Raw genomic sequence first — 72,089 nt, forward strand, 5'->3', positions numbered from 1 at the left:
ACAAATTTTCTTCTAACACTAACACCGTCATTATCTTTGATCTCCAAATGGTAATTATGTTGACTTTTCATGTGTCGTTTGTAACCATTTTGGCGTTTAAGTCTAATAAACCGTTCCCTAGGGTTAGTTGATGGTATTGTCTATTGTTCTTAAATTCTTGTCACTCTACAAATTTATTGATATAATGTGGATTTATGGTAGATCTGACAATGCAGGCTTCTTATGGAATTATGTACTTAACATGATTATACGTTGACGGCTATACTTTATCGTTTATTATGAAATAAAATAAATTCATGAAAAACCTAAATTCGTGTAGTAATCTGATCCAAATTGTATGAAGCAGCCACAAAGCACTAGGGACAAGAGTGCTCCACCCAACCCATGAGGCTCATTGTGTTGGCATCAGAGGACTCCCCCAGTTTCTCCCAGAATAGTTGGTTGATAGAGACCTAGTCAGGTATATTTAGGTCATTAAGAATGGCATCAAGACTTTTCCAGTCCAGGCTAAGAACTAAGAACTCAGAAGCACGAATCTGTCTTAAGGATCCCACTGCCACCTACTAGCTCAAGGATGCCTAACTTTTAGCGTCATGCCTTTTTACAAATTCAAACTTCCTCAGAACTCAGACTCAGGTGTCTATCTTAAGGATCCCACTGGCCACCTATCTTAAGGATCCCACTGGCCACCTACCAGCTCAAGGATGCCTAGTTGGCAGCGCCCTGCCCTTCCACAACTTCAAACTTCCTCTTGGACCTCCTTCCACCAGATACCAAGTCTTCAAGGTCACCTCAGGTTTCCTTCCCTCTCACCCTCTTGGCTTCCTTGTCCCCAATGAGATTATTTATCTTTGAGGAGAGGAATAATTGTCTTTTAACTGAAACTCTCATTTAACACTATTTCCTATGATTTTTTGACTGACCATAGTTAATATTATCTATAAAAAGAATAAAACAACAAGACTTTCACATAGTCCACAATTTTACCAAATCCTTTGCAATGAAACAAAATATTTACATGTTTTACAGATTTCCTTTTAACAAATTTATTATTATAATCAAATAGAATATTATCTAGATACAGATATTGCATTTAAATCAATAAATAACTTAATATATAATTTTCTAAAATGATACTAATTATATAAATATTAGTTATTATTTTAATTTAAATTATATCCAAAAATAACTAAAATACAAACTATATTATCATTTATAGTAATAACGTATTTAAAATTTTATAATAACCATATTCAAAGTATTTAAAATAAATTTAATATAAATTAGTTTAATTATATAAATTATTTATAAAATAAATAGAATTATTTTTATATGATGTCATTTTTATTGAAAGGTGTTTTATTTTTATAATATAGATCAGAGAAGCTTAAGTTCAGGGATATTTATTTTAGAAAAAAACTTTCACAATTTTAATTAGGTAATTTTTGAATAGAATTTCCAGAATTATAATTAATTATTGATAATTAGTATGTGCATGGTAGATATTTAAATTCAATTGAATATTCTAGAATATTCATAGTAATATACACAAATCAAAAATTGAGTTTTATCTCCAAATTAATTATTCCCTTCTTTCTTTTTTAATTAAATTGATTAATTAAATAGATTAGTTTTGGTTTTTTGAGTACATATATTGATAAGCCATGGTATTGTAAGAATCTCCATGGTTAACTCTTGTTCCATGTTAATTTAGTTAATTTGATGATTTTTTTTAATTTTAACGAAGTGAGATGTCTTATGTAATAGTTGTTTTTATGCTTGTGATGTATTGAAACATATCATCATTTACCAATAATTTAATTGATATGGTTGAGTCAGTTTAACTAGAACAACCATATAAATTAAATCAATGGAAAATGCTCGTAGGAATCAACCCATAATAAACATCAAAACTACTTACTTCATCGTAACAATTAACTAAATTATAGCTTTATTTAAAACACTAAGAATAATACATAAGTTAAACATATATACATTGAAAAAAAACATGTAATGAGATTTTTAATCATGAATATTCACGATCACTTTATCATGGAGATTGGAATCAACCCATAATAAACATCAAAACTACTTACTTCATCGTAACAATTAACTAAATTATAGCTTTATTTAAAACACTAAGAATAATATATAAGTTAAACATATATACATTGAAAAAAAACATGTAATGACATTTTTAATCATGAATATTCACGATCACTTTATCATGGAGATTGTCAATCTGTAAATAGACTTTGTTATGTAAATACTATGGGCCAATACCATGTGTCGAAAAAACCATAATTCATTTCATTTGACACTTGTTCATATAATATTTGTTTTGATTAATGAATTTTATTAAAATGGAAAAAATGCATAACTACTTTAGTCCAAATAAAAATCTCAACCTTTGATTTGTGTATACTACTAAAGATATTCTAGACTATTTTACGAAAGTTAAATCCACACCATCCGCTTAAAATTATTGATAATTATATTAAAATTATGGAAGCCCTATTAAAAATAGACATGTTTATAGGAAAAATTATCAATAATTATTAAGTGGACGATATAGATTTAACCTCAATAGAATATTTTAGAATGTTCATGGTAGTATACACAAATCAAAAATTGATATTTATTAAATTGATTAATTTAAAAACAATGTCATCTAAACAAATGTCATATGAAGTTAGTTATGGTTTTTTGGGCATGTGGTATTGAAAAGCTACGGTATTAGAATAAAGTCTAGTTACATATTAGGAATATCCATGGTAAACTAAGGTAAATATCCATAATTAAGAATCTTGTTCCATGTCTTCTTCTTTTTTTTTTTTAATGCATATATATTTAACTTATATATTAATTATTTTCATAATTAATGATAATAATAGTAGTTTAAAATAAAGTTATAATTTAGTTAGTATTTATGATTTTTTTAATTTTAGTTTTGATGCTTCTTAGGCTCTCCCAATGCAGAACACTAGCCATGGATTTGCTTGTTCACCACTAAAGTTTAGCATTGACCAATAGACTTTATAATGTTTAACTTCGATAAATAAATATTTATTTTTCAATGTTATTAAAAATATAATTTTCAAACATTTTGATTGAACCATAACTTGACATCTTATTACATCATTTGCACAAGATAATTCCATGTGGATAATTGCCTCACATATTTTATGCCATAATTTATGGGTATTGTTGCATATTCATGCATTATTTTTACATATTTGTGTAGTGATTTTTTATTCTTAATCTTTGAAAGAAGTAATTAACATATTTACCATCAATTACTTTCCACCATAGTTTAAACAATTCATTGTATAAAAAATAGATAGGAATAAGATGCAAATATATTTATTTGCTAGGAGATACTTCTCACTATATGTAGGAGTAAGACTATACATGTGTATACTTACTAGTGGTTTATGCATTTCCATGTGCTTGAGCAGGTAATTAATTTATTCACTTCACATCTCAATTTATTACTTCCTCCCAAAGAAAGACTATAGGATTCTATTTGTCTATTAACCACTATCAATTTAGCTAACATTGACCAATGTAGGTTATAATTTTTTATGCAATTTTCTCATAGCATAATTTTTAACTTGAGTGGCAGGGACTAATTGGACTAATTGTTATAGATTGATGCCTACCTATTGACATTTACCAATCATTTAATTTATATTGTTACGATAGTATATAACAATATCATTGAAATTTATACACATTTAAGCTAAAATTTTATAAATGAAATTAAAATTTAACTCAAAATTTTGTAAATCAAATTACTAAGAAAGAACAATGTTGATATTCTTGAATACTCCAAGTTGAGTAGTTAAAAGCTTTGAAAATTGAACACACATGAATAATTTTGCTTTATAAATTTAATATAAACATTATCACACATTTGGAAAAGGGATAGAGTAACACAAGTTTTGAATTACCAAACTCCATTGAACCATCTTCCGCTCAATAAAGATTAACCCCCTCTCAACACTATAACAATGCAAAATTCAAAACAATCAAAACCAAGCCTAGCCTTTTCATTGGCAAAATCAACCTTAAAAAATAATTTATCATAAAGCTAGAGGAAGAGAGGGAGAAATAAAACCCACAAAAGGTCATGCTAAGCCCCATACAACCATGAGTTTGATCTTGGTCATAGGACACAAATCCCTTCCATGTTTTCCAAAACTTAAGAGGTTATATTATTAACTCTCAACTCCATCCTAAACCCCAAAACCTAGAAAAACAACGAGTAAAGACTCAAGAAAGACTTAGAGTTTAATATGGATAAAATCAAAGACTACCCATATTGCACATTATAAGCAAATAAATAGTGATGTAAACAAACCACAGGATGTAAGAAAATCAAAAAAAGAAGATAAAGAAAAACAAACAAAAATAAAACAACCTCACATGATCATTTAAAAAAGTAACATTCCCTTGTGAAATTGCCATAAAAAAACATTATATTATGGCTGCGATTGAAAAATTACAACCAAATAACTCAATCTCACTTCACCACAGTGACCCAACAATGACCCAACTCCTCTAATGTGAACTATAATCACTAAGAAATTGAGCACAAACCAATAACTATTGTGCAAACTTTAACATCTAATTATCAATAACATGCAACATTATATCAAAATAAACAAATGCCACCTTACCGAAAAAATCTCAACCTAAAAATAAATGAAGTGTTCCATATACCACTCACAAGTGACCCACTCAAAATTACAAATAAGTGTTCCATATACCACTAACAAGTGACCCACTCAAAATTACAAATAAAAGTGAGCAAAAAAATATACCACCAACAAAGGCAAATCTCCGGTATATTAACAATGTCAGATGAACCCTAACATCAGAAAAAGATGACAAGATTATCACAAACTACTCCACTGGAAAGTTTTGTAAGTTATTAGATACCACAGTGGCACAGCCTGCTTCTCAATCTGTTCGTGCCCGCCCCTATATACGGCAGGCCACCAGACCACCACCCGAAAGAAGAACAGGTGGATAACCAACGGAAAGTATGGAACCTCAGCCTCCGGAAGTGTGTCACAGACGCACCTCGAATATGAGGAAATTGGTCAGCGTCTTAAAGTGGAGCACGCACGTCATCTTTATCACGAATTGTGACTTGGACGTACATGGTACTGCGTTAGGTGACGATCTAGCACTATTTTCTGTGGTTTATTTTGGCAAGAGCTAATGAGTCTGTCATAGGGTATTAAATTCTCACTTAATCGCAAGCTCAAGCTCGATAGACGGATAATACGCGTGCGTGATGACTAGATAAATAAAAAATAAGCGCTCGTGATAACTAGATAAATAAAAAATAAGTGCGCGTGGTGATTAGATAAATAAAAAATAAGGACGCACATGTTATCGGGCTATCAAGGTTACAGCTAAACGGGTATTTAATGCCCTATGACAGGCTCGTTAGCTCTGGCCGTTTTCTGTGGGGTTCAACATCTGATTTTTTTTGCCGCCGTTTACTTTCTGTCAAAATTAGCATTATTGGAATGGTACATCCGAAAGGCTGTATTTTAACTCTTTACATTTTGATTTTTTTTGGGAATATATTTCCCATGGATAATTTTGTCCGAAATTTGATAAAAATCCGTTTGAATCACACATTTATTACGCCACAATTTTCGGGTAGAATCTCCCGCATCTTTCCTGATCATTAGGCCTTGAGTTTATTTTGGGTCCTTTTTTTGGAAACTTATTTGCGTTTTTCTAAAGAAATGGAATCAAGAGCAAAACCATATTCTGTTGTATGTAAAGTCTTATCAAGCACTCAAACACAGGAATCAAAGAAATTTAAGCTGCAGAGCACAAAACAATTAACATGCCATGAACAATACAAGAGACATACTGAAAATCCCAAGTCTATTTGAACTGAAGTTTAAGTGTTTATTTAGGAGTACAGGTACAGTAGCCTCTATGGCCCTCCAAAACCATCCATTGGGTCTGATGAAACAAACATACGTTATGATATACTGGACTTAGACACCATTTGGAGAGACTACGACTATTAGAGAGACAATATATTGACTTAGATGTGGCAGCTGCAAGTGCCACACTGGCAGTTTGGCCCGCACTTGCAGTCGTTCTCCAGAGATACATCTCCACCATGCCTGTTAACATCAAATCCAAAATATATTCAGTTATCCTATCATCTTGAAACCATAAAACGAAAATTTATAGCAACTTATGCAGATAACGCGGTACCCCATCTCATGGCTGGTTTGCACAATACCGTCCATCTGGAATCCCTTCTCCTTGCAAAGCAACAAAACAATCCAAACATGGAACGAGCTTAGTCCTACCTAGATTCGAACTCATGACGAGCGGCATGAAATTTGAAAAGGAAGAAAGAGAAATTGACAGGAATTGGGATGAAAACAGTAGAGAAAAACAAAGTGGACAAAATACGGGCACTGGGTTTTGTCAGCGCAGTTACAATTTGCGCTATCGCTCAACATAGGGCAGCCCAGGACCGGAAAGAAGTGCGAGTAACTGACAGGAAATCTGGAATCCTGGTTCCAGTAATAGTTCGAACTTCCGGTGTGACGAAGTCGGCCAAGGTCTTTTGAATGAAACACAGTGGAGCACGCATCAGGGTTAAATTTGACGCCGGTATATCCGTTTTTTTGTGTTTTTACATGTTATCCGTTTTTTTTTGTGTTTTTACATGTTAAATACTATTGGTTTCCAAATCTACACGGCTCACTGACCAATAATTTTGAAATGTCATATTGACGGGCGTATTGAAAATTGACGGGTTTAAATTTTTTTTTATTATATATATATACACCGTATACTGCAGTGACGACAGAGTTTAATAGCTGTTTCAGCTTTCAGTAAATGTTCACTAAATGGAGACCCAGAACACCTCCTCCTGCTTTTCCCGTGCCCGGTTTATTTATAATATTGGCATGCCTGATAAACACTGCATGATAAAATCTAGACTCTGATTCGATAGGTTGAACAAAATTCCCATATCCCATATGTAATGATAAAAAATTATTTGTTTTGATCACTTAACAACTCTAACTTTATATAAAGTAAAGTATGCGCAGCTTTGTATAATTATTTTTTTAAACCGCATGAATGTATATGCAGAGATTTCATAAAAATATAGACCAGGGGAGGTAATTGGTACGATAAAAGCGTAATTAGGCCGATAGGCCTTCCTATTGAAACAGACCTTTCGTCGTTACTTTCTTTCTCATGCTGACACGTGGCATCGGGAACAGAGTGGGCATAACTGCAGAGTTCTGCAATCTCACGCCGACACGTGGCATCGGGAAAAGAGCGGGGATAACCGTAGAGTTCTGCAAGCGAGCTGCGTCGTGTATTCATGGATATTGATGAAGACGGTTCTGCTGCTAAATTCGTGCCGTTTTCTTCGGAAGCTTATTCATGTAAGAGTTGTAATTCTAAAGCATGGTTTTTAACATTTCAGGTTGGTAAATGCGTGGAAATTGGTTTGCCAATGCTCATTATATTTGTTGGATTTGCACAGGTATTAATGATGTTTTTCAGTAAATTACTTAATTAAGCAGCTTTGGATGCATTACGATTTATGGTCATTGCTTGACTGGTTTTGATCCTCCCGTGTGATGCAGTATTTGAAGCATATCCAGGCACGAGATCTACCTGTTTTTGAGCGCTTTCCGGTGCTTATTTGCATTAATCTTGTGTGGGCTTATGCTCATCCGCTTACTGCAAGTGGAGCTTACAAGCATGTGCCCGAGAGGACAAAAATCAACTGCCGCACTGATAGAGCTCACCTTATATCATCTGCTCCTTGGTATGTGGTTTTATGACCAATGTAAATGAAAAAGGAGTGCCTGCAAGTTACTGATGGCTAAAAGAATAGTTGATTCATTGATAGCTATGATTTGATTAATTTTTTGAATATAATTGAATGCAATGATTTGAATCATCATTTAAAAATGGATGTGGTATATCCGGAAGATTCTATAAACATTGAACGCAATAATTTGGATCATTGTTTACATACAGATATATCGGATGAAGTTTTCCATGTAATAAGATCATGTTTCAAAATTTTCTATGCAGGATAAAGTTACCCTATCCTCTGCAATGGGGTGCCCCGACTTTTGATGCTGGCCATACGTTTGGAATGATGTCTGCAGTTCTTGTTTCTCTTATTGAGGTTATATACTGCTGCCACATTTTTACCTTGTGTTTTCAAATAAGTGATCGGTGTTATGGGATTTGGCATTTGAAGTTGTTAGATCTCTAAATATTATGAGGCAGACATGGTTCTTCCAGTAAATGCAGTTGTAATTTGACAATAACTTATCATGAAAATTTAACAATGAACTGCAGTCAACTGGAGCATATAAGGCAGCTTCACGACTTGCGAGTGCCACACCTCCTCCTGCATATGTTCTTAGCCGGGGTATTGGATGGCAGGTGAACTGGCTGGGCTGATTGGATTAGATTGAATTTCATTTTATTTGAATTGACATAATTCACGTAGATGCGTTTATTTGGAAAAATGGATGGAACTTACTAGCATTGTTATGCTCCAGGGTATTGGCATACTATTAGATGGCCTTTTTGGGACAGGAACTGGCTCCACTGTTTCAGTGTGAGTATTCTCTGCTCATTGCAGTTTTTATGAAAATATTACTATTAAGAGTACTGCATTTTTAGAAATTCTGTTTTAACTTTTAATTCAGGCGATGTTGTTATTTCAGAGAGAATGTTGGGCTTCTTGGTATTACTAGAGTAGGCAGCAGGCGTGTTGTGCAAATATCAGCTGGCTTTATGATCTTCTTTTCAATATTAGGTTGGAGACTTCTCTTTTCTTGTGATATATATACTTAGTTGTTTGAGAGAAATGTTTAGAATCTTTTCAGAGTCTTTGATATTAATGTATTCCTGTATTTACTTACATTTAGGGAAATTTGGAGCTCTTTTTGCATCAATACCATTTCCCATATTTGCTGCATTATACTGTGTGCTCTTCGCGCTGGTTGGTAAGTGATTTCAATCAATCTGAATGAAATAAAACATATTTGGAATTTTAGGCCTGTGGGTTTCCGAGTGTTTCTATTTACTGCCATTTTTCCCAGGGGCTGTTGTTGTTTCATTCATCCAATTCACTAACATGAACTCAATGAGAAACCTGTTCATCTTGGGAGTTTCCTTATTTCTGGGCCTGTCTATCCCACAATACTTCAATGAGTTTTATGCTACTTCCAGAGTGGGCCCTGTCCATACAAATGCAGGATGGGTAAGTTCAAAAGGAATTCTGAAGCATGCATTGTTTTGATTTTCAATGTAGGATGTAATAACTTGATACAAGGTTTTGTGCCTAATTTAATTTGTCATCTGTTTGCAGTTTAATGACTTCCTAAACACCATATTCTCGTCACCGCCGACGGTTGCACTAATTATTGCATTATTTCTAGATAACACTCTAGAAGTTGAGAATTCCAAGAAGGATAGAGGGATGCCATGGTGGGTAAAATTTAGAAAATTCAGAGGGGACAGTCGGAATGAGGAGTTCTACACTCTACCATTCAATCTCAATAAGTTTTCCCCCCAACATGATTTTGAGGATCTGTTGTAAGATTGGATAATGCCCACCAGCAAATTGTCAACTGAATGTATCATTATGATATTTCCAATTGGTTCATGAATTGGGATACTCAATCCTAAGGAGATGGTAACAGGCATGCATCTCCCAATGATTGAGTCATCAACCTTGCAGTTTTTTTTTTTTTTTTGAAGGAATACAAAGCCAGATGATGTGAGAGGTAGAGCGGCAATATGCATATGTTTCTCTTACAATATGATTGTAATATCTTTTGTTTCTCTTCTGTGGGAAATTTTGTACAGGAGTTCAAACAATGTATATAAATAGAAAGATGCAGAAAATGACAGTCAAATTTTGTACTCAGAATTATGACAAGAAAGCCCCTACTGGGTTTGTGAGGAAAGAGAGCTTCAACACCAGTTCTGTCTCCAACCGCCAAGATGATCAGTACGCTACTAATATGTTTAGTGAAGAATTTCTGCTATTCTCTTGTAATCTATAGGCCCCCAAAGCTCCTCATAGATGAGAATATTTGCAGGATGTTAATATTGTTGTAAGTTTGTAGTAGTTGTGGAATGACTTACTTTTGTGCTGCTTCTCATCTTCAACAACAAGAGTTTCTGTGGTGAATAAGCAGAATCCATGTCCTGCCTTGTGAAGCAGCTCTCCACTGTGATAGCGTTCTTTGTAATGTCTCTAATAAATCCTGTAGACTTCTATTTCATTCTGTAATATGATGGGATTCACTCTACAAGATTAGGGGATTCACTCTACAGAGTCCATGTCATACCTTCTGAATCAGCTCTCCACTTATGTTAATTTTCTCTGTAATGACCCTAATAAATCCTATATAATGAGATTTCATTTTGTAATATGGTGGGATTTCACTCTACAAGATTGGTTTCAGTTTTACTTGTATTGTGGTATATGAAATTTCTCAGTTTTACTTGTAATAGGATGGGATTTCATTCTGTACTATCATGGGATTTCCCTCTGCAATATTTGCTACTAAATTTTACAATTCCAAATTAATAATCCTATCGGCCTCTCTTTGTACCTTTTGGGACAATTGCTAGTTTAATATTAAAAAAAAAAATCCCAAGTCATGAACTTATGATGAAAAAGTGTTATATAGTTAAACTTGCAGAATGACGCAAGAAATTTTAGAGTTAAGTGTGAATGCCATCTCATGTAGCATGAATTAATTGGGTTGGTGACTCGTAACCTCGAGGCTTCCAGTTAGTAGTTACCATCTTATTAGTGATGTTCACAACTTCCAAACTCCAATTCAAGTTTAAAATTCTAGTCATTTTAGCTATCAGAGTGTGAGAACAAATTACAGAACACTCGCAGAGTTTGAGAACAAGAATATGTTGAGTGGTTCTTAAGCTTCTTGCCGGTAGAATTAGCGACAGGTAGGTGGTTTGCGCTTGATTTTAATATATGAACAAAATCTTCTTGATTCTTTTGTGTTTTTGTTTGAAATTTTTTTTTGCTTTTTTATCCGAGAATTTTGAAATAATGACTCTATTGAATATATTTACATTCTTGATCAAACTTGATTTTAATATATGAACAAAATCTTCTTGTGCTTGTCAGAATCTTCTTATGCTTGTGCTTGTTCTTGCTGGACTTTTCTCTGCTATTCACATGGATTATTAAAAAAGTTATTTACAATTGTAACAAATGAAGGACTATTGATTAGAAGTAAAAATCAATTTATAAAATTCAAGGTCATAGGAAAAATTAACTTGTCTGCTTGGCTTTCTATTCAAAGAGAGGTTTTCTGTACATTTTATTTAAGTAAATAATGGATTTTTCCAATTCATATATTAGGAATTAGACATTCATCACCCAAAATAAAATTAAAACAACCAAAAACTCAATTCAGAAATACAAGTTTCTTAAACCCAATTCAGAAATACAACTTTCTGAAACTAATTTTAATTAGAAACCTACAATAATCAGTACACCATATTAAAACGACAGGGCATTTGTAGAATGGTAACTAATTGCCATAATTTATGATCCATCAAAAGCGCTGATCATTACGTACGAGCAAAAGCAATACAACCAATTACATGATTGATCCATCAAAAACCAAAACAAGAGAGATTTCGCCCATCTTTACATACAAGCAAAACCAATACAACCAATTACAATCAAAGAGGGTTAAAATGGCCATCTATTTCATTATTTCCACAATTATAAATGTTCAACCATTTACATTTAGGACTACCATGTCTTTGCCACAAGGTCTCTACAGTACCATCTCAAAATCTGAACCCTTTAAAAATCCAAAACAAAACAACCCGCTAAATAAAAAGTAAACCTATATACACAACTGCCATTTACAAACATTTTCCATTCAGTTAACCAAAGATTTCAATGCCCTAACTACAGGTTTAGGCTCACGTTGCTTGGGTACAATGACAGTTAACACAGTGTTTTCCATTGAAGCCTTCACCTAGTCCATCTTGGTATTTTCTGGTAGCCAGAAACGCTGCAGAAATTAGTGTAAAATCAATGCCAAACAGTTCTTTTTTAGTAAACATTTATATCGCATAATTTGTATTGATGACTTTAGTTATTAGGTTTCTGAGATGTTCAATAAATTTTGAGTCCATAAGACTTTGAAGTGTCTTGTCTATTTTTTTTCTACCGCCATTGACAATAGCCACATTCTAAATTTTTACACGCTGGCTTTCATAATTAGTTGGATTCGTGTAAAAAGGTCATAAGCAAAGACGAAATTATATGCTTTGCTAGTCAAATATAATTAAAAGTTTTACAAAATTGTAAATATTTTTCTTTGAAATTGTGAATATGGGTGTGTGAAAATTGTGATATTTAATAAACGGATCTCTTTTGAAATTCCCAAGTTGATAAAATAAAATTATTCAAATTTCAAGATGGTTTATGTTTTTCTGAATTTTTTTCAATGAAAATGGATTCATTATTTAGATGAAAAATATTAATTAGCACGTGAATATTATTTTACCTTTATATAATAAAGATGTAAAAACAGTGAGTCATTTATCCTACAGTGTGTAATATTTACACGGATTTGTGCAAGATCGTTGCATTAGAGTGGGAGATAATGTGTGTTTAGTACCATCATAGCCTAATGGTCTATTCTCATAGCCAAAGCCAATAGATGTGATTGGGAACCTCTAGAATTAGATTTAATAATCAATGAATATAAATCTGTCATCTTTGCAGATTTAACTAGATTTACTAATTTTCATAAATATAAGAGAAGTCAATTTATTGATATTTCAAAATTCAACTGTTCGATCTGTTTATATTGATTGAATTATGGAAATATATAATTCAATTACTCTAAAATATATAATTATGCGCTACCATGAAATAGTTATACGCTGATATAAACAAAACATATCTGTGGATGATAGAAAGTTTAGAGTGACGAAGAAAATGTGTGAATTTTTTTGTCTAATTTTAATTGCAATAATATTTAGAGTGACTATTTCGTATGATAGTAATTTTATATATATATATATATATATATATATATATCCACTTTATAATATATCTTTTTGTTATTTTTTAGAAACAAAAAATTTACGAATATGTATCTATTTATTTTCTCACCATTTTTATTTTAAAATGAAAAAAGAAAAAAAGATGAACATTTTAACAATCTGAAAAAATCATAGAAAAGTTTTATTGACTATTCTAAAATGAAAATGTAAATATGACACTTAATTGATTAGTACAACACATCATGAAAACTTTGCAAATTATAAAAATTAAATAAAACTTGTACAAATAAATATTAAAAATCATATGATAAGCAATTTAAAAATAAAACTGTCATGAAAAAATTCTGTGATGGATAGAAACACCCGTCAAATTTAATCCCTGCACGCATCTCATCTTTAGCACAAACGTACAAAGTACAGCTAAAAGCTAAAAAGACGAATCTAAAAGCTATTATTTCGCTGAAAATAACGAACCTGCCAATGCGCAGTATATGCCCTATTATTTAGGTGGGGTTAATGTTTCAAAATCTGAGTTTAAGGCGCGCTTCTACGAATCAAACATTATTGCGATGCGACATCAGGGAGGAGTTTCCGTTGGACTCCAGTCTCCAGATAAGAGTTCAGTGATTTCAGTTAAAAGAATAATGATGGACTCTGGACGAATCAAACTCAAACAGGATGACGATGCATGATGATGCGCAAATTTAATGGTTTCTAGTCGATATGAATCATGGTAATAATTATTTAATTTAGAAAGTCATGGTTTCTTAGTTTCGAATCACAATCAGAGTCACTGTCACAAATGGCAACTTCAGATAATAATGTGTAGCGTCATTCTTGTTGAGCTTTAGAGGTATTATGATGCGTGAAATGTGAGAATTTGAGGTTAGGTTGTGTAATGCTGGTAGTGTAAGAGGATATAAAGAAGATAAATGTAAATTTTTATTAATTCTGGTTTTTGTAGTTTTGGTGTTTGGAATCGATTTGCAATAGTCTTACTTGTGTCCAAATCCCTGGAGGCGTCAGTAGTGTAAGAGGATACAAGCAAAATAAACGCAAGTCCCATCACCAATTCCGGCCTCTAGAATTTTGGTGTTTGGAATCAATTTGCATAGTCTCAACCCATGTTCAAATCTCTAGATTTTGGTGTTTGGAGTCGATTTGCATAGTCTCAACTAGTGTTCAAATCTCTAGAAACGTCACCTATAAACCCTTAATGTAAAAGGATTACAAGTAAAATAAATGCAAATCTTAGAAGATTAGTCTCACCGGGGTGTGGCCATGGACAAGATTTCAGATACAATTACTTAGTCAGCACGCCATGGACAAGGTTTCAGATACAATTACTTAGCGCAAAGTGACTACATTTGGTCTTTAAAGAAATTAATAAAATATATAAGCAAGCTGACTACATTTGGTCTTTAATGGAATTAATAAAATAGATAAAAACGAAATAGTATCATTTTAAGTTTTTGAGTTCGTATAATTAAAATGTTCAACAGATTTTTTCTAGATGCAAAATCCATTTTGATTTTAAAAAAATATTCAAAATCTGGTCAAAGAGTAAAAACAAGTTACACCTTATTTATATAGATATAAAGAAAGTTCTGTTATTTTTATTTTAAAAAATATTCGAAATCAGGTCAAACTAATCTACTCAAAAGACTAAAAAACGATCTACCTTATTTATATAGATATAAAGAAAGTAAAGAAAGTTTTGTCACTGTTTTGAGAAACCAGTTATAAATGTGTAATGATATGGAGGTTTTTCAGTTATAAATGTGTAATGATATCGAGGTTTTTCAATATCGAAGGAGGACGTATTTTTAGTAGTGAACATGTTGCTCTTTTATTTTTAAATATTTTAAAAATAAAATTTCAAAATTTTTAAATAAATTAAAAAAATATTTATGTATGAAACTGGAGTTAAAAAAATATTTATGTATGAAACTGGAGTTATGTGAATAGTAGGTAACTCATAAATATAATATTTAGTTTCTTATTATTTAATAATCTATTTTATTTATTTGAATAACTTGCTCTTCTCTTCATAAATATCTAATTTTATAAACATAAAAGTCATTTAAGTATGTGATGGTTCGGATAAGCTAACTTTACTCTAAAAAAAAAAAAGAATTATAGAACTTTTTATTAATATAAAAAGTTACATAGAATATGCATTAAGCATTTGATTTGGCTGTATGAAAGTAGATCATATAGCCCACAAGATACAACCCTACCTACAAGCAGAAAAAGAAAGTGCCGCTCCTATTATCCGGAGTGTAGTCAACAACAAAAAACCAGCTGGCCTAAGCCTTCCTGCCCTTCTTCTTCTCCACTTTTTGCCAACCATCCATGTTGTGAGTGGAGTCAATAATTGCAAGCTGGTTTTCCACTGTGTTCATTGGTTGTTCCTTTTCTGAATTTGATCCTTCAGGACTATGACTTCGTTTATTACTACTTATTTCTAGCTGAAGTTCTTGTTCTTTTTCCTCATTAATCTCTTTGTCCTTATTGTCCTGATTTTTATCCTTTGCTGTATTATATTCTTCTTTCTTTGCTGTAGCTGCCTTCTTAGATGCAGCGTCTATGTTCTGCCATCCTTTCGGCTTCCTTTGTTGTTGCTTGCTCTTGTTGGAGCTTGGACATGCATTGTATAGATGACCTGTTTGTTGACATCCCATCTGAAAGCTGTGTTCTCATAGTCCAACGGTTGTTTCCACTGTGTATTATTGAAGTTCAGAATTATGCTTTCAGGTAGTCCTCGGCTGAGATCTACCTCGACACATATTCTGGCAAAAGTAAATATTCCTTTTAGATGTCTCTCTGCATCTATTTTTAAAATTCTCCCCAAGGTATTTCCAATAGCTGTTAGAGCCTTTGGATGCCAAAAATGTAAAGGAAGGTTATGCAGCCTGACCCATACTGGCATCCTTGATACCACCATGGTGTTGGCATCAAAATCAGGAAACCAAGGGGTAATAAAAAGTCCAGCACTGCCCCAGAACCATGGCCCTTGGTTGAGAACTGTTTCCTTTTCTTCTTCTGTTTTAAAACATACTATAAAGAACCCCTTAGGGTATAGGAAGATTTGGCATTTTTTTGTCCAAACCGAATGGATCCATTGATACAATGCATCAGTTCTAGGCCAAAAGCCATTGAATCTACAAATAACTACATTTTTTTTTAAATCTGAATATACATTATTTACCTCTGGTATTTCGATGGAGATAGATGGGCTCTCCGGAATTTGATCTACGATGTACTGCCCCGGGGGTTCAGTGCCAGCTGTGGGGTTTTTCCCCTTGCCCTTTACTGCTTCTTTGAAAGACCCTTTGCTTTGCGAGCTAGTTCCAGTGCTTTCGGCACCTCCGCGTAATCTCATATTGAGAATGATTGTAGAGCCTGACTTGATGTTGTAATCTTGCATTGTTCTGCAGTCCTGCAGCGATCTGCCCTCATTTAACAGGTGTTGTTTCCCAGCTGGGTAGCCAGTCTGATCGGCGATGTTGTTCTTCAAATCTACAACCCTGTCGCTATCATTAGTCCAGATCAAGGTTGTGTTTCCTTTTGGCGTCTTAATAAAAATTTGAAAACCGGATCTGGTAATCTGGGGTGGCTTGATTCTTATCAGATCAGAGCTGTCCAGATCCGTATCCGATCTGTTTAAAAACTTGCTCTCATGAACAGAGCTTTGGATCTGCCTTGCCTTAGGGGAATTTCCTGCTTCTGAGTAGAGATCCGCGGTAAAAGAATTTGGTTTTTTCCCATATCCCTCCTTTGGCTCTGCTTGGATCCCAATAATTAGTCGCCCGTCTATGAAAAGGCTTCGATCCAACCCTTTTCTCAGGAGAATCGGCGTGCTGGTTGCCGTTCTTCCCAGAAGACTAATCGCAAGAGCTGTGGCGTATTCGGCAATGAGATTACCTTTTCTTGGGCTATCTAACTGGGGAAATCCACGTAGAATCAGCGCATGCATGATTTGAACAGGCAGATCCACTGCTTCCGGTGGGTTTTGGGGTGATCCGGCCCCTCTTCCGATTCTACATAGATCTGGATCCTGATCGCATGCACTCGAGGGCTTACGATCTGCCTCCAGAGCCTGTGATCTCAAACTGATGTCTAGGGAGTCGTAGAGGCTAATATCCCGCATAAATTTTCACCTTGAACACCCAAGATTTCCATAGCTTCGCTAGGATTGCGCAGAGAGGGCCGCCAAAAAAAGAATTAGATAAATAAAATGCAATTCACAAATATAAGTTTTCATATCTTATTTTCAAATAATATATATTATTTATATGAATATCCTTCTCTTCCCTTCATAAATATCTAATACCACAAAATAAAGATCACATAAACTAATAATCATTGAAAATAAGCTAGACTTATAACAAAAGATTTTATTTTCCTAACCAATGTAAATTAAATTTAATAATTTTTTAAATTATAATTAAAGTTTTACTATAATTCATTTTAATTAAATTAAATTTAATATCTTTTGAATTATAATTAAGGTTTTATTATAATTCATGGTAATTAAGCTACTTTGAATAAAGAGAAAATTTAATATTAATAAAAGATTAAATTAAAAATAATAAATATAATTATATAAATAAAATGCAATTCACAAATATAAGTTTTCCTATCTTATTTTCAAATAATATATATTATTTATATGAATATCTTTCTCTTCCCTTCATAAATATCTAATACCACATATATTATTTATATGAATATCCTTCTCTTCCCTTCATAAATATCTAATACCACAAAATAAAAATCACATAAGCTAATAATCATTGAAAATAAGCTAGACTTATAACAGAAGATTTTATTTTCCTAACCAATGTAAATTAAATTTAATAATTTTTTGAATTATAATTAAAGTTTTACTATAATTCATTTTAATTAAGTTAAATTTAATATCTTTTGAATTATAATTAAGGTTTTATTATAATTCATAGTAACTAAGCTACTTTGCGTAAAGAGATAATTTAATATTAATAAAAGATTAAATTAAAAATAATAAATATAACGTTTAGGGTTTTAGAGAAGACAATGTAATAAAGTATTTTATTTAGGTATTGAATGGTGTAAAGGTGTCTACTTCAAAATTATGTGGGCAAAAATTTAGCTATATTAGCTGGTGTGGTTTAAGCTAGGTACTATTCTCATGTGATTTTAATGACTTAGATGCCTATTACTCAAACTACAGATTAGACATACCAATCATTTCAAAGCTCACATTACCTAACAAATAAAAAAAAATCAATTAATATAATATATATTTTTCCAACATTATCTAAAAACATTATCCAGGTGGAAATGGCGACGTTTGAATACTCCAGTTGTGATATCAAATCAGATGACAAAGTTTTATTGTAGATGATATTCCCTGTCTTTATCTTTCACTTACCCTTATAATCACCTTAAAAGTAATATCAACCGGATTTGTTTTATTTGTCGGATCACGACCTTCTCCTTTTATTTGTCTCCAAATAAAAAGATCTACTTATCCTTTTTTTTCGTATTACACCGTGCAGGGATAACTATACCAGAAAAATGGTATACTCTTATATCCATTCAGAAATTTTGATATCTTAGGCTTTTTCTTCCCTTTTTTTTCTTAATTACAGCATTTTGTATTAATTATTTTTCCGCATTATAAAATATTGATGTTATGAATATATATGATTAAATTATAATTATATTTTAATATTTAATTTTTTTCCGTGAGATTAAGTGTTTGTAAATATTATAGGACTTCTTTTCAATAAATTAATTATTGATAATCAGATAAAACACTAGATAGATATTAGATATTTGCATTTAAATCCATAAATAACCTAATATATAATTTTTAGATATTTATACTAATAAATAATATTAATTACATAAATTTTATATAATATTAAAAAATAAAAATTTAAAGTATATCTAAAATATGTAAAATTCAAATTATATATAATATTAGTGGGTTTGTAGAGGCATCTTTATTGCACATTTTTGGAATGTCTTGTGATCTTAACAACAACGTCTAGTGAGAAGTTAATTGGCTGACTTTTCATTTGACCATAAAATTTTGGGATATTCTCGTTATTTGCAATCAACATAAGTTAAGGAGGCCTAGAGCAGGCCTGGAATTTGACGTCCTGTGGGACTTATTTCGTGTTCCAAAACGTATTTGACGGGCATTGAAAAAATTCCACGTGTGTTATACACTTATAATCTGTCAAAATGACGTTTAATTTCAAATTTCAACTATCAAAATTGATAATACCTCTACAAACAAACATAATGCCTAGAATTATGAATGGACTGAACCGGTACATAAAAGAGTTTGTAATGCCTAGAATTATGAATGGATTGAACCGGTCAAGAAGAGAGTTCAAACTTAGTGGCGTACGGTTTTGGTTTGGAAAGAAAAGGGAAAAGAGATATAATTTAATTTTACGATGATTGAAGACTTTATCTATTGAATATTTATAGAACAAAATATATAAACTCATAACTGGTTAATATTTAGACATATTTATTAAATATTTAAAATTAAAATTTATATAAACTCATATATCATTTCATTTTTATTATAAAATATATATATTCTTTTATTTTTATAAAAAATATATGTAATTTTATATATTAAATAGTTATAAAGTAAATCAATTATTAATTTTTCTATATTGAATATCCAAATCACCACCCTCTCATGTCTACCTTTGCTTTCTATATTAGAGAAAAGATTATTTAACCTTTGCTTTCAATATTAGAGAAAAGATTATTTAACCTTCATGGACTCCTGCAACATTGTTGTTGTGCTTCCCTATTGTTCTCCTATTCACCTTTTCTTTGTTTAAAGCAAATTTTTCAAAATTAGCCTGTCTATATCAGAGAAAAGATTATTTAACCTTCATGGACTCATGCAACATTGTTGTTGTCCTCCCCTATTGTTCTCCTATTTACCTTTCCTTTGTTTAAAGCAAAATTTTCACAATTAGTGTGTTTAACATAACCATTTTATTTAGCTTTTCACAAGGCTTCTTGTTGAACTAAGCCTTGATTTGTTTAGCTAATTTAGGAAAAAACAAGGTACTATGGGAAGGAGATTAATGAATTTTGAAATGTAAAAAGTAGTTGAAAAAGAGTTTTTGATAAGGGGAGGTTGATATTCATAAATTTTCTTAAAACGTGGAGATTAAAACCCGGAGATTAATGAAGGTTGAAATGAAAAAAGTAGTTGAAAGATAGTTTTTTGATAAAGAGAGGTTGACACTCACAAATTTGCTTAAAACCTAAAATGAGAGGCATGAAAAATAAGGTTGAAATGCGAAAAGTAGCTGAAAGAGAATTTTTGATAAAGAGAAGTCGACACTTACAAATTTGCTTAAAACATAAAATGAAAGGCCTGAAAAATACTAAAACATCATCAAATTTTCATTTGAAGGGCAGCAAGAATTTGAAATTCCAGGCCTCGCCTAGAGTATGCCTTAAAACTATTTTTCTTTGGCTAAGAGCTCATTTTTCTTGGATGTAAGGAAACAAGTTAAGGCCTTGGCATCCACCAACAATTCCAATTTGTATGGTTTTCCTCGAATAACAATGATGAGTCAACCTGCATTCTCAATGTCCTCACTACTAGTCTCACAGGTGAGTTATGATAAGTTTTACCACTATATATATATATATATAACATTAACATTTATATTAATAACACATTTAAAATTTTATAATAATCATATTTAAACCATATTTAAAAGGATATATAGCATTAACATATATATTAATAACACATTTAAAATTTTATAATAATCATAATTAAACCATATTAAAAGAATCTAAATCGGTTTAATTATATATATTATTGATAAAATAAATAAAAATATGCATTAATAGACATGTCTATTTTGAAATAGGAATTTTACAGTTTTAATTACGCCTATAGGTGTGTTTATTTTGGAATAGAACTTCCAAAATTATAATTTAATTGTCAATAATTATTAGGTGGATAGTAGATATTTAACCTCGGTAGAATATTTTAGAATATTCATAGTAGTGTACACAAATCAAGGGTTGAGATTTATCTCCAAAGTGGTTATACCATTTTTCATTTTTAATTAAATTGATTAATTAAAAAAGAACCTCCATAATTAAGATTTTAGTTCAATTTATTTTGAAATGTTTATATGTTTGACAGTTATATTAATTATTTTTATAATTACAAGTAATAATAAAATAATAATAATAATTTCAAATAAGCGGTGGCACAAGGGGGGGTGGGATTTTAATAAATCCTGATGAATATATCATATTCAAGTTCGCTTGGGGTTTGGGACAAAGATCAAACAACTTAGCAAAGTTGTACGACCTCTTCATGTGACTTCAGTTGGTCAAGGAGCTCAACATCTCTTTTATTGTCATTATAGGAGCCTCTTTCATCTTAATCCACTATCTACTCTTGGGATCCCTTCCTAAGAACAACCTTCTTATGGCCCTCCTTCATAGAATGAACCGCATACTAGAAACTATCCCTTTCAAATTCTTTTTCCATATCCTTCGTGGCCAAAACAAGGAGGCAGATGCCCAACCAAATTTAGCTTGTCATTTGCAAGAAGGGAAATGTGAGGTAAATAGCTCAATAAGCTAGAGTGCAATTCCATGAATTCTTTTTTATAAATTCTATATCCACTCCCTCTCATATGGAAAGGATGAATAGGTCTTGCTAGGAACAAGGTGGAAAAGTCATATTACATAACCAAATTTGTCGCGTACCTCAATAAGTATATGAACATGGATAATTAGGAAGACAAAATCAAATTGAATGAACTTTGTAGTCCTCAAGTGAGGAGCCTGTGAATCTGCCACAATGCTAGATTTCTCATTGAATTAACAAATTAAACAATACATGTCTTATACATATACATTTAGTTAGGGAGATGAAACAACCTCCTATAAAATAGGATCTAATTCCTAATTACAACAAAAATCCAAACAACCTAACTATTTGTTTCTCCATAATTTTCAAGCTCCCCCCTTAATGGAGAAAGGATTGAATTCCACACCTAACATCTCCCTAAACAATTCAAAGTTTATCCTCCCAAGGGGATTTGTGAAAATATCAACAGCATTTTCATAAGTATTACAATATTCAAGAAAAAAATATTTAGATTGTATCTTCTCTCTAATAAAATTAAACTAAGGATCAACATGCTTTGTCCTTGCATGTACGATTGGATTATTTTCCAACTTGATCGAGCTCTTCTTGTCACATTTGATCACTATAGCCTTCTTTTGTTATTCTCCAATATAAGAACTCACCTCAACCAAACAACTTCACAGGTTGTCGCACATAAATATTTATACTCTTCCTCTATAGATGACAAAGATAAAGTAGATTGGTTCATGCCGCTCCATGAAACAATCCCGGATCCAATATTGAATGCATAACCTATAGTAGATCTTCTATCATTTGGATTACCATCCCAATCTGAATCCGAGTAATCTTTCAGCTCAACATCAAATGAATAAGTATACTTATGACTAAAATCAATTATTCCTTTAAGATACATGAGGGCTCCTTTTACTTATTTCCAATGTCTTTCTAGAGGTATCGCCAGAAATTGACTTAACACACTAACAAAGTTGAGATTATGCTATGTCAGGTCTGATGGTAGTAAGATAATTCAAACTTCCTACTAGTTGTGTATACAATAGATCATTTACCTCCTTTGAGCCACCATCAAAATGCAGTTTAACATTCTGATGCATTGGAACAAAAGAGGTTTTGCACTCATCCATTTTAAACCTTTTAAGGACTTCTCTGACATACTTACCATGAGTAACAAAAGTATGGCTAGCATCTCTCCAAAATTCAAGACCTAGATAGTAATGTAACTCACCAAGATCCGATCATCTCAAATACTTGTGACATCTGCTCCTTAATTCCATCAATTAACTTGATTGAATTTCCTATAATAATTAGGTCATCAACATACAAATAAAATAGTGCTACATGCCAATTTACATCAAATTTGGTGTACATATTTAGATCTCTTTGACTCCTCATAAAACCCTACTGAAGAAAGAAGGAATCTATCTTTTCATACCATGACCTAGGTTCCTGCTTTAGCCCATACAAGGATTTCTTTAATCTGCAAACTAAATGTTCTTGCCCCTTTTTTACAAACCCTTCAAGTTATGTCAAATACACCTCCTCCTTTAAATCACCATTCAGAAAAGAAGATTTTACATCTAACTAGTGCAAATTCCAATGGTACTTTGTAGCTAATGCAATTAATAATCTAATAGTATTTAGTTTAGCTACAGGTGAAAATGTTTTTGCATAATCAATGCCCTCCTTTTGTGAGTACCCTTTTACCACAAATCTAGCTTTATATTTATCTATACTGCCATCTGCTTTAAATTTGGGTTTGTACAACCATTTACCTCCAATGGGCACTTTATCTTTAGGATGTTCAGTCAATTCCTAGGTTTTAATTTTAATTATAGATTCATATTCTTCCTCCATATATTTTCTCCACTCTCCATGTTCATTAACTTCATCAAAACTCATGTGTTCTATGACATTCAAAACACTAGTCATGAGGGCATAGTCCTTATACCTTTCCGGTAGTCGAATTTGTCGAGTAGATCTCCTTCTCACTTCATTGTTTTCACCTCTGTTCTCTGAAAATACTTCTCTAATTCTAGGTGGACTCTGACTGTTGGTGATGTCCATATCACTGAATTCTTCCCAAAGCTTTTTCTATTCATTGTCTTCTGCTTTTTCTTCTACTTTATTTTCTTCAACTTCAATAAGAATGTGTCATCTTTCATAGATGTTATCCTTGTTTCCTTCATCTCCCTACTCATGGAAAATTACACCTCTACTTGCAAACACTTTGTGAGTAGAGGGATCAAACATTTTATAAGTTTTAAATTATGAACATTATCCTACAAAAATGCATTTGATACCTTTAGCATCAAGCTTCTTTCTGTTCTCCTTTAATACGTGCAAATGCTTTACACCTAAATACATTTAGATGTTGAACTGCTAGTTTAAAACCATACAAGGCCTCAAATGGAGTGTTGAGATCAAGATACCTTGTTAGAATTCTATTGTTTAAATAAACAGCAATACTAATGGCTTTTTCCCGAAATAAATTGAGAGGTTCTTACCTTTGATCATACTCTATGCACACTCCACCAATGTCCTATTTTTCCTTTATGCAACACTGTTCTGCTGAAGAGTGTAGGGCACTGTAAATTGCTGCACTATTCCATGGTCCTTCGAGTACTTGACAAAGTTCCCCAATCTGTATTCTCCCCCTTGATCTGAACAAAGGATCTTTATAAACTTCCTTATTTTCTTCTCTACCATGTTTTTTAATTCTTTGAAATACTTAAAGAAATCACTCTCTTTTCTAAGGAAATACACCCAATTGTACCTTGTACAATCATCAATAAAAAATAAAAAATAATAGACACCTCCTAGGAATCGGGTCTGTATGGGTCCATAACATCAGAATGCAGAAGTTCTAATACATATCTTCTTCTCCTATCAAAATTATAAGGGAATTCATCTCTGTGAATTTTTCCTAATGCACAACCTTCACAAGCAACATATTCATTCTTTAACATAAGGAGTCCTTCAACCATACTTTGTTTTTATAGAAATAATAAATCATGATGATTAATGTGACCATACCTCCAATGCCAAAGACTTTTTGTTGACATAGTTGTAGAATTCAGTGCTTGATGACTTTTGTTGGTGACATCAAGCTTGTACATGCCTCCAACTTTGACTATTGAAGCAACAATTTTATAGTGATCTAACAAATATTTCACCATGCAATGTGTTTTGAAGAATTCAACCTTCAGATTATGATGTGTAATTAAAGACAAAGATCAAATTTTCTTGATCCTAGGCACATACATAACATTATGAATATGCCTGGCATTTCCTTTTGGAAAAGTTACATGAATATCCATACATCCTTTAATTTGACTTGGGCGATGGTCTCCAAGATAAATATTAGCACCATTGCATACCTCCTTGAAATTCTCATACCAACTTCTGTTACATGTCATATGAATCGAAGCTTCAAAGACCAAAATCCATGTATTTGCATCATCCATTTTAGCATTAGAAAAAAACATCTTGAGATTTTTGAGATCAAAATTCAGGGCTTTCCCTACAAAATGTCCTAACCAATTAAGCTACTTTGAGTAAAGAGAAAATTTAATATTAATAAAAGACCAAATTAAAAATAATAAATATAATGCTTAGGGGTTTAGAGAAGGGTGGTGTAAAGGTGGCCATTTCAAAATTATGTCGGTAAAAATCCAGCCACATTAAGGGTTGGTGTGGCCTAAACTAGGTGTGATTCCTATGTGATTTTGATGACTTAATGACTTACATGCCCACTATTGAAAATACAAGTAAAACTACAAGTTAGACATATCAGTCATCTGAAAACTCACATTACCTAACAAATGAAAAAAACAATTAATATAATATTATTATATTTTTCAGAAAATTATATTTATTTTAGGGAAATATTATGTAAAAACATTATCGAGGGGGAAATCGCGACGTTTGAATATCTCCAGCTGTGATATCAAATCAGATAATAAAGTTTCATTGTAGATGATATTCCCTGTCTTCATCTTTCACTTACCCTTATAATCATTTTAAAAGTAAGATCAACCCGATTTGTTTTACTTGTCGGATCATGACCTTCTCCTTTTATTTGTCTCCAAATAAAAAGATCTACTTATCCTTTTCTTTCGTATCATACTGTGCAGAGATAACTATACAAGAAAAATGATATACTCTTATATCCATTCAGAAATTTTGATATCTTAGACATGAATATAATATTCAAAGTTTTTTAAGATTAAAAATGAAAAAAAGAAGAAGATTGGACTCACTTTACATGGAAGTGCTTTCAACCTGCCTGAAAGACCAATGATATTATTTTCATGTTTTAAATCCGAATATAAAACTGGGCGAGATTTAACAAATGTACGAAGATCAAACTTGACCATCTAATGAGCTCCAAATTATTATTGTCATCGTTTGTAAAGCCTCGTTGTGTACGTTACGAAAAGATACAAGTCATCGAACCCAATCAACAAATATGGTTACTATAACCTCTTATACACATATCATCACCACTTTGCTATTTTGCTGTCTGAATAAAAAGATGAAGAGCAAAACAATATCCTGTTATAAGTAAAGTCCTATCAAGCATTCAAACACATGAAATCAAAGAAATTTAAGCTGCAGAGCACAACATAACAATTAACATACCATGAACAATACAAGAGACTGAAAATCCCAAGTCTATTTAGATTAAGTGTTTATTTAGGAGTACAGATACAGTAGCCTCTATGGCCCTCCAAAACCATCCATTGCATCTGATGAAACATACAATACTATTATCGAAGAGACTATATATTGAATCAGGTGTGGCAGCTGCAAGTACCGCACTGGCAGTTGGGGCCGCACTTGCAGTCGTTCTCCATAGATACATCTGCAGCATCCCTGTTTACACCAAACCCAAATACATTCAATGATCATATCATTCTGAAACCATAGAAATGAAACTTATAACAACTTGTACACATAACGCGGTACCCCATCTCATAGCTGGTTTCCACAATACCGTCCATCTGGAATCCCTTCTTCTTGCTGTGCAACAAAACAATCCAAACATGGAACGCGCTTAGTCCTACCTAGACTCGAACTCATGACGAGCAGCATGAAATTGGAAAATAAAAGAGAGGAATTTGATAGGAAATGGGATGAAAACACTTGAGAAAAACAGAGTGGACAACATACGGGCATTGGGTTTTGTCAGCGCAGTCACAATTTGCGCAATCGCTCGACATGTTGGCAACAAAAATGACGAAGAAACAACAACACACTACTTTGCTAGGAACTTTCAAGTTCTCGGATACTGTCCTCGCTTCTGAATTTACGCGCAGACACTCATATATTTATATAGGGCAGGCCAGCACAGGAACGAAGAGGAGGTGAGTCACCGACAGGGAAAATGGAATCGTTCGTTGGGAAGAGTTGCAGGGACCCACCTCGAATGTGACGAATTCGGCCAGCGTCCTCTGAACGGAATAAAGTAGAGCGTGACGCATACATTTGAGCACGAAAGTACAAGGTACCGCGCAAAATGACGAATCTAACGCTATTATTTGGGCGGGGCCCGGGGGTTAAAGTTTCAACGTCTGAGTTTATGGCGCGCTTCTGCGAATCAAACATTATTGCGATGCGACATCACCGGCTAAGATTCAACGGGCTCCGTCACTCCAGTGTCCAGGCAAACGTTCAGTGGTTTCTGTAAAAAGAATAATGATGGCCTCAGCTTTTCTAAAGCGACTAGTGGACGACTGAAGCTGAAACAGGATCACGCTGCATGATGATGCGCAGAGTTAATGGTCCACATAAACCATGATTATAATCTCGATTATTTTCTGGGCTTATTTGTGAATTTTTTTTAAGACTACGCTATTATTTTACTCACAAAGTCGTGATTTCTTTATTTGGAATCACATTCACAGTAACCGTCACAATTCACAACTTTGAGGCAGAATCTATAGCGTCCTTATTCATCATTGAGCTTTTAAGTTTATTTTAGAGTCATTATCATGGGTGAAACATCAGAATTTTAGGTCAGGATTTTTATGTGGCCATGGGCGAAGTTTTCGGTAGAGTTACTTATTTAGAGCAAGGTGACTACATAGAATTAATAGAATAAACAAGGGAAGCTGCGAGGCAGCGAGTCTCTGCATGAAGTTAACATTTAAGGTCTAGGGCTAAAGATCTACTAGTTCTGCCAATCCTGTATAGTGAGTCCCTCTGAAGCCTAAGTAAAGGTACAGGGCTCTCAGCCAGCCAGGAAGACAAAACAAGTAAAGCCTGGACCAAGTTAAATACAGATTACAAAATTCAAAAGTTGGCGTATGCATCTGCAATCGATCGGTAAACTAACAATTAGGAAGAAGCATGCTGCTATTCTCAACCTTGATCACAGCGTTTGCATCAAGGGCATACCTTTATGTTCAGTACTGCTGTCTCCTGATGCAATTTGTGTTGAACTGGGTTCCAATAAGCTTTTTTGCAAAGCTTGATGCATTTACACTACTGGGCTCAAGGAACAGATGCAAGTGTAACAAGGGTACTTTTCAGAAAACATATAGAAATATTTCTTCTTCTTCAATAAATGTCAAGGCTGATCGGTGTTTTGATAAGACGTGTAAGTAGAGACTGCGTCAACTTCTTCTGAAACTCAGACAACAGGCAATGATTGTTGCAACATCTATTGAAGTTTTGGGCTTGCACCAGTTTTAGTAATACATAAATCGAGGGCTGTCGAATAATATAAAATGCACCAGTTATTTCAAAACAATGCACCAGTTTATGTTGCTAGCCCAAAATCACACAACTGCAATAGAAATAGTCACATGAGCAAGTTTCAGTAATACATAAATCGAGGGTTGTCGAATAATATAATATGCACCAGTTATTTCAAAACAATGCACCAGTTTATGTTGCTAGCCCAAAATCACACAACTGCAATAGAAATAGTCACATGAGCACTATATACCAAAGATCTGAACATTATTGAATAACTAACTTGCAGAGAATCATCATCAATTCAAGATACACCAGTTTATGTTGCTAGCCCAAAATCACACAACTGCAATAGAAATAGTCACATGAGCACTATATACCAAAGATCTGAACATTATTGAATAACTAACTTGCAGAGAATCATCATCAATTCAAGACACGAGTAACATGAAAACCACCGTGAAGCTTACATTTGACCTTGAAAATAAGCATTTCTTATGACAGACTGTAACATGTGAAGAATACAAGACAAGCACGAATGCTAACAATTAGGACATTAGTCCGGCATCCGAGCAGAGATGATAGAAGCATAAAAAATGCGAGTTGCACCACCATGGCAGACCTAAATGCATATTTGAAGCATCCGTCGTACACCTGTAACAGAGAAGGAAGCGGGGAAATAAGACAATGCGTAAAATAATGCAAAAGAGATGTTATTGTTTTTTTGGTTTCTTTTTTCTGTCTTTCGACTTTTACGATTTCAATAATCAGAAGAGCCATGAGAACAAGTGCTAAGAGAAACAATGTTGCGAGTTGAGTAAGTTGGCTTATGCTAATGGATTCCATGTTATGTGAAGCGGGAGATGTATGTGAATATCTAGGTGCAGAAGAGGCCAATTTATAAAAAAGTTCAACGTGTTTGTAAGCTGGTTTTAAGTGTGAATGGAGCTAAAATACTTGAAGCTCGGATGGAGCAGGGCAGTATTTAATGGTCAGCATAAAACGGAAAGCTTACGTTAAGTGAGCAATCGGTGCAATTAAGTGATCGATATGACATGGGGAGCAAATGGCATATGGAATGATGTATGTGGCGGCAGAAGTAAATGCGAAATTAGGTGATGTATCTGACATCGGGCAATCTTGGTGGTAGATTGGGTCCAAGCTATTCTAATAAACAATTGGCTAGACAGGAGGTCTATGTCAATATCTAGGTGCAGAAATAAGTGTATATACGGATTGATTTGGAATGGAGCTTAAATACTTGAAGATCAAATTGGAGCAGGCCAGTATGTAATGATGAGCATAAAACGAAAACCTTACGTTAAGTGAGCGATCGGTGCAATGAGGTGATCGATCTGATATGGGGAGCAAATGGCATATGGAATGATGGATGTGGCGGCAGTAGTAAATGCGAAATTAGGTGGCTGTGGCCAGTGTGCCCACAAGAAGAGCATCTTAACTAGCCAAATTTCTTGAAGATAGCCCCTTTGAGCCTGTTGCGGTAGATTAAATATGCTGCTGTTATAGAAGACAGTAAGGAAAAACATATGCCACAACTGTCTGAGACATTGTTATCATACAATTGAGTCGTACTTGAATGTTGACTCTCACCATAGAAAGTCTGTCAGGAAGTCTCTCTGTTTTGATCTTCATTTCTCAAGGGACCTTGCTATTGGTTTCGGTGTATATCTCTTATAGACTGCACAATGTTTATCCATTCATCAGTGATCACGTTGACATACAGACATTGTTCCTCTGCGACCTAGTAGGATTCTCTAAGATCCGCAAGGCATTGTTGAGCATTCTCTTTTTTATCTAGTGACAAGACACCATGGTTGAGAATTCACTGTTTAGTTTCAAGTCTAGGACACATAGTTGGAAGACTCATATATTTGCATAAAATACAGAGTAGTGATCTGTTATCCAGTGATCATAGAATACTTGATTCGACATTGATTTGCCCTGCCCTTCTCAGAAGCAGCTTTAGGAGCTTGCCTTCGTCTTTGTGTGCCATTGCCATGTATAGCTTCGATCTCAACACCTTTGTGTTCATTACAAAGGAAGGGTGGTCTATAGCTTATGCAATATATATGTAGTATTTGACGTATAGGTGAACACTGAATGTGGAACCATAATAGACAATGATTAACAGGTGAGGCTAGGTTTATGTTACCCTATTACCATTGACCTGTTGCTAGTAGTGATTTACGTATGAGAGTTGTGATCGAATACAGGAAACCCAGGAATATGCAACAACAGCAATGGTCTAAGCAATGGGAATAGCACTAATCTAATGCTTATCTGACTAATCAAGTATGGATATCACATTACTCACCACTCTTTATCCCGAATCAATAGAGATCATACGTAAGACGTATGGGTATAGAAGCTGTGTTTGAATCAACCAAGCTCGTGTATGTGCCTTATTTGAATGATATCACAACCTCTAAGCTCATATTGATGAGTAACAAGCCAATGTGTTTCATAGCTCAATGGGTACAGGTATGTCTAACACTCACTATGCTTATCTCCATAATGGAGCTGAATACCAACCTTATAAAGCTCTAAGCTAATATGGAAACATAGAATGTGTCTATACAGCAGCATATAGGATATAGACCTTTAATGCGTACCCGAAAAAGTGCACAACATGCATGTGTGCATCCTATGTTGTACAAAGGCCTAGGGTTACACAGACAGTAGGCAAAATAAGACGTTGTTGCAACCTGAAACATGTATGTTTTAATGGCCAGAGGTCTGTTTCACAACTTTTTAAACGTTGCCTTAGCTTCTATAAATGAAATGGGAATAGCTTCTTTCAATGGAATGAGAAGTGACTCAGTCAATTAGGCCTTTAATGCATACCTGGCAAATTGTACAGAAGATCGTGTGCATCGTACGTTAAGCAGAGGATAGGGTTGAATCCATGTGGAGAGACAGTTGCAACTTCAGCTCATGTTTATTGGCAAGCAATATTTCAATAGTTCCAAGTCTATTGAGCCATAAATAAATTGGAGCAATACTTCCAAGTCTATTGAACCTATATTAAAGAAATTAAAGCAATATATGGGCACTGTTGAATCGAAACAGTATCAAACCATAAACATATAACATATATTATCCTGCGTATTAATAGTTGAATAACCTGGTAAATAAGCCTGGTCATGTTTATTCACTCAGCTAAACGGCATTGAAGGGAGGTGGTATATTGGAAAGCAATTTAAATTCAAATCTTGCAATGGGTGTATCACCTGCAGCAATATTGAATGTTGGATAGCTGTAAGCATAGATACATAGATATAAGTAATTAAGGTTGTTAATTAGTTATGGTAAGATAGAGGACCATACTTTAACAGGTCGCCTGAATTCATCAGAAATCTTTGTTGGCGGAGTTTTCACTGATTCCACAATGTCCAGTGAACCAACAATCTGGTTTAGTATCAAAAAGTGCCAGGTGATTCGCTAGTATCTAAATTAATAGGAATGTATGTTTAAGCCAATATGGTGGTATTTGATAAAAAGCAGTCAGCATAGTCATTCAGATCAAACAATAGTAAAAAAAATGTTTCAAGTGGATATTAAGTCAATTCAACTGATACAAGAGTCCAAAATATTAGTAGCCTGCTTCATTTTCATTGAGTTGCCAATAGTTACAACAACATTTTCCAGTTGCAGGATCAGATCAATCTCTATTTTTACCTAGAAAAAAATGAACTATAGAGAGATGACTGATCCCTGATCAATGCATTGACATCTAATGAGTCCAAAGAGCAAGGAGATCCGCCTCCTAGATAGGAGGTCCACTTGAGAGTTCTGTTCCTTGAAGATGTGGCAGAAAGAAATCGAATTGAATCATTCTTTATAGCTTGGATTTGCGAGAGCCAGTGGGATAGTGAGGGGACAGTTTCACTGCAAAGAAAAACAAGAGAGTTTTGTGTAAGATTCAAATTCACATGTTATTAAAATAATTGAAAATTTGCAGTTCCTTACTGAAATTATTCACTCAATTGTCAATTAAGAGGAAAGTGTAGTAATACAAAGAGAATTAATTGCTTTACATGTTGCTTCTCAAGGCTGGAATGACCTTTTGTGCTTTTCAGGCATGCAGATATAAATTAGAACATCAAATTATGTACAACACAAAGGCAATCTATGTATCGATCAGCTAATAAGGAAAATTAATGCACTGACAGAAGTGAAGAGCGAACAGAACATACACAAAATCTAGACGCATATACAGAGGAACCCACAAGTCCATACCCAGACCGATGTAGAGAGATCTGAACGTATTTCTATTTCCAGAACACAATATTTTGCGATATTTTAAAGAAAGTTCAGACACTGGTTTCAATTTCTAGTTAACAAGAATCGGAGTGTTGAGAACAACCTTATGCATACATGGACAATAGAAACACAAAAAAGAATAAATGCTCCTTGCTTACCTGCTGAGAAGCATCGCTTGGCTCATGTTCTAGATCCTGTAATTTTTTTCTCTTTTTCCAAAAAAACCTTGTCTTCCTCAACAAAAAGAGGCTTTACTCTTCCCAAATCCATTTTTCAGAGGCAGAAACACGCCCACCAACACTCAGTTGCATAAAAGACTTTTGTTCTCTAATATTCTTTGCCGAGGAGAAGAAACCAGCATGGCATCCACCAAGTAGGAACAAAGAATGTGGAAGATGAACTGGACAGTCGAACATAACATACACAAAATCTAGACGCATATACAGAGGAACCCACTCAGCATACCCAGACCGATGTAGAGAGATCTGAACATATTTCTATTTCCAGAACACAATATTCTGCATTCTCACCAGTATATGAAAATGGCATGACAAACTCCTGCCGTTAAACAATAAGGAGCTTTCTTTCTTTTCATTCCAGCAGAAAATAAATGCCCAAAGGAAGAATAACTACAGGTATAACAGTAGCATGAAGATGGTAATCCGAACCATCAAAACATTCATCAGAGTTGTTTATTTTCAGCCCAACAGAAACTAAAATGCCCAGAAGAAGAGTTCTTATGTTCAAATAATAATAAAGACAGATATAACAATACCATGAAGATGGTATTCCAAGCTTCCACCAAATATGAACTCGTAGACCAGAGAAAGTCACATCCTACAAAGGATAAAATGTGTCAATCTGTACGGACAATGACATCCGAACTATCCAACAGAAAGCTGCTGTGTACATGGAAATCTCGTAAACTGTATGTAACGTCGGCAACGTCTTCGAGATATTTTTCATACGTCAGTCCTGTTAAGGATGGACAAAGTTCAAGCAGCAAACTTTCCTTTAGGATGCACTTGTATTGAACATTTGCCTCTGTTTGGATAATGCAATTCAATTGCAAACTGCGTCGATATGTCGTTAGCTGTTTGCATGTGGAACAATTAAGTTGGTCCATGATAACTGTTCCAAATGTATCGGCGGGCAGAGAGCAATTGTTACAGATTATAACAAAGGGTTCTGCATGTATGTTTGCTATAGTCAGCATCCCTTTAACCTGGTCCATGTTTCAGTACAAGCCTAGCGTTAGATATTGTAATAAAAATGCTAAGAGGATGTTAAATGAACGAGCGTAATTTAGGAGAACAGGAAATAAAGATTTATAATATATATTTTGTGGAGTATGAAAGAACCTTTGTTGTTGAGGCAGGTAGTTTTCTCAGGTCTGCAAGTACCCTGTGTGAAGTGACGGCTGTAATGAATGTGGATCTGCAAGTGCGTAATGACCCACGTTCTTTGCCTCGGGCAAGATTTCGAAACAACATCATTGGTGCTTCTTGTTTCGAAATTTGTTGTTGGATGGATTTGAAAATTGGTTGAAATGTACTAAAAAGATGCACCTGCGTTGCAAAATGTACTAGTGTTAAATGTAATTGCTTTTAAGTAAATGGTTACTTAAAATGTATAGATGATTTAAATGTTAAAAAGAATAAATGGTTGAATTTGTATATACCATGGCTTTGTCTTTTTGAGTTGGGCCGTCCTTGATAGTGAGGACATGTTGACCAGCTATTTCTTTTGCTGTTGTTACAAGGCCGGCTACTGTGCCGATTGCAAACGCAACTGTTGTGCTGGTGAGCTGGTTAATAGTCGTCGTGGGAACAAATCTGTATTCCGTACAGATAGGTGAAATTGCTTCCAAGATGCTCTTCCCATGCAAAACAAGTATGCACGGACAGTCTCCATGGTCGTAAACTGTCTTCGGAGAGACCTTGAAATCTGTAATACAGATTGCCTGGCCCACTACAAGTTTCGCTTCAGTAGCAGCAATCAGGCTGTGTGGCACATTTAGCGTGATTGTCATATTCCCTCTGCTGTCCACTAGGTCAGCACGTAACAATTCAATTCCATGGACTTCGTCGACCAGTGTTTTGTATATTACTAGAATCTGGCCGTGAAAAGTTGTTCCCATTTTCAGCCCTTTCAACTCCTGTATTGTGATTGTTCTGCATAGTTGATGCCTAGCTGCTATCTCAGATGTACTTTCCTGTTTCTGCCTGTAGAACAATATTAAAGAATCTGAATTAACATTATGTTTGTACTGCAAAACTTGATGTACTTTCCTGTTTCTGCCTGTAGAACAATATTGAAGAATCTGAATTAACATTATGTTTGTACTACAAAACTTGTAAGAATAGATTTGAAGGTTTTTTAGTTACTTTTTAGTAGTTTTTGAGACGTCACAAGTCTCTGAGAGGGAGCATGTCTCTGGAGCAGGTACTTCTTCGTGTTGTCTTTTCATATTAATTATCTGTTTATCAGTCTCTGATCTGAAAGGCAGCAAGGCTCTGGAGGAGTTACTTCTTCGTGCTGTGTTTTCTTATTAGTTATCTGTACAACACGAGTACAAGCTATTAGGTCTACAAGCAAAACTTGTTCCATGTAATAATAAATATGTACTCTATTAGGTCTACAAGCAAAATGTGTTCCATGTAATAATAAATCTGTGCATAACGTTATTCTATGTGTCGTTACATACCTAGATCAGTTAACGCAGAGTGTTGCAAGGGAGCTACAAGAAATAGACTTTTAGTATGGCCATTGGAGATTGATATTGCTCGGATAACACAACATTTGTTTGAACAGAGTGTTGCAAGCGAGCTACAAGAAATAGACTTTTAGTATGGCCATTGGAGATTGATATTGCTCGGATAACACGGCATTTGTTTGAACAGGGAAATATGAAGTTTGCTTGAATATGAAGTTTAGCAAATTGTAGAGAAACTTGTGTATCAATGCTACTTTGATTTTGCTATACGCTAAAATTGATTTGTTCCAAGGGTCGTTAGAGCTGTAGTAGCGCATAGAATATGCTGTGATCAGACCAATAAGCCCATGTTACATTTATTTCACACTGTTTCATAGGCAAAGTTGTCCAGATATGGTCTATTACTGTGTTTCGGTGCGGAGATAGTTTGCTTGTTATTTCATGTAAGTTTTCCATTTCCATAAATTGTACAAAGAGTTTGCTACGGGCTGTTTCTTGTTGTATGTCAATGTTGAAATCACCAACAACTAAAAAAACACAGTCAGTATATGTAGTTTGCGATTTTGCTTCCTGAATTATTTGCATTATCATGGATACTTGTTCAAATGGTGCTGCATAAATGTTCATTAAACAAATTGGTCATTGGAAGTACATGTCAATTAGGGTAAGCTCTGTTTTGTTCTTGCAAAAAGTCTTTGTTGCTCTAATAGGTATTTTTTTGTTTATGCAAGTAAGAACTCCATGTGTAGAATGTGCAGCCGCAAAATTGAATGATAAGAATTCTTTGACTACTGGTGGAGTGTACAAATGAGTTTCTTGAAAACATAGAATCATGTTGTCCATTAAGTCATTGTGATGAATCACGTCACTAAGATGTGCACGTAGACTACGTGTGTTCAGGCTTGCAATCGATAAAACATCCTTGTTAACAGATTTCTTCTTTGCGAATTCTAGTTTCCATGCACCAATTGTTTCTAGCCGTGCCATCTCATTGATTATTTTGTTTTTGACATGGAAGTTTTGTTGTGTCAATTTGTTAATCAAGTATAGTGAGTCAATAGTTCGAACACGTGATAATGCAGTGTAGACTAGACCATGTTTTGTGACACCAGTTGGGTCAAATGCAAGTTGATCCAATGTCAACCCTTGTGTTCGGTGTATTGTCCGCGCACAGGCTAATTGGATTGGAAATTGTTTTCGAATTGTAATTTGTAATTTGTTACGAGACATTGCTAGCGATTTTGCAATTCGAAAGATTGGTGTCCAATTTGGCAATATATTTATGTCGTATAGTTGTTTGAAGTTGCTTCTTTGTTGTTTCCCAATTTCTGGGTCTGAAAATTCTATCCAGACAATGTCAGGCCTGTTGTCATTAGATGAATAGGATTTGAAAATCCCTTCAGCACCATTAACTAATCCATCGTTTGTATTGTAATTTCCTGCATATAGTTCAACTAACATGTTCTGTTTAACTGTAATTGTTGATGGCAGTGCAATTGTTTTATCAAAAGCAAAATAACTCGACCCAGGAAGCTCGTAGTTGTCAATTGCAACGAGCATTATTTGTTCCCCCTTTGTTAGGGAAAGCATTTTCACATTGTGAATATGGACATCTTTGTTGCGATAGAAAATGTGTGGGAAAATTGGGCTTGAAGGTGGGATCCTATAGCAGTTATTGTTTACATAAGCAATATCTTCATCTGTTTGCATGTTTAATCTCATCCTATTTAGTACATCAATGAACAATGGGTCTTTTTGGCGCATGGCTGTGTGCAGTTGATAACATTTTATTTTCTCTGGCCAGAAGTCATATGGAATTGTGTTTTTGTTGATTTTTGGGTTTTCAAAGATCAGGGAGTCTCTGACTGGGTTTGCCTGGTAAAGATCGCCGGAGAATATCGTGTCAACATTACCAAAGTATGAAGTTGGTGTGTGTAAGATTTGTCGCAGGCGCTTATCAATTTGATATAGTGTTGTTGCACCAACGAGCGATGCCTCATCTATGAGGAGTACACACAATTGTTGGAAATGCTTTGATAATGTGTCCAATTTTTCATTGTTTAGTGAGGGGCAATCTGCTTTGTTAAAGGGCAAATAGAATGCAGAATGCAATGTCACACCACCAGCATTGAAGGCAGCTTTGCCCGTGTATGCAGCGATTATTCCTATTAGTTGTGATGGGTTATAAGGCAATGCCACATTGTGTATGCGTACTAAGGATTGGAAGATTGCCTTGGCTGTGTGTGTCTTGCCTGTTCCTGCACCTCCTGTTAATAACAGGTAGATTAGCTCATCTGGTCTGTACAATTTCCTTGTTATAACATCAGTAACTATGCTTGCTTGTTCTGTGTTTAATTATCGCATTAATTCATAGTACTCTACGTCTTCAAGTATACGTGGTTGTTTCACGATTTCATATGGCCTTGTAGATGGTAGAGCAAACTTCTTGCTATCTTGCAAATGTCCCAAGTCATTTTGGAAGTCGTAGTTTTCATATTTGTCATCTATCGATTTGTTAAATGTTATAGTTTCTGTTTCATTTGATTTCAAACTATCTATGTCAAATATTTCTCCAGTTTCTGTTTCTACTGTGTGCATTGCGTCATCTATGTCACCCCATGTAGTTGTTGTAGCAAATTTGAACTTCTGTTCATTTTGCTTGACTATTTCTTCGACCGCAACATATGCAGCTTGCCAACTTGTGTGATGTTGCTTAATTGCAGTTTCACTTCCTCGATAAGGATAGTATAACATTAATTGCTCTCTACAGTGATTTTCAATGTCCTTGTATTTGTTATATCTAACAGATCGAATGACACATGGTCTACTTGATTTTCTGCGTTCTTGTCCTTTCTTTGTATAACTAGATGCAAATTCTGCTAAGCATACATGTTCAATAGCGGTAGGTCGGAGAGCATAGTAGTCAGTAATTGATGGGCACATTATGTCTTCTGAGTCATCTGCTTCCTTCTGCAGGTCTTTTTGTCTTTTAAGAACAAATGCATGATCATTGACAGGAGATGTGTTAATAAATACACATTTCCGTGAACTAGAGTTTAGTGGGAGCGATAACACAATATGCACTGCTTGTTGTGCAGACATTTGTTGCAAGTTGACCAAAGCTTTCCCTAAAGAACTAATGGTATCTAGGATATCAGATTTTGTTTTCACATGATTGTCGCGTATGTTTTTAAATGTTCTTGTGAGTGTTTTATCTTCTTTTGTCATATAAGAACTGCAATACATTGCAGCTGCATATGAATCAAGTACAAATTGGGAATCAGTGTTTGCAATCCAAATTCCTGGAATATGTTTTGCGAAGTTGTTTGTCCAGGTGTCAACTGGGTTCCTTTGCAATAAGAGTGTTGTTCGATTTAGTGTACATTGGATAGCATGTATGTATTCATTGTGTACTAGTCCAAGGTTGGCTAAAAAGCTATCAAATGTATCATTCTCATTGTATCTTGTGTTGTTTATTGCTTCGAAGATTAGCTTTGCATGTTCTTTTGTTTTATCACTATCGAATTCAAGAGGCTCAAGTATTTTTGTTACTTTCATTGGTGGTATTGGGAAATTAAATCTGCAATTAGAATTTGCACGCTTCCTACAACTTTTTGTGTGACAATGGTGTTGTAGAACTCTAAGTTCACTTGCAAGTAACAGTGAATTAGTTGACAAGTAATTGTCAACGGATTCTTCGACTTCAATATTTGTATTTTGACCATAGATTGGTGCAGATTTTATCCATAGTAAGCCATGTTCATGTTTACTGCCCCGGTTTTGGAATTCAGTTACATAGAAGTGGTCAGTGAGCTCTCCATAATACTTGTGATCATGAGATATCAATTGATGTAATGCATCCCTCCTAGATCTATAGTAACGTACACAAGTAACAGGGTCGTTTCTTATTAATGAGCTAGCTTCATTTTCATCAAGTTCACCTGTATTTGGTCTTCTAGTGTTTTGTTTTATGTGTCTCAATGCATGCATTAAAGGATCCCAAAGATGCTCCGCACTGCTAAAGGAAACAAAGAAAGTGGGCGGCCCTAGTTGTCGTATCATTGCATAGAGTTTGTTCCGTATTTGCTGGTGGTAGTCAGGTGAGGTACGAATTGTTTTTAGGTCCATGTACCCAATGTCAGAATTTAAAATACGATCTAGGTTTGGTTTTGACTTAACGTCTTTTGCAACTAGTTTTCTACCTTTCAACTGCCCTTTTCTAATTCTAATCCACATTGTATTCAACACCTGATTTATGATAATGCGAATTTCTTTATAGAAAAGGTTTGTAGTATGATAAGCAAAATCGTGGCTTTTATGCAGCACTTCCCAGTGGCAAATCTTTTGATATGTAAAGTTTTTGGAGATGTCAGCTGGGCGTTTGTTGCCATAGAAAAGTGATGGGAAACTCATTTCTTCTGAGTACTTATCTTTGAAGATTCCTAATGGCATGTATCCGGTAGCAGGTGCAATGTTAATTTGTTTATTTACAAGGTCATGGATGGTGTGTGCATCAATGAATCCATGGACCAATGTTTTTGTCGTTGGTTCATCGTTGTCTTGGTTATCGTGTTCGCTATCTTCAGCGTCACTTGAACTTTCATATGCCTCTTGGTTTTGTAGGAATGCCTCTTTCCAATTGTCATTTATGGTAGCGTTCTCGAGCTTATAAAGCATCCTTTTGCATAATTGTTTTAATGCTTTCATCACTTTGTGAACTCGAACTCGACCAAATGCATAAGCACTTTTGAATCTTAAACTCTTTTTGAGAACAACGGCAACCGTGTCAGTGTCTTTTATAGTTCGAGGCAATGCAGATTGGATTCTGGAAATGTTAGTGGGGACATTGATGACTCCTCCAGTTAAGCCCAGTTGCGACTTCTTATGTCGATGGCCCATTTCTTTTATTTGCAAGAAGGGCAATCTTAATGCGACTAGTCTTTCTTCTAGTTCAGTGAGTTCTGTCAGTGTTCTAGTGCCATTGTTTCTTCTTATCTATTCAGGAACTGCATATTTAGCAATTGTTTCATGTTCAATTGCTTTTTTGCAATGTTTACAAATGTAGCAATTTTCAACACGAGATTTAACATTCTCGAAACTAGTTGATAGTTTCCTAATCTTATTTTGTTTTGCTTGACATTCTTGTTTCACAAAGCAGATGTCTCTTTTGAAAAAAGTTGTTTCACATGATGAACAATTAAAAATAGGTGTGTCACTTACTTGTCTTTGATATATTTGATCAAACTCTGATAATTCTGGTAATTTGTTCATTGATCTTGATTGAATCGATAGGTCGGATTTTCCTGATTTCTTTGATTGTGCTGAACGATCCTTTGATGTTGTTGCAAATCGATTGTAGTCCATGTTTTCTATGACTATTTCTTGTTTCATTGTTGCTGTGTTGAATGCAAGTCTTATTCTCTGCGTTTTCGATTTTGTCTGGATAATGCCTTTAAGCAAATGCAAAGATAAGCTTTTTGTCTCTTTGCCTAATGAACAAGGGATTACAATTCTTGTTTGTGCGTTGTTTCTAATATGTTTTTTCAAGTTTCTAAGTGATCGAAATCTCAGTGTCTCAAATTTTACTTGGTTCGTTGATTGCGCTGATAGATCCGTTGATCTTCTTGCAGATGGGCTGTAGTCCATGTTTTCTATGACTATTTCTTGTTTCATTATTGTTGTGTTGAAGGCAAGTCTTATTTTCTGTGTTTTCAAATTTTTCCGAATGATGCCTTTAAGCAAACGCAAAGATAGACTTTTTGATTGTTTGTCTAATCGACAAGAAGTTACAATTTCTGTTTGTCTATTGCTTCTAATATGTTCTTTCAAGTTTCTAAGTGATCGGAACCTCCGTGTGTCACTAGCATATTTTGTGTGCGATGTGTCACAAATATCTTCTGTGTTGTTTAGAATTACTTGTTGTTCCATTGTACTTCTGTTATATTGAATGCCTATGTTTTGCCTTTTCGGATTTTTCTAAGAAATGTCCTTAAGCACATGCTTGTTTAAGTGACAAGGTGGTTTTAATTTAGCTTCAATTGATTGACATTTTGTCTCAGGTTGTGGTTCAATATTGTTCTTTGAGGTATCGGCTTGTTGTTGGAAGGTACAACCAATTGTAGGCTGCCTATGAACCAAAGGCTCGAAGTGCCCATTCAAAGGATCATCGTCATGGAACAGTATGTCACGAGTATTTGTTGTAATACCTGAATTGAAGTGCAAATACAGTCTCATCTTTGTTTTGGACCAAACCCTAATTGGAATTTTCAACCAGTTTGACAGCCAATGGATGCAGAAAATATCTCCCCATAGACCTCTAGATGTTGGGGGTATATTGTTTGAGGCAGATTTAGCCATTTTGTCTAAATAGATTTCACGGTTGCTAATGTTATGCATTTCTTTAAGTGAGGCTTCATGCAGTTCATGTTCATAAGACCAAATTGCCTCACTATCTTGTTTTTTGAGACAGTTTCTAAAATATTCTATTGTTCCTTTCCTTAGCTCCACTGATGTGTATCGGAAATCTAGAAAAAGTTCTAAACTATCGAATAAACAGTCTCCAATTAGATATGAGAAATTGTCCACACGAAATAAGTGATGTTTTTGCAATACCAATTGCAACCTGTGTTTATCAGACATAGGTGTGTCACAAACATCTTCTGTGTTGTCTAGAACTACTTGTTGTTCCATTGTACTTCTGTTATATTGAATGCCTATGTTTTGCCTTTTCCGATTTTTCTGAGAAATGTCCTTAAGCACATGCTTGTTTAAGTGACAAGGTGGGTGTAATTTAGCTTCGATTGATTGACATTTTGTCTCAGGTTGTGGTTCGATATTGTTCTTTGAGGTATCAGCTTGTTGTTGAAAGGTACAACCAATTGTAGGCTACCTATGAACCAAAGGCTCGAAGTGCCCATTCAAAGGGTCCTCGTCATGGAACAGTATGTCACAAGTATTTGTTGTAATGCTTGAATTGAAGTGCAAATACACTCGCATCTTTGTTTTGGACAAAACCCTAATTGGAATTTTCAACCAGTTTGACAGCCAATGGATGCAGAAAATATCTCCCCATAGACCTCTAGATGCTAGGGGTATATTGTTTGAGGCAGATCTAGCCATTTTGTCTAAATAGACTTCACGGTTGCTAATGTTATGCATTTCTTTAAGTGAGGCTTCATGCAGTTCATGTTCATAAGACAAAATTGCCTCACTATCTTGTTTTTTGAGACAATCTCTAAAATATTCTATTGTTCCTTTCCTTAGCTCCACTGATGTGTATCGGAAATCTAGCAAAAGTTCTAAACTATCGAATAAACAGTCTCCAATTAGATATGAGAAATTGTCCACACGAAATAAGTGATGCTTTTGCAATACTAATTGCAACTTGTGTTTATCAGACATAGAAGACATGATGACGACTAAGTGTTCGATGCAATATTATGTTTACTGATGCAATGCAGTTACAACCAGAGAATCATAATAACAAGTTGAACAATGAAAATGATTATAGAACACGAAGTGATTGTGTGCACCTTTGGGACTGCAAATGTCTGCTAAGCTGCGGAGACTGCTTATGTCAGGTAGCATCCACTGCACAGGTTTGATACTGAAGTTCAAAATATGACTGCCAAGATAAAGAAGAACGTAAATCCATTGATGCAATGCAATTACAACCACAGAATCATAATAGCAAGTTGAACAATGAAAATGAATATAGAACACGAAGTGATTGTGTGCACCTTTGGGATGAAGTTCAAAATATGACTGCCAAGATAAAAAAAGAACCTGCAGTCCCTGCTGTACGTTAGGATCAGTCACTGTAAATCCATTGATCAATCTATATCAACCCAATGCCCTTGTTTTTGCTAATTATGCAAGTAAATGCAATGTCACATAACTTGGAAAGGCAAATCAAACAAACTAAAAGCAATGTAATGTCAGTAGTACCATCAAATTTGACACTGGTTGGAAGCTTTTGATGCAATGGTGCAAGCCACACCAAATTGTTACAGGTATATTGTTTCTCTTTCTTATGCTGGCATTTAAGACAAAAGAAAATGACTTATTTCGCTAAGCTACTGCATCAGCAAAGTAATCCCTCTGCAAGCACAACTGACAATAATGGCTTTAAATTACAACCCAAGACATTGAAATTTTTTAGAAAAGAACTGGGAGGTGGCCATGATGAAAGTGGCATTCAGGAATATGATAACACACTGCTTGAAGAACTGCCAATGAATCAAACTTTGAATGTTTTGTCTACAGTTAATCAAAGAGGGAGATGGACAGATTCCTATAACTATTGTTGCCTATTGCAGGACTACATTTATGAGAAAAAGGTTGCAGAGGGAAAGGGATTGCATGCTCGCATGATCCAAGATGCATTTGAACCAGACGTTTTTCTGAGCACAAAACTTATCATTTTTTATGCGAAGTCTGGCAATCTGGAGGATGCACACCAAGTGTTTGACAAAATGCCCAAACGAAATTCCGTCTCATGGAATGTTCTGCTTGCAGAATACTCTCGTCGTGGCATGGATGAGGAGGTTATAAGTCTTTTTGGGCAAATGGGAGAGACAAACATGACACCGGATGAGTTTTCTCTTGGAAGTGTTCTCAAGGTGTGTGCTAGCTTAGTAGCACTAGAACTTGGGAAGCAAGTCCATGCCTATACTATCAAAAGTGGGTTTGGGTTTAATGTTGTTCTCATGACTGCTCTTGTTGACATGTATGCAAAATGCAAATGTATCAAGGATGCACGTCGAGTATTTGATGAAATGTCTCTTAGAGATTTAGTGTCCTGGACTGCCATTATTGCAGGTTATGTGGAGCAAGGGAATTGTAAGGAAGCCATGGAACTCTTTTGTAGAATGCCTTGGTTTGGCATCAAGCCCAACAAGGTCACATTTCGTACTGCCTTAAAGGCATGTGCTGCCGTAGGGGACATAGAGCAAGGCAAGCAGATCCATGCCCATATGGTTTTAAATGGGTTTAAGTTGCATTTAGTTTTAGGGAATGGCCTCACTGACATGTATTCTAAGTGTGGAAGCCTCGACAATGCGCTCCTTGTATACAAGATAATGAGCGAAAGGGATGTGGTTTCTCCAACTCTTTGAAGAAATGAAGCAATCACGCTTGAAGCCTGACGATGTCACCTTCTTGGCTGTTCTGACTGCTTGCAGCCATTCAGGTCTAGTGAGAGATTTAGTGTCCTGGACTGCCATTATTGTAGGTTATGTGGAGCAAGGGAATTGTAAGGAAGCCATGGAACTCTTTTGTAGACTTGGTTGTTCTGACTGCTTACAGCCATTCAGGTCTAGTGAATGAAGGTTGGCATTATTTCAATACCATGACTCGAGATCAGTGTATCCCACCAAGAACAGGGCATTACGCCTGTATGGTTGATCTCCTTGGCCGTGCTGGTTGTTTGGATGAGGCATATGATTTTATAAAAAAATGGCCATTTAAACCTAATGTTATTGTTTGGGGAGCCTTACTTGGTGCCTGCCAAGCCCATGGCAATATGGAGATAGGAAAAGTTGCAGCAAAACACTGCAGTTGGATTGAGGTAAAGAGCAGGGTACACGTTTTCCCTGTAGGAGATAGATCACACCCACAAATACAAGAGATCTATGCCATGTTGCAAAAGTTAGCTGGGCAGATGAAAGAAGCTGGGTATTTGCCTCAAACAAACTTTATATTAATGACATAATCAGAAACTGTTATGCAATTATTTTGGTCATTCCAGTTTTAGACATCATTCACAGGTTGATCTGTGTTCTAGGTTTTGATCCATGCACCGTTTTCTATTAGCATTCCCTCGAGTCATTGATTCTAATAGACAAAATGCTGGCACTTTTGGAGAGTGCATTTAGCAATTGTTTGCTGTCTCCAATTGTCGGGCGAGATATTGGCATTTCATTTGATTTTATCATTTCAATGGTAAGTGCAAATTCTTTTGGAATTCATTTGTGAAATTTGGAACTATATATCATAGTTTATGTTGACTTGGTGGAAGGGATTCAGGAGTTGATATGATTCTATTGCTTCCGCGATGCTGTATTTGGCATTTACAAGCCTCTTGTGACCAATATGGTCAGAACCGGAACTGGAACTGGCTAATGGCCTCACTGACATGTATTCTAAGTGTGGAAGCCTCGACAATGCGCTCCTTGTATACAAGATAATGAGCGAAACGGATGTGGTTTCTCCAACTCTTTGAAGAAACGAAGCAATCGGGCTTGAAGCGTCACGATGTAACCTTCTTGCCTGTTCTGACTGCTTGCAGCCATTCAGGTCTAGTGAATGAAGGTTGGCATTATTTCAATACCATGACTCGAGATCAGTGTATCCCACCAAGAACAGGGCATTACGCCTGTATGGTTGATCTCCTTGGCCGTGCTGGTTGTTTGGATGAGGCATATGATTTTATAAAAAAAATGCCATTTAAACCTAATGTTACTGTTTGGGGAGCCTTACTTGGTGCCTGCCAAAGTTGAGGAAAGCAATGAAAGACAGAGGTATAAAGAAGGAACCTGGATGCAGTTGGATTGAGGTAAAGAGCAGGGTACACGTTTTGCCTGTAGGAGATAGATCACACCCACAAGAGCCCTAGAGAGCTGAGTTCTGCTCATGGAGAGCCACAGGCCTTGAAGGATGACTACAGATAGGAAAGTCTGTTCTAGAAGGAGCTGAGTCTAGATATGTCCATCAAGAAGGCTAATGTTGGAAGCTGAAGCAAACCACAGCTGAAGGAGAGTAGGCCGAGGCCTATTTCATGGCATTTGAGGGCTGGTTTAGAGTCTGCCTCATCACAGACTTAAATCAGAGTTTGTTGAAGACACGAGAAGGCCAACTCTATTGCCAATGGAGGTTCCCATACATGAAAATATTATCATTTAAGATACAAACTTGCGTTGCTGCTATTTCTGTGGATGAATATAAAACCTGTGCACGGATGTCTGGGAAATGCCAATGCATGTTATAGTTCATGGAGCTAAATTATGAATGGCTGATCCTGTTATTTGCTGCGTTGATTTTTGACTGCTCTGCTAATTTTATAGTAGAAGCATGGGAGGCAGCAAACTATGCAAAGGAGTGCTATATTGGTCAGAACCGGAACTGGAACTGGCTAATGCCCAGACTGGGACTGGACCAGAACCAGCTGGAAAACTAGCCTGATAAAAAATACATAGATATGCACATATATACATATATATATATATATATATATATATATATATATATATATATATATATATATATATATATATATATAATGTACGTGTGTGAGAGAGAGAGAGTGATCTGGACTGATAGGCAAGTTCCATCCCAAACTGGCTGGATCGACCAGTTTGGCCATCAGTTCTGATTTGGAATTTCCCTCAGAACCAGGGTCATACTGGTGCGCCGTCATCCCTAAGTAACTGAAAATATGCAATAAAATAGGAGAAAAAAGCCTTTGATGCTATATGCATATTCAAACTTTGCAAAGGCCTTTCTCTCCTATTTTATTGCATATTTTCAGTTACTCAGGTAGGAGGGCGCACCAGTATGACCCTGGTTCTGAGGGAAATTCCAAATCAGAATCTGATTTGACTGTTTTCATTAACACTGGTTGTGACAAGAAGAATTCCCTCTTGCTAACAAAATGTATCATGTCTCTGTGACTATAGACATAAATAAGCTTTAGTATTCGAACCCATGAATTTTAAATATGAGGATGCTGACTAATCTCTAACGAGAAAATGGCTAACCCTGGTAAAGATAGACGGGTTGCTGCAGCATTGTTACAGTGGTTGATTTCACAAGAACTCGTCCAAGAAATCAACGCACAAGGTACTATGTTCACACACACACACTTAAATGTAAATTCAAACCTTTAGACACTAAATTTGCAAAGTTTGCACATGTATATAGCATCAAAGTGGCATTTTGAACCCAGAGATGTGAGTTTAGAACCTAAAAGAAAATAATTGTTTATTCTAAGGGTAAGTGACAAAACCTTAAAGGATCTAGGGTTTTGTCTAAGAAACCCCTAGAGAAAGGTATAAATAGAGGCCAAAAGGAGAGGCCTAGACACACACTAGAGAAGGACTTCTTGTGTGGAGTACAAGAGCCCTAGAGAGCTGAGTTCTGCTCATGGAGAGCCACAGGCCTTGAAGGATGACTACAGATAGGGAAGTCTGTTCTAGAAGGAGCTGAGTCTAGATATGTCCATCAAGAAGGCTAATGTTGGAAGCTGAAGCAAACCACAGCTGAAGGAGAGTAGGCCGAGGCCTATTTCATGGCATTTGAGGGCTGGTTTAGAGTCTGCCTCATCACAGACTTAAATCAGAGTTTGTTGAAGACACGAGAAGGCCAACTCTATTGCCAATGGAGGTTCCCATACATGAAAATATTATCATTTAAGATACAAACTTGCGTTGCTGCTATTTCTGTGGATGAATATAAAACCTGTGCACGGATGTCTGGGAAATGGCTGATCCTGTTATTTGCTCCGTTGATTTTTGACTGCTCTGCTAATTTTATAGTAGAAGCATGGGAGGCAGCAAACTATGTAAAGGAGTGCCCTAGCCTCACATAAAAGCAGCAAAAACATTCCATAATGGATTGTTAAGCAAGCTAATGCTTAAAATTAAATTCAAAGAAGAAAAGGATAAAACCTCAACTAGATAATATAGAATGACCAGAAATTCAAGAACTAAATCTTCCTGTGGCATGCTAACGTATTCTATGATCACTGGATAACAGATCACTACTCTGCATTTTATGCAAATATATGAGTCTAGATATCAGCAACAATCTATTATTATAAAAATGCATACATTACATGAAGGATAATACAAAAGAGGTAATTTGAATACAAATACAATGTAGTAGAGTGAAAACATAAACAGTACCTGAAATAAACCAGTGTAGTGGACCCGAAGCGAAATAACAAGCCGACGCGAAGTAACCACGAAATCATCTATAAGCTTATTATATAACAACAAAATTACGTTACACGTAGCGGACGCTACATGCATAATGTCAGCTGGAATGAAATGTGTACACAAGACAGGTACAAATGGCCTAAATTACCTTAACCCCCATCAAATCAGCTTAGGTGATGGCGCAACAGATGTTGAGGATATCGCCTGAATCACCTTAACCCCCATCAAATCAGCTTAGGTGATGGCCCAACAGATGGTGAGGATATGGCCTGAATTACCTTAACCCCCGTCAAATCAGCTTAGCTGATGGCCCAACAGATGTTGAGGATATCGCCTGAATTACCTTAACCCCCATCAAATCATATCCACTGCTGGGAAGTCCTTGGAGGATCCTTCACCTTCCACAAGAAAAATGAAAATACCTTCCGAATTTCTTATAACGCCAAGCTAGAGCTCCGACAGTGATGAATCAGGCGAGGAAGATGAAGAAAAACTCCAAGCCTTAACACGTGCAGCGTCAGAAAGAGAGGAGCCCCCTATTACGTAAAGCTCCTCCCACGGAAGACGAAGTCAAGCAGATCAATTTGGGCACGGACGATGAACTACGCCCGATATTCATCAATGCCCACCTTGCTCCTGAAGAAGTAATGTAGTATACCCAACTCCTCCAAGAGTTCCGATGAAGCATTGCCATTTTCAGAGGAAAGGCCTTCTATCCGTCCGCTCTAAGTCTTCCTTCTCAACCCGGCCTTTAAGGATGAGCGGCCAGCACACATAATCGAATGCTTCACTCGAAGGGCTACGCCATATAAAGAGGCTTCCCGCCACCTTGTCCACCTTCACGCCTAGGAATTCCATAAGGACCGGCTCACGACCGTCATTCCGCATTTGGTAGTTGGTCTGCCATTGAGGCTAAGCCCTATTTGAGACTAAGGCAGGCTTCTTTTGACTGCATTTTTTCCTGCTTGCGCCCTTTCCAACTAGTTATATCTTTCTTTAATGCCTATAAACTGGGACCAAGCCAAGTAAGTCCATAGATCATCTGTTAATCCTTCTTTGAATCCCAGTTGTATTAGTATCCAAATCATAAGCCATCTACCGATCTAGCTTAGTAAACTAAGCGATGCTAACAAGCAGGATATAAAGAAGTGGAAACTAAAAGCAGCCACCCAGCTCTCAGTCCCGGCTGCTCCCGCCCCGTCACAGAGCCGTAGTTGCAGGTCGAACAACGCATTTCGCAGGTGCTCTACGGGTATAGATCCAGATCTAGTTGCAGTCGAGGATCCTGTGTATAGAGAAGACCCATTCGAATTCAGAGCGAGGGCTTTGACAGGCGAGTTTGAGATTAAATTTGAGTCCCTGTGTTTGGTTTTCCCGTGTAGGGTTGTTAACAGAACGTGCGACGAAGGCCCCAAAATTTTTCTCCATATTTTCACTGTGCAGTCATCCGATCCAGTGAAGATCAACCCGTCCCACCCGACAGCAATGGCGTTTACAACGTCATCATGAGCCTGAATCGTTTCGACGCACTTGAGGTCCGAGACTCGCCATACCTTCACAGTCATATCTGAGGAGCCTGAATACAAGAAACCATTGGTGTAAGCCAGACAGCATATCGCGCCGACATGCTTCGGGGACTTAGGGTTTGTCGACTTAGGGTTTTCAGTACCGCCTGACCAACATCCAAAAACGTCGCGCTTCGGCTTCATCCAGCGATGTATGTAATCCAGCAGCGTGAGTATTGTGGCTATTCGCTTGTGGCCATCCCCAGAACTCGAACCAGAGCGGCGTCACACGCGGATTTCGTGGTCTGCGTGGGCGCTGAAAAGCTTGTCCTCTGTAACTACTATTGCTCTCACCATTCCGCAGGGCCGAGGAAACAGCACCTAGTACCTCGGAACCACCTTATACTAACAGCTGTTGAACCATGGTGCATCATGGCATGCACCAGCTGCCAACATGCACAACCTTGTAACAGGGAACCAAACCTTACCAAACCTTAGCATACCCCTGCAGATAATACGAATCGAATTAATGTTAACATTAAAACCAGACCGTTGACGGTTAGCAATAATGCATCAGGCGTGAAACCAATTTAAGCTATGCTCGAGCCTCTTCCGCCTCGGGAAGAGGCCAAATAAGATCGCAAAGTCTCAGGTGGAAATGGAACTTAGGTTATCTGGGCACATCGGCGCACGGGGCATTTGCAAACCTTAGCATAATCACCGAATAACCCCGGGCAGTGACTAAGAACTAATGCTATATCCCACGCGAACGATTACTATAGTCCCTGCCGAATGCCAGATGGCAGGGGTGGAAATGGAACTTAGGTTATCTGGGCACATCAGCGCACGGGGCATTTGCAAACCTTAGCATAATCACCGAATAACCCCGAGCAGCGACTAAGAACTAATGCTATATCCCACGCGAACGATTACTATAGTCCCTGCCGAATGCCAGATGGCAGGGACTAATAAACACGAAATTATAATTTTAAGTGTTTGAGTTTGTATAACTAAAAGGTTCAAAAAATTGTTTGAGACATTCAAAAGATTTCGAAACATTATGGTCTTATAAAAAATGTTGTCATTTTATTTGGTCAAAAGACTGAAAAAAAAGTACATAGAAAGAATGTTTTGTTAGCGTTTTGAGAAGCGAATTATAAATGTCTAATGATATAGAATTTTTTCAATATTGAAAATGTGTAATGATAATCTGTAATGATAAAGATAACTTAAGATAAGCTAAGATAACTTATGATGGTAAAGATAAGATAAATTAAAAAGAAAATGGAGTTACATAAATAAAAATAAATTTACAACCATGAAAATTAGATTTCATATTTTATTTTCTAATAACATATATTATTTATTTTTCATAAATATCTAATTCACAAAAATAGAGATCACATAAAATAATGATGATTGAAAATAAGTTAAATTTATAAGGAAATAATTTATTTTCATAAACAATATGAATTAAATTTAAAAATTTCTTTCATTATAATTATAATTAAATTATTTTTAGTAAGAAGAAAATTTAATATTATTGAGCAAAAAGGCTTATTTTACAACCCAATATAAAGGGATGTGTAAGTATGTCTCTCTGTCCATTTACGTTAAAATAAAAATTATGTTATAAATAGAAAAATAATGACAGTTATAACAAAAAAAATGAATATAAGCTATAACAAAAAAATTTGAATATGCTGTAAAATAATTAGAAGTAAAAAATGTGAGAGTAAGATGCTTAAATCTTATACTTTTCAAAACAAATTCAATAAAAGATTTAAATAAACTATTTGATAATCTATATCAACTTCACATATATCTATATATAGAAAAAAAAATTATTAAAATAAAATATTTTAATGTGGTACATAAAAAAGTGTACAATGTGGGTTATCAATAAAATATTTTAATAAGAATTAATATTGACATACACTTAAAAATATAATAGTAAAATAAAATCATTTTAATTTGTGTGATAAAATGTCTTGATGCACATGTTATGTAAAATATTTTAATGTCAATTACATATATATTATATATCATTCTAAAAAAAATATGTATATATCAGGAAAAAAGAAGTTTTCATGATTAAAACTTTTATTTGGTCCTATATATACTATATTTAGCATTCAAAAATACAATTTAATCAATGGAAATTAATACATTGTGTTTTGCACTCTAAAGAAGTTTGCAAGTGAATAAATTTGATCCCATTAATCTATGCTCGTATATATATACACACTAACTTACAACAAAATAATTTATTTTTATAGACAAAAATAATTAAATTTAATAATTTTTTTAATTATAATTAAACTGTTTCTAGGAAGAATAATATATATATATAAAGGTTAGATTTGTATTACTTTTGGAAATCAAGTTGTAAAGCAATTGTTAAAAAATATATTGACCTTACTCCACCACAAGTGAAATTAAATCTATTGGCTAGTATAAGAAGACACTAAATTTCGATTAAAACAAAAAAAAAAAAACAATTGATTATGGAAAAGTCATATGGCAATAAGACGACATGGTACGATAGAAGAACAACATAACATCCAAGTCAGGTATCTAAAGATGTCACTAGAGTAGGGTCCTTCACACTAGTACCAGCTAGTGCAGAGGGCTTGAACTCACATTGAATGTGTCTCTATGTGTGCCAAGTGAGCATCCATCCTCTCAAGAAATGAATGTTGTTTCCACTAGGCCCTATCGATATCATTAAGAAGGGAGATTATGTCATTCCCATCCTCATGTTTATCTTTTAACAACCATTGTGAAGGGTCTTTAGTTGTTAGTGTAGCGTGATGGAGTGCATATATTGGTTCCTTCTTCATCTAGTATGAGTAGGGTCAAGAAGCCAATGACAAATTTCCTCCATTAATTATGAATCTTAGTGGGCCTGACGGTCATGAGAAAGATTATTCTCAAGTCGATGTATCTCCTCTCGAATGTTAGGAGAGGTCACTAAATGATATATGAAAACCACTTCTTTGGCTTGGATCTGGACATATGACTGCCCTTGTTGGCCATGGATGTCAACCCCTTTGCGACTGTGCAGCCACTGATGCGACATTAAAGACAAAAAACAAAGTAATCTTACACAGGGCTAGGATTATAGAAGTCACCAACACCAATACAACCTACCAATCAGCTACCCCCATCCCTCCTCACCCTCCCTTAGCCAGTGTCAAGACATGCACCAAAGAAAATTTCGAGAGTGCTCACACCCCCCTATCCACATGACAACCAAGGACCATATATGAACCAACACCTAGGACCTGCGCTTAGCATAACCAACGAGTGTCCAAGCATACCCAAAGATAGGAGCATAGGGATAAGCCGAGAAAATAGTGCATCGAGCTAAGGATAAGATATTACCCAAAAAAGCAACCGAGGAATGTTAAGACCAACTGACACCTCGTCTTTTAAAAATGAGAACAAGAGCCAGAAACCTACTCTATGCAATGCATCCAAACACCCAGTGTCCCAACCTATTTAACATAGTCTAATTTGTCCCAACCTATTTAACATAGTCTAATTCAGGCTCAAGAGAAATTTCATTTCCCTCGCCCCTAGTATGATATCGACCACCCTTAGTCATCGAAAATAGAAAGAAAAAGAAAAAAAAAACTATGTAAATCTGAGTAGCGACAACATTTTCAACTTGTAACTCCATCTCTAAAAGCAACTAAATCTCATCCCATTTAACTAGCTTACAAGCACAACATCCCGATATCCCGATATGACCGATATAACCCTATAACATAAATAGAAATAAAATCTCACCGCAGGCGAAGATGTAACACGATCGTGACATAAAAGTTCACCTTTCTACAAAAGAGTAATGAAACGTGGATTTAGAATAAGTTTGCTATAACGCCAAGAGTATAAGACTTCACACACTTCGTGCATGGGAGCCCTCTTAATTACATTGGGGTTTTTTGGAATGGCGAACACCCTCTCGACTTCCTTTGCCAAATAGTTATACAACACGATTAAAAAATAAATTAACATAAATAAATAAAATTAACATTCCTTTTCTCCACAGTGTCCATATTATGTTGTGCTATTTGTCACCCTTCTTATATGCTTTTTCTCAAATTGTCTTGATATGGCTGCTCAAGTCATCCTTTTGTATCCATTCATGGTTTTTATATTGACTTAATATAATCTATAGTGCTTTTTCTTCTGAAAAAAAAATAAAATTAACATAACTATATTTATTTTTAAACGTAATGGCAGATATATTGACAAAGTTTCATTGTAATGTCAGATCTATTAACAAAGTTTCATTGTAGATATTATTCCCCGTTTATCTTCATCTTTCATTTTCAGCTATAATCATCTAAATAAAATAAAATTAGCCTGCTCCTCCTTTTGTCTCCCAATAAACGATATACTTATCCTTGTGTTTCGTGTTATACTGTGAAGCTATAACGAAATCAGAAAAATGGTATCTCATCCACTCAGAATTTCTAATATCTTTGGCTTTTTCCTCGTTTTAAAAATGGTGATGTTATCACTGAAGGAATATTCTATACACTATGGTTTTGATTTAAACTAGTAATTTTAGATTTATTTTAATATAATATTAAATTATAATTATGTTTTATTATTTAAATTATATATGTAAAATTAAGTGTTTTTAAACATCATATGATTTCGTTTTAATAAATTCATTATTGATAATGAAATAGAGTATTAGATAGATATTACCTAACGGATATTGCATTTAAATCAATAAATAATTTAATATATAATTTTCTAAATATTTATAATAAATGATAATATAAATAATATTAGTTATATAATATTAATATTTTTTAATTTAAATTATATTTAAAAAGAGAAAATACAAATTATATTTAACATTTACATTAATAATATATTTATAATTTTATAATAATCATGTTCAAACAACAAGCATTAACATGAAATGTGATTAATCCGAAAAATATTATTAAAATTTAAAATAAAATTAATATAAATTAGTTTAATTATATAAATTATTTATAAAATAAATATAATTATTTTTATTAAATTAATAAGTATATTTATTTTAGAAAAACTTATTCACAATTATAATTAGGTACTTTTTAATAGAATGTCTAAAATTATAATTTAATTATTGATAATTAGTAGGTGGATGATAGATATTTAAATTCAATTGAATATTCTAGAATATTCATAGTAGTATACACAAATCAAAAATTGAGATTCATCTCCAAAGTAGTTATTCACTTTTTCCTTTGTAATTAAATTTATTAATTAAAAAAGATGTCCTAAGAATACATGTCATATAGATTAGTTATGGTTTTTTTAGTACATGATATTGATAAGCCATGGTATTGTAAGAATCTCCATCATTAAAACCTCTTGTTCCATGTTTTCTTAAATCTGTATAAGTTTTAACTTATATATTAATTTTTTTTATTATCTAATAATAATAATGTAAAATCAAGTTATAATTTAGTTAATTTGATGATTTTTTAATTTTAACAAGGAGAGATGTCTCAGATATGTCAAATCACCAAATTTTAAGTGCAGTATCTAGAAGGGGCGTGGAAATATGGCATCGTGGCGATGCTATCAAACTAAGGAGATCGGATCCCAGTCTTGCAACTTTGGATCTATCGTTAGGTCATTTGTTGGCAACAAAGGCAAGATCGAGCAAGAGCACGGAAGATGCATAGAATAGGTGGCGTCCATATTCACATTTTTATTCCCTCCCAGATGTGGATCCAGTTGGAGGATTCAAGCATAATCCCATATCTACGATATGGGCCACTTTCCCTCCAGATCTGAGTTGTAAATAACAAGATTCAGATCATGACTGCTCAGAGGAGTTCCAAATATTTTTGAAGGATTTAAATGGAAATTCAATCCTTATAGAGGCTTGGCTAGTAGATCTGGTATCAGTGTTGAAAATGAAGGTGCATAAAAAACTAGATATTCTGACCAATATCCAGAACCTCGTTCTTGAGGGAAAATTGCTTCAAGATGCCCTCAATCTGAGAGATTATGGCATCGACTGTAATTCTACAATTATTACAAATTTGAGGTTACAAAGTGGAGCTCCTAGAATGAATAATCCATCATCATCTTCTTCCAAAGGTCCAGTTTCGTTTAAGGATGCAGTGAGAGGGAAAGTTCCCACAACATATCAACAACCTCCAAATCCGACAATTCCAGGTCCTTACCTAGTTGAGTAGATGGAGAAAGCTCCAGATATGCCAATTAACCTGCCTGAGGTAAGTGGTATCTTCATTGTTCTATAATCCAGAGCTATTATATGTTGTTTTAGTGGCTTCTGGCCCAATTCAAAGGATCTCCATCAATGGATCTACCTCAACTCGACTAAAAATCATGATATTTATCTTTGTGTAAAAGGTTTTTTGTGGTTCAATTTGACTCTCGGAAAGATATGGACTATGTCCTAAATGAAGGACCATGGTTTTGGGGAAGGACATGTCTCTTTGTCATTGCATGGTTTGCTATGTTTGATGCCACAAAAATGGGAGTTACGAAGATGCTGGTATGGGTAACGTTACATAATCTCCCTCTCCCATGTTGGCATCACCAAGTCCTAGAAGGCATTGGAAACTCATTGGGAAGATTTATAAGGATGGATTGGGAAATAATGAAGAAAGGTATTTTTACTTTTTCCTGTATATGTGTGGAGATAGACTTGAGCAAAGGTCTACTAGATCACATCCATCTGATCCACCAAGAATTTAAGTGGACACAATGGTTAGATTTTGAAAACATTACTTTTAGGTGTAGGATATGCCAACAAACAGGCACTTGCAAAATCCATGTCCACATGGAAAAAAAAGGGCAAAGAAGAGACCACAAAAGCCAAAAGTTTTGAAATTTCCAGATCCACCTCTATCGGATGATGAAGAGGGAGAAAATGATAAAATCCAGCAACAACCAGAGTCACAAAATCAACAAGGTTCCCACACTGAGGGAGAACAGACACAGAAGGGACCATCCAAACACGTAGAGTTTTCTTCCATCCTATCGATGGTCCAAAGTCCTAATAATCGTCATGGAGAAAAGAGTGAAAGCCAAGGAGTAGGTGGAACAAATTGAACACATGTCTCAGAGAGCCTAGAATCAGACAAAGAAGTTCAAAAAAATTTAGAAGGTGAAGAGTTAGCCATCGTTATGGTCTCTCCAAACTCTAGGGTTTGGCACAAAGTTCAAAAGAAAAAAGGTAAAAAGGAAAAACCTAGTTTAATTGATTTAGGTCTCTTTTGGTAGCATGGCTATAATGAGCGCTTCAAGCACATACGATGGCCCTTAGCGACAATATATGAATGCAATTGTGTATCAACAAATGTAACTTTTGTTTTTATTAATAGAAAGTTGTGATTTTTCCTCGGAAATATATATATATATATATATATATATATATATATAGAGAGAGAGAGAGAGAGAGAGAGAGAGAGAGAGAGAGAGAACTAACAATATCATTGAAATATATACACATTTAAACTAAAATTTTATAAATGAAATGACTAAGAAAGAACAATGTAGATATTGTTGAATACTCCAAGTTGAGTGGTTAAAATCTTTGTTTTATAAATTTAATACAAACATTACCACAACATATGGAAAAGGGATGGAGTAACACAAGTTTTGAATTAACTAAACACATTGAAGCATCTTCCACTCAAAAAATATTAACCCCCTCTCAACACTATAATGACAAAAAATTCAAAGTAATCAAAACCAAGGCTTTACATTGGCAAAATCAACCATAAAAAATAGGTTATCATACAACTATAGGGGGAGAGAGAGAAATAGAACCCACAAATGGCCATGCTAAGCCCTATACAACCATGTACTTGATCCTGTAGCCATTATAGGACACAAATCCCTTCCATACTTTCCAAAACTTAAGGGGTCATATTGTTAACTCTCAATTCCATCCTAAACCCAAAACCCAAAGAATAAATTTGTAAAGGCTCAAGAGAAACTTAGACTTTAACATGGATAAATCAAAGGCTACCCATATTGGACATTATAAGCAAATAGATAGCAATACAAGCCAATCAAAGAATGTAAGAAAACCAAAAGAAAGATGAGAAAAATAAAAACGAACAAAAAAACAACAATCTCACTTAATCATTTAAAAAGATAACATTTCTTTGTGAAATTGCCAAAAAAAAACCTATATTATAACTAGAATTAAAAAAACACAACCAAAAAACTCAATCTCACTTCACCACAATGACCAAATTCCTCTGGTGTGAAATACTGTCACTAAGAAATTGAGCGCAAACCAATAACTATTATGAGAACTTTAACACCTATCAACATAAACATAAAAATAAATAATAAGGGTTCCCTATACCACTAACAAGTGACCCACTAGAAAGAAAATACAAATAAAAGCGAGAAAAGAAATATACCACCAACATCTCTCTAGTATGTTAACAATGTCAGATGAAACCTAACATTAGAAAAAGATGACAAGATCACCTTCGGGAACAACCAACTTATCACAAACTAATCCACTTGGAATTTTTGTAAGTTATCAGATACCACAGTGGCACAACCTGCTTCTCAATCTGTTCGTGCCCACCCCTATATACGGCAAGCCACCACCGGAAAGAAGAACAGTGGACCACCCACGGAAAGTATGGAATCTTAGCCTCTGAAAGTGTGCCACAGACACACCTCGAATTTGAGGAAGTCATCCAGTGACTTAAAGTGGAGCACGCACGTCATCTTTATCACCAATTGTGACTTTGATGTATAGAGTATTTCCTAAGGAGACGAATGTAACACTACTTTCTGTGGGGTTCAACATCTGGTTTTTTTCCGCCCTGTACTTCCTATCAAAATTAAGCATTATTGGAGTGGAACATCCCAAAGGTTGTATTTTAACTCTTTTTACATTTTCAAAATTTTTGGGAACATATTTCCAATGGATAATTTTGTCCGAAATTTGATAAAAATCTGTTTGAATCGGACATAATTATCACATTTAATACATCACAATTTTCTACTAGAATCTCTAGCATCTTTCCTAATCATTAGGCCTCATAGTTTATTTTGGGTCATTTTTTTGGAAACTTATTTTCCCAAGGGGGAGACTTTTCGAACTTGTTTTTTGGAGAGACACACTCAGGGGTATTGGAATTTGAGGTAAAATTCTTGCTCTTGTCCAATAATGAATGTTCAGACTCGAAACACTTTTTTGAGGAAGAATTGTTTGAAGTAGAAAAAGAGTTACCATCTTTCATTGAGATATCAGAAACTTCCACACCATTACCCATCTTCACTTGTTTTGCTACTATATTTCCTTGATCTTTAAGAGAATTAACCTTATGCTTTGAGAAAAATTTATCCTTTTGAAGATTGGTCTCGTTCCGAAGAAGGAGGAACCTCCTTAGAAATTGACTCTCAGCTGCAACACCATAAGGGATATCTGGGAACTAGGGAAAATCCTCCCCTCTCCTGGATAAGCGAGTGATAAAGTATATATCCTCCTCAGTTGGTCTATACCACAACTCAGGACCAACACGGAAAGTTTGTTGCTAGACATTCCATCGGCGAATAAGATTTTCCAATAATATCGAGTGCACATTCAAGGATGTACCCTCCTCATAGTATTTGAGGAGGCCTGCATTCCTCAAGAGCACTCGAGTCGTTGTAGTAATAGGGTGAGGGTATAAATCCCTCTCCCTCTCTCTGACCTGCCATGGTCAAACCATATTGTATGGGTCTGCCTCCTACTCCTGTTGTTGTCGTTGCCCTCTGATCATGTCTCTTCTGCATGATTGACATATAAAATTCATTAGCCTCATACATAAAATGCAATTTTTTTAATTAAAAGAAACATGTATTTATAACTATGGAAACATAACTTTTAATATATAAAAAAAATTGTCGGTGTGCTCAAAACAAGGTAATGCACCGCGTGCGATTTCAACTTTAACTGCACTAGTAACGGTGCACACATAAGTATCACACACCGATGGTGTTTCAGATATGTAACTTTTCATAGCGGTGTAACATACTTATGCACCGGTGTTGATGTTTCATCTTTGCTAGTGCGTTATGTTCATGCACCGAAATGTGGTGCACCCTATAATTTTACAGGACACGTAACTAGTGGTGCAAGCCCAACAAATCGAGTGCACTATGCGTCGATTTTTTGTTGTTGTTGCAAAAACAAAGATGAATTCAACCTAATTTGAATTTCTAATCCGCTAGAAACTTAAATTAAAAAGAAACATGGAGATTATCTAGACATTTGGTCATGGGGAAGGAATTGTGGACATGTAATGGAGATAAATAATTTTTCACATCATTTGAAAAAATTGGAAACTCAAACAGTGAGCACAGTACTGAAAGGTGGTGAGAAAGAGAAGCATCGACATTAGGGTGCTTTCACATGGAAAGAGTGGCACTAGTTCTTCATAGCTCTCTAGCATTGTAGATGGTGAAAATGAAAATTACGATCGGGAGGGTTTTTTTTATTTAACCCTCCCCCGGTGCACGTCTCAAAGCGCATCGGGGCAGGCTATATCCAAAAGCACCAAGTATTTTTTTTTTTAATTTAAAATTATCATGGTGATTTATTGAGACACACTGGGGCTTTACATTACTTGGAACGCACTGATGTTGTGGTTTTACAATAGCACTAGTCTTTTTTTAGAAATTAGAAACTGTCTATCGATACGCTTTAAATGATGCCCCTAGGCGGCGTTATACATTTACCACACCAGGGTGCCATTTTCAAATAGCATCGGTACGTTTAATATATGGAGGATTTTGGTGCTAGAGAATATTCATGCATTAGGGTATGTAGCACACTGTGGTTTTTATTTTTCAAAAAAAAAATCTGTGGTGCACCATATTATATGGAACTCCGGTGCGTGTATTGATAAAAAAGCACCAGTATGTTTTAGTAATTTTGACTAATTGTCAAGGAAACATCTACTAAAACATCCACCTGACTGCCTCCGCTAGTGACCTCCACTACAAACATATTTTTGGGCTATTTTTATAGGGGCCTCTACAAAAACCTCCGCTAAAAGGTCTTTTCCATGTAGTGATTTTTCTTTCCTATTTAGATTATGTAAAATAAATATCTATTTTTATGTATTTATACGTAGTTTATTTAAAGTAGACATGTCTTTATAATTTTGGTAATAATAAGCGATAATGATACATAATATGTTATGCAACCAACTCACAAAATAGAAGAAGAGATAAATTAACGAATTTAGGCAACCTCCTTTACATTACACAAATGAACAATTCTTCAATGGGGCACTAATAAAAATATGGGGACTATATGGGCACAACAATACAATAAGGGGGTCACACTAATAACAATAACGGTCTACACTAATAGTATAGGGACCTAACATAATAAGGTGTTGTGTGTGATATATTATTAAAATCTATCCTTTCCAGAATGATCATTGAATGTCATGAGCCCAAGCCATATACATCATGTCATTGAAAGTCACGATCCTAAGCCATATACATCACGTTGTCAGTTTGAAGGACATCAATAGTATGATACAACAATTATATGAAAGGCATGCCTACAAGTTTTCACGTTTGGTGTGTGATTGATAAGACCCATGAAACCATAATCTGATATATTTTCTCTGTACCACTACCTTCTAATTTCAATCTTATTTTACCATTTGAACTGGTAGCATTTAATAAAGTATAAAATTTTCACAGTGCCATTTCTGAAATCCATGGCGCCATGTCGGTTTGTAGCAGGGACCTATGAGATCCATGTAAGACACCTGGAGTGTGTATTGTAGGACAAAAATTAGGTGTTCTCCCTCTGTATGGCCTCACATGGTCATACCATATTGTATGGTTCTACCGTTTGCTCCTCCTCCTGCTCCTACTCCCTATGCTGACATCTCTGCAAAATGATTGACATATAAAATACATTAGCCTCATCATAAAATACAATGATTTTTTATTAAATGAAAAATGTATTTATTAATATCGAAACATAACTTTCAATTTAGAAAAAAAAAAGACATCAGTGTGGCAAAAACACAGTCCTGCACCGACATTGGTGCGCTATAAAACACAACCACATTGGCATCGATGCGCACATATGTATGGTACACCGTTGTTGATTCTAAAAGTTAAATTTTCATAGTGGTGCATTATACTTATGCACCGGTGAGCACATATAACCTTTTTGCACTCGTACGAAATGTTCACGTTATCGAACGCACCAAGCTATAGTTATATTTTTAAATATTATTTTTGTGGTGCGTTTGGTAAATATGATCGCATCGATGCCAGAAGAACATATCAAGAACGCTGCATTGGTGATGGTGATTAAGAGGCATTTGTTTGACTTTCAAATAGACTTGGTGATGCATTTTTTTTCCTATTTAGATTATGTAAAATAAATATTAAATATTTATTTCTATGTATTTATAACTAAATTATTTAAAGTAGACATGTCTTTATCATTGTGAACATGATGTAATATTAGCTAGGAGAAATGTGAAAACATGAATTTTAGTGACTATCTCATGATAAGTATGTGGAAAAAATAATATTTTTTGAGTTGTTAATTAAGAAATAATCAAATATATTATTTGTCAAAACTTTATATCTAATATAGTATCATTTTTGTATTATTTAACTCATATTTATTATTAAAAAGAGTAAAATTCAAACCACTACAATAGAAAATAAAGAACCAAAATATCATCAAAATGTTATATCTTTATTACTAGAAAAAAGTTCACTTGCTTCTTTAAGGGAGAACTTCTAATAGAGCAAATCCCCAATTACAAGTAACTTCACAAGTCTTATTTTCCATTTTTTTATTCTCATCTTTAGAGAGAGAAATTTCTAATTTAAATTGGTAAGAGTTTCTATAAATATTAAATTTAAATTGCTTGAAAATCCGTAACTTTAGTAATTAATTGAATATTATAAAAATAGAATTTTTAAGTTGTGTTAAATCTAAATTAAATGTGCCAAGAGGCACTCTATAGCTCAATACGAGAGAGTTGTTCTCATGTACTGTTACATTTAAAAATAGTAAAATAATAATCTAAATTAACAAATTAAAAATAGTAATTCTCCTCTCTAGAATGAAGGATGGTTCTGTTTCTCACCAAGTTTTTCACAAAAAAACTCACACGAAACAATATCTTGATGCTAGTTCTCATCATTTTCCAGCACAAAAAATTGGTGTTCTTAGCACTCTTGCTACCCGTGCTCTGAGAATCTCTGATGAGAACCACCTAGGGCAGGAGAAATCCCATCTTCTTGAAGTTTTTAAAAATAGTGGGCATAGCAGATCTCAAGGCCTCAAGGCCTTTCAAAACGCCTGTAAAGGATTAAGGGTTAAAATTGCTCGTGTTGATCCTATCTCCAAGGTTCATCTCTTGTGTATCCAAGGGACCACGTATAGGATTGTCCATATCCTTACAAAGAATAATGTTTCTTCTTCGTTCAAACCTCTTAATACCATTAGAAATTCTCTTGGATTTGTTAAAGACCCTGTCAACCCTAAGGACATGAAGGGTGTCTATTTGATCCCTTATTCTTGTGGGATTCCCTACATTGGAGAAACTGGTCGGTCCAGTAACCAGAGAATCCATGAGCATGTTGTAGACATTAGGCACAATATTTCCTGCTTGTCAGCTGTAGGTGAACATGCGAAGAAATCCAAGCACCATGTCTACAATGAAGACTCTAGAGCCATTTCTAGGGTTGATCACTTCCACCATAGGAAGCTTAGAGAGGCTATCGAGACATGCTAGCAATATCAACAGGGACGATTGTTGTAAATTGAGTAAGAGCTGCATTCTAGCCCTCTCTTCGTGATTCCACCCCCTCTCTCCCCTTGTTTTTTTGTTAAATTAATTTTTTTTGATAAATTAAAAAGTTTTATTAAACTTATTTTGGTAAATATTTTTTAACCCTTGTAGTATTATAAATACATTAAGTTATTATAATTTAATTTATTTATTAAAATAAATCAAGTCTAAATTTAATTCAATATTATTTGTATTAATTGTAGAATTATTTACTAACTTCTTATTACCATTTCTGAACCCCTATATTTTTAAATTTTTGCAATATTATAAATTAATTTAATTAATATATTTAATTAAAATAAATAAACTCTCAACAACACTTTTTAACTAAATAATATTTTGTAACTAATTCCTAACAACTTATAATATTATTTTAATAATTATTCTTAATATATTTTAGATTAATATATATAATTAAGATAAATAAATCCCTAATAGCTAATTTATAATTAAATAAATAATATTTTTGTTTAAAAAAAAACATAACAAGCAATTTATAATATTATTCTAGTTACCTTAACAACTAATTTACTAACGGCTAGTTTCCAATGGCTAACTCTGGGAAATGATGCATCCATGTTATTTATTCTTGAAGATCGATTGATTTTTTCACCTTTGTCCTTACGATGAACCACATTAGTTGGTTTGAAATGTCCACCAAATCCTAATGATGTGATTAATCTGAAAGACATTACTATTTACAATACTTCAATTTACATCTTAATATTAAATAACTTTATAACGAAAATATATTTTAACAAAAAATATTTTACTATTAACCATAATTAAAATATTTCAATGTCCATATTAAATAACATAATTTTATATATACATTATACAGAGAAAAATAAAGTTATTTAAATTGAAAATTTTCTTAAATTTTCACTTTAGTGAGAAAGATTGAGAGAATTCTTATTCCATTAGTAGTTACATTGAATTGGATATTTGTAATGTTTTCAATGTTTAATATGGATTTGACATGTAATATTTTAGAAAATATTAATAAAAAAGTAATTAAAAATACAGGAAAAAAATATGAGGGGTCATATTTTAACATTTTAATGTGGAAAACGTGAATTATAAATAACGTATTTCAATGTCAAATACATATATACTATACTAGCCTAGATCCATCTTAATGCAGGATCTACCAAGGGCCTAGAGGGATCAAATATATTTTCACTCTCTTTTAACTCTATAATATGTTTGCATCTCAACAAATTTGATCCCTCTCGGCCCTTGGTAGATCCAGAGTTAAGATGGATCTAGGTTGGTTATAAAAATGATTACTTGAGTTTCTTGAATTTTATAAACAAATATTGAATTAGTTAAATTTTATTTTTGAACAATTTATTATCAATAATATTTTATATTAAAAATTGAATTAGTTGCACATTTTCATCTTATTAATAACTACCTAGATTATTTTTTCATTGTGAGTATTGAAATATTTTACTAATTAAGTTAGATTCAATAACAATGAACTATCTAAGCAATAAAAAAATATTTATCGTAATTTTACAACCATAGTTTCAACCACACTAAACTTTGTAATTTGTAAAAATATATTTGCATTTTTTTACAGTAAGTCATTTTGCATGCAATTTCATATATAAAAGTTTGATATAAGTTCACTAATACATAATCTATAATAAATATTATTTCATAAAAATAAACATCATAATGATAATTATCTAACAAACATAAACATCATCTAAGATATAGATTTGAATTCACTACCATCATCTAATTATATACACCTCTAACACATATAAACATCATTAAATAGCACATAAATCTAATAATTTAATAGGGCATGACCATCATGATCATGTCTAACAAAACACAAACATTACAATATAACATCATCACCACACATATCCTCATATTAATATAAATCTCATGTTAAATAATCGCCATCACATACACATCTATCTTCAAGAACATTAAATGAACATATCTAACATGACCTAATAATATACTCATCAAAACCAACATATAAATCAAGTACATAAAGTTTAAACATGAACGAAAAAATGTAGCGCATATATATATATATATATATATATATATATATATATATATATATATATATATATATATATATATATATATATGCTAGCCTGGTCTGTAGTAGAAGATGATGGATGGTCAACTATTGAATCAACGTCTTTCGAACTCAGCTGAGGTGGAGGAGGAGGTTTCTAGTTTGTAGTAGAGAATGATAGATGGTCAACTATTGCCTCAACGTGGTCTATAAAACTCTGATGTGGAGGAGGAAATGGTTGGTATTCTCTTTCAAGAGAAACATAAGGTGCATCCTCTAGCTCTAGTATCTTGTCATTGGGTGACTAAGGAGGAGGTGTACTACCAAAAGGATCAGTAACACTCCAACGGGCATGATCTAATTAGGTGGTACTACCAGAAGCATCATGATCACCACCCTCATCATCATAATCATCATCACCACCCTCATTTGATGTATCTGTTGTTGCATGCCATGTATCCCTCGACACTGCCAGTTCCCTACTAGCTCTGATGATATGACTCATAAGAGACATCATCTCACGTATACAGTCCCTATACTAATCTAAGAACCTAGGATCTGTGTTTATATATCGAGCCCTCACAGGGTGGACTCCCTCATCAACCAAAACTCTGGCCAATATGTCACAATAGTCCATCGAAAATCGCAGACCAACCCTATGTCTCGGGACACCCACGCCCCCCTGAGGATGTGCCTAACCCTCTTGCGCCTCGCCCATCTACTCATCTCCTCTATCTGGTGGGGGAGGAGGCATGTCCGCATCGAATTTGCCGATTTCTACAAAATATATAGTACACAAAAATAATTAGACAATTTCGTTAAACAATTTAATAAAACAGGTTAAAGAATGTGATAGAATAAATTTTATTCTAATTAACTAAAATAATAAAATGAAACTATATTAATTTAAATAAAACATTAATATTACCTATATCATCTGGAGGCTCAGCCGCTGTGAAGAGGATGTTGGGACAATGTCTCCAATCAATCCCTGCATACAAAAAATCCAAGGTGACAAATGCATGGTCATCCTTACTGGCTAGTAGTGCCAGTGCCTCAGCGGAAATCCTGGCTCGATACTCTAGCAGGCCTCTCTTGGGCATCATCTGCCCCCACATGGGCATATGAAATTCAGTGATCAGCTTATGAGGTGACGGTCAATTGTAGGCCTCGTCTCTGGAAACCTCTCAAAAAATAAATAAAAAGGCTCTGAAGTGAAAGGGAAGGTCTCCCTCCCATGTATCAACACATGGTCCATCTATCTAAAGCCATACAAAACTCCCTCAAAAAAATGACAGACCATCTGATACAATGTGGCACTTGAATCAAAGAATTGACATAATACAAAAGTGGGAAACTAATGTGTTGCCCATCACTACTGGATTGTGCAATGGTTGTGACTAATAATGAGAGGCACTTAACCTCCACTGCAAAAAAAATAAAAAATACATATTTTTCCACCATGCACCTGAAAATCTACTAGATGTACTGCACAAGGCCCTACATATCTTTGAGTGTAGGCAAGTCGAGTCTCAATTGCAACCCTATGGGGGACATCAGGTAACTGGGGAAAATACTCCCCTCTCCTGGATAGGAAAATTATAAAGTATATGTCCTCCTAACCGATATGGAAAGCCTACATATATCAATGGATCAAATGTGCCAACAATACAGAGTGCATCTTTAGGGATGTAGCCTCATCATAGTACTTGAGGAGGCCTACATTCCTTAAGAGTGCTCTGGTTGCTTCAGTAATAGGGCGAGGGTATAAATCCCTCTCCCTCTCTTTTGCCTCCCATGTTCAAACAATATTGTATGGGTTCGCTTACTTCTCTTGCTCTTGTTGTTGCTCCCTTTGCTGATGTCTCTACTAGTACATGATTAGCATTTAACATACACCAGGATCATACATAAAATACAATTTTTGTATTAAATGAAAGATGTATTTATAAATATGGAAAAAAAACTTTTGATTAAAAGAAAAACACATTGGTGGGCTCAAAACACAGTCATGCACCGAATTTGGTGCGATGCCAGCCATAACTGCACCGATATAAGTGCACACATAAGTATGACACACCTTTGTTGTTTCACAAATTAAATTTTTCATAGCAGTGCATCACACTTGTGCACCAGTGCATACGTATAACATTTTCGCACCTGTACGGAATGTTCAGGTTATCAAAAACATCGAGCTATATCTATATTTTTAAATATCATTTTTGTGGTGCATTTGGAAAATATAAATGCACCAGGAGTGATGCACTGATGTGAAATTTATCGCTTTCCTGATGTGTTTTCATTTACGAAACGCACCACAAAAATTGTGGTGTGTTATGTTCACGCACCGAAATGCGGTGCACCTTGTAAATTTAGAGGGTGCACCACTATTAGCGCGAGCCGAACATATCAAGAACTGTTGCGGTTTGTTATGTTTATGCACTGAAATGTGGTGCACCTTGTAAATTTAGAGGGTGCACCACTATCATTGTGAGCCGAACATATTGAGCACACTACGCTAAGATAATTGCTTTTTCAAAAACAATGGAAAATTTAACCTAATTTTCATTTGTAATTTGATAAAAAAATAAATCAGAGAGAAACATAGACATTACCTAGACAGTTGGTCGTCAGGTAGGAATTGTGGACACACAATGGAGAAAAGAAAATTTTAGAGTGGTTTGAAAAAATTGGAAAGTTAGCTAGTGAACACGGTACAAAAGGATGGTGAGCAAGAGAAGAATCGACGTCAGGGCGCTTGCATGAGGCAAGAGTGGCACTGGTGCTTCAAATCTCTCCAGCACTGTAGATGGTAAAAATTAAATTTATGATGGGGAGATTTTTTTTTAATTTAACCCTCCTCCGGTGTGTTACTCAAACCACACCAATGTGGAATAGATCCTATAAAACTGCATCTTTTTAAATTAAAAAATCTATCATGGTGTTTTTCTTAAGATGCCTCGGGGTGTTCTAATACATGTATGGCAGCAGTGCTTTCTTTCACTATAGCACCACTCTATTTTTAAAAATTAAAAACCGCATATCCATGCTCTTTATAAGACGAACTGAGGAATTTTAGTATATTTACCGCACTGGTGCATCATTGGAAAATAGCATCGCATTTTTCTGAAATTTAAAAACTATAACAGTGCTCCTTAATGGTATGCACCATGAAATTTCACTATATGAAGGGCACTAGCGCTCTCAATTATTCAAGCACCGATGCATTGTGTTATTTAGTGCACCATTTTTTTTATTTTATAAAAATATTTTTTTCACTTTGGACCATGTTCTATGCAGGACCGATGCTTGTATGGATAGTAAAGAGCTGGTGCGTTTGTAGATTGTAGATGAGATGCCCAAAAAACATCCACTAAAACATCTGCCCGCCCACCTTTGCTACAAATGGATTTTTAAGCTATTTTTAAAGGGGCTTCCAGAAAAGCCTGCACTAGAAGGTATTTCCCTTGTAGCATGATAATTTAATACTAAAATATTAGCAATAAAAGCTTTTAGTGCGAAGTTATAGAGATGTGCACAATTAACACTTTATTTATAACTAAAATAAAATGAAAACAAACTACGGAGATACACATTATTTATTTCTAAAATATTATCAATAATATTAGCAATAAAATCCCTTAATGCAAAGTGTTGAATTCTCCGCAATAAACTTTTGTAACATAACCTAACCCCTTCAATTACCTTGGAGGTATGGGGTAAAGATTTTAGGTGGAATTTCTTTCCCTTGATTATGTAATACAATATTATTATTTTTTTCATGCATATATGTATATACATTTTCGCGTTTAAGATATATAGATATATATATATATATATATATATATATATATATATATATATATATATATATATATATATATATATATATATATATATATATATTATGGCTGATCCTGGGCCTCTTGACACCCAGAATCCCAACTTATGGTTCACCCCCCCGAAAATGATCTGCTAGGCTAACGTGTCATGTCTCGAACACCTCATCGTATTTCAAGTTACCGAGCTGGACCTCCTCCCTAGAACTTGACTTGTCGCCAGATGGATCGCCACCTCAATGGTAGCTTCCACATCATTTCTTCGTGTTATATGCCACAGGTACTCCCTTGGAACTTTCCTCCCTTACACGGTTTCGACCTCTGGGGTCTAAACTTTCCCATATTACGTCAACCATGCTCTGGGCCCATCCTAAAGGATTCCATGTGTCACCCATAGGACACTTAGGATTCCTCACTACTAACCACGTGCCCCCAAGACATCGTGCTAGTATGGTCTCCACGCGAAATGGGAAAGGAATCCATTGGAGATTGATCTCGTACTGGGTCCCCACGAGTGGTCAGACCCTCGATCCTAGGATATGATAAGGAATCGTTCAAGCATCTCCCCAGGGTTCTGACCTTCTGGGTTTCTAGGGTGGCCCCTCTCATGGTAGCCTTCCCTCACCCAATGCTCCTAGTAACGGAAGAATTTTCGTCACCTTCTTTTGATAGAACTCCGGTTCTCTCCCACCTTTGGGTCCCTGGTTCATAATTTAAATTACAACCCGACCTCCACCCTACGACCTTATGCCCTGTCATTCTAACCAATCTCGTAAAGGGAATCTCCCTCCACCAATCAGGAGTCTCCTTTGACTAGGGTTTTGACTATTCTGAGGAAAAGGTTAGCCCATCTTCTCCTATAATTTCATGGCCTCCTACCCTTATGTTGTAACAACAATTTCCTACTCCTTTGCACCATGACTCAGTCGAAGGCTTCTGACTCTGCACTACATGGTTCCTTGGAAAGAGCACATGGCGACCCTCCTAGTTGCCAGCTCCGCTACTGCCCAAGCTTTCCCGAACTAGCATTGTTGCTGTGACTTTCCTTCAGGAGTCTCGTAGACCCCCAGATGATAATTATGGGTTCATTATGATGCCCTTGGTTTCCTATTTTGATTTATGACATTATTACTCTTAAGCTTGAGTGATTGATTCTCCACCAAATTCCTAGCCTACAAGTCTATCGACTCCCTAAGGTGGAAATGTCACCATGGGAGGTGTAGGAACTCCTGTGTGGATTACATACCACAGAATTTGTGTAGACTCCACAAAGGATCCAACCTCAGCTACCACATGCGGATGGTGCTAGACTTTGTGGAGGGTCTGTAAACAACTCCATGCTGATAAGAAGAGCCTCAAGGTCCCTAGGTTGTTTCCTTACGACACCAACAACATATATACAGAGTACTGAGAGTGCAAGGCTAAAGGACATTTAGGTAAAGTTGGTGGCTGAAGTGATACTAGGGAAAATATCCTCCAGACATTAAATTCATGCTCATCAAGCACACAACAACTTGTAGCATGACCACGAATGACTCACGAGTGAATACAAACCCTGCTATGCAAAAGGTCTCTCTCCTTGTAATATTATATTAATAAAGGGTCACCGAGACCACTTGGTCTTAGTTATCATGAAATTAATATGCTTTTATGTACTAGTTATTTTGAGCCTGTCATTTAGCTGTTATTAACATATTTTGTCTTTTCATATTTCTTACACATTCAAGAATATATTCCACATAGATACATACATAGATGCAACCATTTAATACAACACACAACACATAGGGGATATAATGCAGAAGCAATTCTTTATCAGTAAAATGTAGTCCCTACATTTAAACCAATGTCCATAAACACAGTAACATCATTCATCATATGTTAACAGAATACGCGGTTACCTATCTTGGAGTAGGAAGGGAAACTGAGTCTAAGACAAGGACTCTCCACCCAACTATAGATAGTTGTAGCTACACTTACTTGCAGTTGTTACCATTGAGCCATATTCTATATTCTGGGGGGTTTCTCGCTTCAGGGACTAACTTTCCAATCTTTCACTAAATCATAGGACTCCAAAGGACCTCCTTCATCAATCCCACCAACTAGCAACTTCTTAGATTGTCGACACCAGGAGTCTAGAGGTGCCCAACCTCACCGCTAAGTGCTCACATAGTGATTCACCCCCTTCTAAGGAGTCCAAAATATGTTGTGTCATCTGAGCATTTAACCATTAGTCTTCATTTTGGTCTTCCTCAGCTTCTACTTCTGGATTACCTCTACCCAAGTTGTTACATGGCTCCAATGTTTTTTATCTCAACCCATATCCTCCAGGGGACCCAAGTTATTACAAGGAATCATAGATTATATCCCAACCCATAGCCTCCAGGGACCTGAGTTGTTACAAGGCTCTAGAGACCTCTGGCTCAACCC

General features: G+C 34.9%; 3 protein-coding genes and 1 pseudogene across 3 annotated transcripts; 2 read left to right on the forward strand and 2 right to left on the reverse strand.

Moving 5' to 3' along the window:
- Positions 1-6,079: 6,079 nt before the first annotated feature.
- On the reverse strand, positions 6,080-6,509 carry LOC149230566 (metallothionein-like protein EMB30 pseudogene; annotated as a pseudogene).
- An 878-nt stretch (positions 6,510-7,387) lies between these two features.
- On the forward strand, positions 7,388-10,474 carry LOC149230567 (nucleobase-ascorbate transporter 2-like). Its single transcript, XM_089381346.1, has 9 exons — positions 7,388-7,552; positions 7,656-7,840; positions 8,113-8,209; positions 8,386-8,472; positions 8,592-8,650; positions 8,760-8,851; positions 8,964-9,041; positions 9,138-9,298; positions 9,407-10,474. Exons 1-9 carry the CDS (start codon positions 7,388-7,390, stop codon positions 9,635-9,637), a joined length of 1,155 nt encoding a protein of 384 aa, XP_089237472.1. The 3' UTR covers positions 9,638-10,474.
- A 15,964-nt stretch (positions 10,475-26,438) lies between these two features.
- LOC149230568 (metallothionein-like protein EMB30) lies at positions 26,439-27,107 on the reverse strand. The gene is made up of 3 exons (XM_089376081.1): positions 26,954-27,107; positions 26,750-26,803; positions 26,439-26,656 (listed from the first exon to the last, which is right to left on the reverse strand). The coding sequence occupies exons 1-3, from the start codon at positions 27,001-27,003 to the stop codon at positions 26,575-26,577; spliced, it is 186 nt and encodes a 61-aa protein (XP_089232207.1). The 5' UTR covers positions 27,004-27,107; the 3' UTR covers positions 26,439-26,574.
- A 16,430-nt stretch (positions 27,108-43,537) lies between these two features.
- On the forward strand, positions 43,538-46,150 carry LOC149230569 (pentatricopeptide repeat-containing protein At2g13600-like). Its single transcript, XM_089381347.1, has 4 exons — positions 43,538-44,578; positions 44,713-45,155; positions 45,769-45,898; positions 46,067-46,150. Exons 1-4 carry the CDS (start codon positions 43,538-43,540, stop codon positions 46,148-46,150), a joined length of 1,698 nt encoding a protein of 565 aa, XP_089237473.1.
- Positions 46,151-72,089: the final 25,939 nt, after the last annotated feature.

Source organism: Pinus tabuliformis, chromosome J (assembly GCF_031772625.1).
Source record: "Pinus tabuliformis cultivar Carrire ecotype Pingquan chromosome J, CPIR1, whole genome shotgun sequence".
NCBI lineage: Eukaryota > Viridiplantae > Streptophyta > Pinopsida > Pinales > Pinaceae > Pinus > Pinus tabuliformis.

What these genes read in the sequence shown, in the direction of transcription:
- LOC149230568 (XM_089376081.1), bottom strand. Translation starts at nt 27,003, where the DNA reads ATGTCGAGCGATTGCGCAAATTGTGACTGCGCTGACAAAACCCAATGC. An exon ending in GCTGACAAAACCCAATGCCC is followed by an intron (nt 26,804 to 26,953) that starts GTATGTTGTCCA and finishes TTTGTTGCACAG; the next exon opens with CAAGAAGAAGGGATTCCAGA. An exon ending in GAAACCAGCTATGAGATGGG is followed by an intron (nt 26,657 to 26,749) that starts GTACCGCGTTAT and finishes TGGTGTAAACAG; the next exon opens with GGATGCTGCAGATGTATCTA.
- LOC149230567 (XM_089381346.1), top strand. Translation starts at nt 7,388, where the DNA reads ATGGATATTGATGAAGACGGTTCTGCTGCTAAATTCGTGCCGTTTTCT. An exon ending in GCCGGGGTATTGGATGGCAG is followed by an intron (nt 8,473 to 8,591) that starts GTGAACTGGCTG and finishes GTTATGCTCCAG; the next exon opens with GGTATTGGCATACTATTAGA. An exon ending in TGTGCTCTTCGCGCTGGTTG is followed by an intron (nt 9,042 to 9,137) that starts GTAAGTGATTTC and finishes CATTTTTCCCAG; the next exon opens with GGGCTGTTGTTGTTTCATTC.
- LOC149230569 (XM_089381347.1), top strand. Translation starts at nt 43,538, where the DNA reads ATGACTTATTTCGCTAAGCTACTGCATCAGCAAAGTAATCCCTCTGCA. An exon ending in GGGCAGATGAAAGAAGCTGG is followed by an intron (nt 45,156 to 45,768) that starts GTATTTGCCTCA and finishes GACTGCTTGCAG; the next exon opens with CCATTCAGGTCTAGTGAATG. An exon ending in GTGCTGGTTGTTTGGATGAG is followed by an intron (nt 45,899 to 46,066) that starts GCATATGATTTT and finishes TTTTGCCTGTAG; the next exon opens with GAGATAGATCACACCCACAA.